This window comes from Pseudochaenichthys georgianus, chromosome 24 (genome assembly GCF_902827115.2).
Source record: "Pseudochaenichthys georgianus chromosome 24, fPseGeo1.2, whole genome shotgun sequence".
Classification (NCBI taxonomy): Eukaryota; Metazoa; Chordata; class Actinopteri; order Perciformes; family Channichthyidae; genus Pseudochaenichthys; species Pseudochaenichthys georgianus.
Window position 1 is genome coordinate 26,332,511 of NC_047526.1, and position 71,687 is coordinate 26,404,197.

At 43.4% G+C, this 71,687-nt stretch overlaps 3 protein-coding genes and 2 pseudogenes across 3 annotated transcripts; all 5 read left to right on the forward strand.

The window, feature by feature from the left end:
- LOC117439602 (uncharacterized) overlaps positions 1-147 on the forward strand; it is a 6,413-nt pseudogene extending 6,266 nt beyond the window's left edge.
- A 6,852-nt stretch (positions 148-6,999) lies between these two features.
- Positions 7,000-12,275, forward strand: LOC117439599 (uncharacterized). The gene is made up of 21 exons (XM_034075583.2): positions 7,000-7,103; positions 7,181-7,251; positions 7,335-7,430; positions 7,521-7,645; positions 8,048-8,191; positions 8,272-8,358; positions 8,443-8,607; positions 8,684-8,780; positions 8,865-9,082; positions 9,164-9,320; positions 9,606-9,814; positions 9,895-10,012; positions 10,140-10,339; positions 10,406-10,520; positions 10,603-10,772; positions 10,845-10,942; positions 11,024-11,154; positions 11,329-11,518; positions 11,602-11,743; positions 11,828-11,948; positions 12,019-12,275. The coding sequence occupies exons 1-21, from the start codon at positions 7,084-7,086 to the stop codon at positions 12,087-12,089; spliced, it is 2,745 nt and encodes a 914-aa protein (XP_033931474.1). The 5' UTR covers positions 7,000-7,083; the 3' UTR covers positions 12,090-12,275.
- Positions 12,276-14,701: 2,426 nt separating this feature from the next.
- On the forward strand, positions 14,702-36,840 carry LOC117439653 (uncharacterized). Its single transcript, XM_034075636.2, has 18 exons — positions 14,702-14,783; positions 31,228-31,349; positions 31,443-31,583; positions 31,716-31,793; positions 31,881-32,048; positions 32,327-32,429; positions 32,858-33,078; positions 33,490-33,646; positions 33,730-33,941; positions 34,020-34,454; positions 34,559-34,673; positions 34,750-34,919; positions 35,004-35,098; positions 35,707-35,714; positions 35,925-36,114; positions 36,277-36,418; positions 36,532-36,616; positions 36,755-36,840. The coding sequence occupies exons 1-18, from the start codon at positions 14,702-14,704 to the stop codon at positions 36,829-36,831; spliced, it is 2,601 nt and encodes an 866-aa protein (XP_033931527.1). The 3' UTR covers positions 36,832-36,840.
- Positions 36,841-44,923: 8,083 nt separating this feature from the next.
- On the forward strand, positions 44,924-50,168 carry LOC117439600 (uncharacterized). Its single transcript, XM_034075584.2, has 21 exons — positions 44,924-45,032; positions 45,110-45,180; positions 45,264-45,359; positions 45,444-45,568; positions 45,979-46,122; positions 46,200-46,286; positions 46,374-46,538; positions 46,615-46,711; positions 46,796-47,013; positions 47,093-47,249; positions 47,525-47,733; positions 47,814-47,931; positions 48,057-48,256; positions 48,325-48,439; positions 48,522-48,691; positions 48,764-48,861; positions 48,940-49,070; positions 49,245-49,434; positions 49,518-49,659; positions 49,744-49,864; positions 49,935-50,168. Exons 1-21 carry the CDS (start codon positions 45,013-45,015, stop codon positions 50,003-50,005), a joined length of 2,745 nt encoding a protein of 914 aa, XP_033931475.1. The 5' UTR covers positions 44,924-45,012; the 3' UTR covers positions 50,006-50,168.
- Positions 50,169-59,006: 8,838 nt separating this feature from the next.
- Positions 59,007-61,651, forward strand: LOC117439654 (zona pellucida sperm-binding protein 2-like; annotated as a pseudogene).
- The last annotated feature ends 10,036 nt before the right edge of the window (positions 61,652-71,687 follow it).

The window sequence follows — 71,687 nt, forward strand, 5'->3', positions numbered from 1 at the left end:
CTAAGATATATATATTTTCTTTTTTCTCCCACAGGTCAAAAACTTGCAGTTTCAGATGACCCTGGTTTCAAAAGCGTGACTTCGGGACCAATCATTATAATGCGCTCCTAAACAAAGTCCTAATAAAATATTTAAAAATAATTCACACTTATAGTATTTACTTGGGAATATTGGAGATTTTTTTCATCTATAGTTGTGTTTTCTATGGTTATGGGGAGGTCCAAACTGATTCTCCATTCCAAATCACATATATTTAAATGTAGTATGTACTGCTGTTTTGGACTTCCAGTGAAGAAGAAGTCGTCTTGCCAATAACGAAGTAAAGGCCAGAATATCAAATTGCCCCGAGTTGTATCTGTTGTAATCTTCTGGGCACCCAAATATGGCAATATGGGGACAGATGTTCACAGTGAGTATTTTTGAGATATCCTCAAAACTTCTGCCAAAAGGAAAACACTAATGGGCAGGAGAAGAACATATGGGATAGGTTGCAGGGAGAGGCTTGACATTTGTCACAGATGTCAATAACAGTGGGATATATTTGTGACAATCGTGCCTTTGAGAAATGAACCCTGTACAGCACCTTGAACTGTATGAGTGAGACGAGCACAGGATGAACTCGTATGAATCCTGTTAAGAGCCGTGTCCCACCAGTAATCACCCAAGCTCACACCTAGCTCAGCCTCCCAGGCAGCCTTGATGTTAGTGGTATGTGTGTGAGCTGTCATCGGTCAGGAGTTTGTTATATATTTTTGAAATAAGTGACTTTTGAAGGGGATCGGAACAAAGAAACTCATCCCATATTTGATTAGGGGGTAGAGAGGGAAAGGATGGAAACAGGGATTTGGTACAGTGTCTAATTTGGAAATAAAGAAAAAGGTGAGATGTTGGGATTTCAAATTCCCTTGATATATCAGTAAAACTACGAAAGGTATTATCCTTATAAAGCTCTCTAAAAGTCCTCAGGCCCTTCTCATGCCATACAGAGAAAGTGGGGTCAGCTAAGGCAGGTCGGAATAAATGGTTTCCCAATAAGGGAGCTAAAGTGGATGCAGAAGTAAACTTAAAATGCCTCCTAAATTGGTAGTAGTAGTAGATTTACTTATGGGTGCCTTTCCATTCCATAAAAAGCCAGAAATAACCTGATCAAGAGTCTTACAAAAATGTTTACGTAGCAATAGGGGGAGACATTGGAAAATAAATAGGTACTTAGGAAGAATGTTCATTTTAACCGTGTTAATTTTACCTATAAGCGACAGAGGTAAACTCTTCCATCTTTGAAGGTCTGACTTGATTTTAGACATTAAAGGGGAGATATTCGCAGCGAAAAGGGAACTTAGTGTTCTTGTTACATTGATACCTAGATACATAAAGCCAGAGGGGCTCAATCTGAAGGGGACATCGGACTGGTTCAATTGTGATGCCAGAGCGTTAACAGGATAACATTCGCTTTTGGAAATATTCACTTTGTAACCTGAGAATGAACCAAATTTCGTAAAAAGATACAATTGCTGGTATAGAGTTACTGGAGCTTGAGACATACAACAATAAATCATCCGCGTACAGGGACAATTTAAATTCCATCCCCAGCCGTGATATCCCAGTGAAAGTGTTTGAGGTCCTCAGATATATTGACAAAGGCTCTATGGCTAACGCAAAAAGCAAAGGAGATAGTGGACATCCCTGACGGGTTCCTCTGGATAAAGTAATATAAGGAGATTGAATGCCATTAGTGGAAATACTAGCTTGTGGGGATGTATAAAGAAGGCGTATCCATGAAATAAATATATGACCCAGCCCAAATGTACTCAGTACAGTAAGTAAATAGTAAATAGGGCCAGGAGATTTTTTATTTTGCATGTTATTTATAGCGAGGGAGATCTCATCTGAGGTTAATGGAGAATCAAGTTATTTTGAAACACCAGGACCTATAGTAGGGAAATTGAGATTGTCAAAGAAAGCGCCCATCTCAGAAGTGTCGGATGGCGATTCAGACTTGTATAGAGAAGAATAGAATGAGCCAAAGACTGAGTTAATGGTACTAGGATCGGTTTGCACCGTGCCTGATGAATCTTTTATCTGGAGGATTAAACGCGAGGCTGCCTGACGATGCAATTGGTGGGCCAAAAGGCGGCTCGCCTTATCACCATGCTCATAATACGTTGAACGTGAGCGTAAAAGAAGGCGCTCTGCATCAGTAGTTATGAGATCAAATTCCGTCTGTAATTCAACTCGATCTTTGTGTAAATTGGGAGAGAGACAAATGGCTAATTGCTGATCTATTTTTGTTTATCTTGCACGATATATCATTAATTTTGGCAGAACGAGTTTTATTTAACTGCGCAGAATAAGAGATGATTTGGCCCCGTAGGTAGGCTTTTAATGATTCCCACAGCAGAGAACAAGAGATGGGTTCATTGTCGTTTTGATTGTTTGTAATAAAATTATCAATTGAAATTGCAATACATGTATTACATTTGTCATCTGACAACAGCAAAGTATTAAACCTCCACGGCGTTGAGTATCGTGGTTGTGGTGAAATCCAAATATTCCAAATATCCAGAGAAAGAGGAGCGTGGTCGGAAATTACAATAGGGTGATATTTAACTGACGACACTTTGGTAATAAATTTGGCATCGATGAAGAAATAATCAATTCGAGAAAAGGATTTGTGCATATGAGAAAAGAAGGAATATTCCTTAATGCGGGGGTATAGAATCTCCAGGGGTCAACGCAGCCGTTCTTGGACATGAAATCAGAAAGAGTTTTTGACATGAGTGATGCGGTCAGCGTTTTAGGAGAAGAACGATCTAGACTGGGATCGACAACGAGGTTCATATCCCCTCCAAATATAAGCAGGTTATTATGCAGTGACGGAAGACATTCAAAAAGCTTGTTCATGAAGTGTGGGTTATCAAAATTTGGGGCATAAATATTGACTAACGATACAGGAACATGAAACAGTGTGCCTGAGATAATTAAATATCTACCATTGTCATCGCTATACACTTGGAAGATGTGAAATTAACAGACTTACCAATTAAAATGGCAACCCCTCTGGACTTAGAGTTGAAGTTTGAATGGAACACCTCAGAAACCCATGGACACTTAAGCCTGACCTGGTCTGTGGAGCGCATATGGGTTTCTTGTAGAAACATTATGTCTACATTAAGTCGTTTCAGATGAGCAAATACCCTGGATCTCTACCTTTAATGTTCCAGCTTACAAACTTCACTGGTGAGCCAGTATGAGCGATTCCTAAATTGCTAGTATTGGTGGACATTTACTGAGGACTTTCTATAAAGAGAGAACTGACTATGAAGCACCACCCCGAAAGAGACATAGAGGGAAACAAAGCAATAGAACAAATTAATTAAATTAAAACTGCGGTCGCAGTGATGAGCGGGCCCTCGTGTCCTTGCGCCTGTCGGGGAGGGCAGCCGGTTGTCCCGGCGTCAAGCAGACACGCGCGAGTCCTCGGAAATGAGCCGTTTGTCATTTCTCAAATGTTCGCGTCCCAGACTCCCAGGTCCTCCGGCAGCGACCCGGAAACGGATGTCCTAGCACTTGGCACATTTAATAAAACAACATCACGAGATCTCAGGCAATACGTACTTTCAATTCGTCGAGAGATCAGAGAGCAGAAATAAAAAGGTATTTCACCCAACATGGCTTTATAAATGAACTTGTACCAATGACTGAGCCTCCGTACAGTTAGTGAAGGCAGACCTGTATGTATATGTATAATATGAAATACAAATCTACTTTTGCTGAACAATAAATACTTTTTTTACACTACTGAAAAATGTGTGTTTTTCCTTTCCATACATATGTTTTTACAATATGTTCTTAATAAACTAGGCATACATCAGATCAGCTCACCCTGTGTGTGTGTGTGTGTGTGTGTGTGTGTGTGTGTGTGTGTGTGTGTGTGTGTGTGTGTGTGTGTGTGTGTGTGTGTGTGTGTGTGTGTGTGTGTGTGTGTGTGTGTGTGTGTGTGTGTGTGTGTGTGCAACCCAGTCTCACGGCATTTCGTGAGACTGGGTTGCCCTTTTTTTCGTGTTGCACAGCACAATTTTAAAAGCAATGTATTTCTACTGGTAATGTGTTTCGTGCCTGCAGGCTGCAGCACGTCTTTTTCTCCGGTCGGGTCGAGGAAGACCGGAAGCTGTGTGGTTCATAAAAACATGTTCTTGCTCAATATCAAGCCACAGTTATTGCTTTTATTTTAAATCGTATAATTTCGGACTGTTGTTGCCGTCTGTGAGGAAAATAAATGGGGCTCAGAGCCTCAGGATACTGAAATCTGTATTTTTTAAATCTTTTTTTCCTTCTAATTTGTTATTCTTTTCAAAATAACACACTGTTATTTACTCACCAATAACACACAATTATCCTTGCTCTTATTTATTGGTTTAATTCCATAATCTCGTTTTTTTTTGGCGTCCGTCAGGAACTGAATTTCAAAATAAATATAACCGAAAACAGACGTAGGCATTTCGAGCGATTACCCAAGATCCTCAGCTATGGTTTTAAGCTCGCTGATTGGATGTGTTAGCTGGGATTTGGTGTTTATATTATATGAAATCCGGAAAACATTTTAAAAGAATAAAATAATACTTAATTCCGAGTGCTCTTGCTTTTCTCTTTGAAAGTCATCACATAACGGCATTGTAATACACGGTTCGGCTGCATTACATATTACAGATCTACCGTAGTTCTTTATTTAGAGAGCCCTGATGAGAAGACCTTTGGAAAAACTGGAAGAAATGCCGCCGAAACTGAATACTTGACGTGGATCATAAATATATCAACAATTAAACAACATCTTCAATTTCTCTTCACACAATACGTCTCCTTGCAGTATCAACACTAATTCGGCTGACTTTTACATTTGATCTAATTCATAGATAGGTTATATTTACACCATAACGGTGCACAGCTGATAGAAAAGCACTGTAGTTTTTAAAGATATTACTGATTTTCTTTGAATGTAAGAATGTAAATACTAAGTCTGAAATAGTATATCAATATGCTGTAAAATGATGTGAAAGCATGCATAAAACTATACATCTTCAGATGTTGTACATACACACTAATAATACAACGTTATTATGGCTGTGTGTACCTTGTGTGCACCTCCTAGTGGTTAAAGCACGTTATTGAATTATTGTTTTTATGTGTTATATTTGATTAAAACAATATTAAGAGTACATACTTTCATAGGGGGAAAGTATAAATATAGAAATATAGAATATACAAATCAAGAAGATACTATAAGTGATCTCTACAATAAAACAGTTTAGTGCAGGATGTACAAAGATATTAATAGGAGGAGGTGCAAAACAGAAAAACGGATTAACCTTTATTTAAACATTAAATAACAGATTAAGGTCTTTGGGGGTATCTATCTACAGATAAATATTAAGCCTGACAAAGTACTTAACGTCTAATATATAGCTTTCCTGCAATGTTAATTATGTTGAAGCACTTATTTTAACTGATATTATACACATTAATTATACTCTTATATATGTAGATAGAATAAGAAATGTGAAGAATATGACAGTTTAATGGTGGAGGTACACACATATTGATAGATGTCTTGTAATGCACTGTTGAGGAACCTGTGACCCAAGTGTTTCATTCATTGCATAACTACACCGTAGTTGTGTATGATATGTCAATAAACCTTTGAAAATCTTAAAAGGGATGTGCAAAATAGCCATAATATACAGTCTTTAATGAACTATTAGTAGAGAATAACGAGTAATGAATATACTTTATTACTTGTTTCCATTCATGTCAATTACAGATACTGAATTTTACTCAGGTGTAACTAAAATCTGATTTAAAGGTTGTTTATATTTCACATCATTAATCAGAATCTGCAAAGTAACTCAAATAAATGCAGTGGAGTAAAAATACCAGGTTAACCTCTGAATTGTAGTGGAGTAGAATTACAAAGTAACAATGAGCTGTCATGTGGGTATATATTAATGCTGTGCATTATGGACACAAGCGATTTTCACCCATTTATTAATTATATGTTTTACATTTGATAACACCAATGTGTTTAATACTGGCAACTTTTAATTGTGGGAGAAACGAAAACGTTCAGTAGAGACGTCCTATAGAACATTTTGCAAAACACAATAGACAGCATGTGTAGTTCTGGGGGGGTGTTCGATTCCAGTTTTGGATAGTCTGGCGTGATTTCGTTCCATTTCACACAGCTGTTTGACGCTCTGCGTAACCTTACGGGGACTGTAGTCCTAAACGATAGCTGGGGATTATGGGTAATGTAGTGTCTTCGGCCATCCTAAACTCAGAAATGTTGACAATCGCAATGATGCTCGAAATGTCCCTTATAGGCCTACGTCTGTTTCCGGTTATTTTTATTTTGAAATTCAGTTCCTGACGGACACCAAAAAAGCCCGAGATTATGGAATTAAACCAATAAATAAAAGCAAGGATAATTGTGTGTTATTGGTGAGTAAATAACAGTGTGTTATTTTGAAAATAATAACAAATTAGAAGGAAAACATATTTAAAAATACAGATTTCAGTATCCTGAGGCTCTGAGCCCCATTTATTTTCCTCACAGACGGCAACAAAAGTCCGAAATTATACGATTTAAAATAAAAGCAATAATTGTGGCTTGCTATTGAGTAAGAACATGTTTTTATGAACCACACAGCTTCCGGTCTCCCATGACCCGACCGGAGAAAAAGACGTGCTGCAGGCAGTAGAAATACATTGCTTTTAAAATCGTGCTGTGCAACACGAAAAAAAAGGGGCAAATCGTGTTGGTGAACACGAATCAATAGATTAAAAATCGTGTTGGTGAACACGAAATGCCGTGAGACTGGGTTGGTGTGTGTGTGTGTGTGTGTGTGTGTGTGTGGAGAATCCTTAACAAGCCTCACCTGTGCTTTGTCATTAAGTGGAATATAAAGCAGCTGCTGATGTCTCAGTTAATCATCTAGTCCCCTTCCTTTTAGACTTGTGTTTTTGTTGGAAGGTGTGCTGGACATTGCCAAGCGCTGATACTGACTGTATTATTTTTGGTTTTACTGCAACATGCTGAGGCTTGGGAACATGTAAGTTACATTTCTTGTAGATTTCTTTCTATGTGTGTACTTAATTGTCTCTAAATGATGTGTTTTATGTGTTCAAGTTTGTTATGGATGGCTGCAGCTACCATCTTGTGTCAAGCCAGGTCTAATTTGAAGCTATATTTGCAGTCAAGTAAGCTTAAATTCTCATCAAGTCATTTTACACAGCATATTAAGTCGGTTTACATTCTCCTCACAAGCCTTTTCTTTTAACAGGCAGTGGGTTAAGGTCTGACTGTGCCGCAAATGTAATGAGACTGTCGTTGGACAAGGCTTTAGCAGTGGGAAACCAGCTTGAGGTGGAGGCTATCAGTAAGTATTACATGTAACTGCTAATAATGCAGCTGATTGGTTCATCACTGAGGAAAGGGGTCCCTGACAAAGCTTATTGTCTCCCCTCAGATGGCACCAAGCACATTTTGTTAACACCTAGCATGGCTGCTCAGTGTGGATACAGCATGGAGTCTGACCCGTGGGGTAACACCAGAATCTACACCTCCCTGATGGGCTGCTTTGTGGACAACAAGGTTTGTTAAAGTGGTTTAACAGCATTCAATGTAATTTTCTACCAAGTTTAGCTGTGCTAATTCTGTCTCAAGTGACTGAATTAATGGCTCAACAAACACATGGTTGCTCCCATTTTTGTGTTGCCCTGAATTTATGTGCAACCCCTTACTGTTAAAAGACCCAAAGTACATTTCCCTTTTTGTTTGGTACATCCCTAAAATATTATCACTGCTCCACTCAAAACTGTATTCCTCTATTAATCTACTAGACTTTCTTGACTTGTTTGTTACATACACAAATATCCATTTAGACTTCAAATGTGTCCCTGAAGGCAAGGATATTACATTTTAAATGACAAAGAAGCTGGAACCAAAGAATATTGGGGAGTTTCACTTAATTTAGTTTTTTTTATATATTTATAGGATGATGCTACATTTAACGTTGGCTTGAGACTTCAGATGTACGGCGAGAATCCATCAGACGTGGTCAGTCATGATGTGTCTCAGACTTGCAGCTACACTCGCTGGGCCTCCAGGGAGATCCTCTGCGACAGGAACTACATGGAAGTAGGTCGGTCTTTATATTGATGAGTCCACCATCTTGTGTGTATGGAAACGAATGCTAAAACCACCATTTTCTGTTTTAGGTTTCCCACCACATGGCTAACCTTGATGCTGAAGCTAAGGGTCAGACTCGGGATGGTAAAGACGAGAAGCTCAACGCCAAGCTTGAAGTATGTTGAATTAAACTGTTCAGATACTACAGTTTAATTCCTCCCTACACCAATGAGGATTTAATTATTTGTTCTTTCCTGTAGGCCTCTGGTGCATCACAAGGTATCTGGAAGATGACGTTTTACACCCCAGAACCAGTGGCCATGGTGTTGCAAGAGGCTGAACAAGCCGGCTACGCTGCCAAAACTACCTCTAGTCGTCTGGTTATGCGAAGCCCGTACAATACAGCAGAGACTTATTCAGAGGATGTAAGCAACACACTCCTATACAGTGTTTATTTCCTTTCCCTCCTTGTCAATTATATTAAACCTCTCCTCTCTTTAGGTGGCTGGAGTCCCCATGGAAGTTTTCAGGGTGAGCGCCTACTACATGGCACCACAGGGTCTGAATGTAGTGAACTTGGCAGCTGCTTGTCCCAAAGGTGAGTCCTGAGCAACATATTGCATTCACAGTAAGCTTAGTTGTTGCACAGTTAACCTCAACAGCTCCATTTTGTCATTAACAGGTGGCGTCCTCTTCACCGAGGATATGATCTCTTGGCACGTACCTCGCCGTGTGACTCCTCTGTTGGACGGCAGAATTACAGTCTCAGAAATGCACATGGGAATCAACGGGCAGAGGCTTGATAGATCTCAGATGGCCGTACGGGGGTACACACTGAGCACCACAGACTTCCACATCGTCGTCGAGATCCCAGTGGGCTCGCCTGATGGTTACTACAAGGTTGGGGAAATCTCTAGATTAGAAATGCAAGAGTCACTAGTGCATTTGTATATTTTATTGAAATGTCATGAATTATTGCAGAGCCATGCCCCAGATTACCAGTACCACATCACCTACTTTGTGGAGCCCATGCTTGAGGTACTGTGGAGAGAAGATGACACCCAAGATGATACCAGATACAAGGTTTTGTTCCCCATCATGACCCCTCTGATGCCTCAATCTCCCCAAATCCAGGATGGTAAGTCACATTTTCTAGTAGGTATGAAAAAAAAATGACATTTGAACTCGGACTTGCTCGGATATATGCTAAAGACTGCTAAACCATGAAATAAAGTCTTCAGTTTTTGCAAAATGGTGTGTTTGGATGGGATTTGAAGCCAAGTACAAAATCTACTTTTGCTTACAAAGGGCACTTTTTTGATTTTTTTTTTTTTAAATAGCACTCAATCCAACTACTAAATGTTTCTCTATCAATGTTGAGGCTGGTTTAGAAGTTGTAAACCTGCCACTTTCTGTTCCTCAGACACTGTCCCAGAGACTCGGGTGTTCAGCGTTCTCTTGGGAACCTTCCTCCATGACGTTGAGCTGAGGAACATCACCTTCTCCACCGGGGTCCTCACTGTTGAGGAGAGCAATGCCAAAGGCTTCACAGTCCAGGAACACAGCTTGGCTAATGGCTCCAAGAGCTTCTCTCTTCAAGTGCCCTTTGATGCCGATGTTGTCTTAAAACATGTATGACATTATAGATTCAAAATATCACTTTGTACCAACATATTTTCAGTGTTGCTGAGCTTTTATTTCATTTGTTGCAGAATCCTGAGCGCTTGGTTACATCCTACTTCCTCCCTCTGATCTTTGGGTTGATCGTCCTGCCTGAAGAAACTCCTTTTGCTCTCCCGGTCGACCTGCGGGCCTCTCTGCAGGATGTTGGTGAGATCATATTGAATTTGCTTTTGACAATATCTTCATGCAAATTGTGTTTTCTAAAATTAAATAAAACATATATAAGAGTAAAAGCTACACAATCAAATGGATAATGCATGTTTTGCTGCTCTAGTGCTACCCATCATGGCTGGCACCTGTGACCAGAACCAGTTTTACATCAGCGTGAAGTTCGGGAGTCACGGCTCTAATTTCAAGGCTATCGTTGGACCTCGAGAGCTGACGGCTGAGATGGCTGAAGACTACAATTTCTATGAGAACGGCACAGACCTCAGCCTCATTCTGCCATACACTGCCAAGGACGCTGTTTTCGAGGTATGTCAAAACTACAAAATCCCACCATAGATCTTCTGCATTGGCTAACTTTACTTCTTTCCACAGCTGCTCACTGCAGAATCAGTCAAATCCAGAATTGACCTGCTTCTGTTGGATCGTGCAAACGACTGGGTGCTTGCTGATCTCTATCTGGCTTGCTACTTCCCCTTGAAAGCAACAGGTAAGATGGAACATGTAAGTATATTTGCTGCTTTAATTGATGGATTTGTGTTGCTTTACACATTGCCTGCTTCTTCCTCCAGAGTGCCACCCCAATGGCACAATGACCGCTGTGGCTGTGAAGGTTGAATCGACTCGTAATCTGAAGCCAAGTCAGCTGACGCTAAAGGACCAGTCCTGCACACCACAGTTCAGCGACGATCGCGTTGCATATTTCTCCTTCAGTGTGGATACCTGTGGAACCACCAGAACGGTGAGTGTGAATCGCATTTAAATATCAAAAGGGTTTTTTGTCAAATGTTAATGCGTTTTTGTTATTAAATAGTTCTTTGACAACTACATGATGTATGAAAATGAGATCCGCCTGTCTTACAACAACGCCAAAGGAGCAGCCAACACATCACCAGTTGATCCTGATTACAGGTAAAATATTTGATTCTGTATAATTGGAGATGAACACCTTCAATGTATGCATATATATATATATTTTTTTTCCCCTAATAGGCAAACCATTTCCTGCTTCTATGTGGTCAATGAGACTCAGACTGTTGCCTTCAGCGCTAAACCAAGAACCTATGAGCCCGCTGCAGAGATCGGCACCGGGCAGCTGATGGTGCAGATGAGGCTTTCCCAAGGCATGGTGGAATTTTACAACATCTTGTTCATGCATACAAAACACTGTTTGCAGGTCTCCGTTGAAAAAGAGATCTATGATCTCAAGGGACCAATCTGATTAAATAAAGGTTTGAAATGACATGAAGCTGTAAATGTCCAGGCCTCCTGTCTCTAACGGGACTCTTCTCCTGCAGATCCATCCTACGAGCTCTTCTACCAAGCAGAGGATTATCCAGTGGTGAAATATCTGCAGCAGCCTCTGTATTTTGAGGTGGAGCTGATGCATTCTACCGATCCGCACTTGGAACTCATTGCTGAGAACTGTTGGGCAACCCTTTATGAAGATAGGACATCTCTGCCAAGCTGGGACATCATTGTGGACAGGTAATGTTGTGCAAAACTAACTACTAACTACTCATTTCATTTGTTTAACTGCTGCTTTATTAACTTTCGAATTCCTTTACTAGCTGTGAGAATCGCAATGACAGCTATGCAACAATTTTCCATCCCGTTGTGAGTGACTCCAGAGTTTTAGTCCCGTCCCACATCAAGCACTTCTCTGTAAAGATGTTCACTTTCACTAAAGATGACGAGGTTCTGAAAGACCAGGTAAGACTTGTAAATCCAAATCTGGAGTATTTTGGCCACTGCTGCATGTAGCCATGTGCAATAAATCATCCTGTCTGTCCACAGATCTATGTCCACTGTGATGCAGTGATTTGTGACACAAGCAGCCAGGCAGATGCTCCCTGCAGGGGCCAGTGTGTGCATCCTCCAGGTCAGAGCTACTCAAGACCTGCAGGTGTAAAAAAGGGTAAGTGACCGAGTCTGAACAAATGTAGTCGATCTGGATGTGCAGTTGGTAATCTTTACTTGTTTTGCAGAGCGAAGAAGCACCGACTCAACACGCCAAAGGCAGATCTCCTCTGGGGCAATTATTCTGTCGAACCTTTGAATATGTTCTACAAGTGTTTACATTTTGTCATTTGCACCTTATGTAATTGTGTTCATTGTTTTGTTTGGGACCAGGGGAACAGTTTTATCAATGAATGTACTGTACTGCCTTTTATATTGATGGATGACAGTAACGACTCGTGTATTGTGAAAAAAATAAACGCATTTTAAAAAAATGCCACATTTATTTATATAGTCGCTTTTATCAATGTATTGCATCTTCTGTGGTCAATTTTAAGGGACATATTAATGAAAGCAGGTTCTGCGTCAACCAGTACCCTCATAATTTCAAGAAAATGCAGAGAAGCATCAACATATGTAGCAATGATCCATCCATCTTCTCCCGCTTATCCGTGGTCGGGTCGCGGGGGTAGCGTTTCCAGCAGAGAGCCCCAAGCTTTCTTTCCCTGGCGATATCAACCAGCTCTGACTAGGGGATCTCAAGGCGCTCCCAGGCCAGCGAAGAGATATAATCCCAACCGATAGCTGGGGATTCTGGGTAGTGTAGTGTCTTTTGCCATCCTTTACTCAGAAAAAATATTTGTTTCTCCGGATCGAAGGGGGAAAATACAAAAGCATTGCACACACTTTAATTAACAAGGATAATCTGGTGTTTTTTTTTTGTCGATGAGTAGTGCAGATATCACTGTAAAATCAATCGACAGTAAGAGGAATACTTTCGGGTGTACAATTCTCGTGTTATCCAATGGGAATGGACGCTCACATTGCCTTTAAGGGCAGCCGACATAAACGAATGCCGTGCTTCCATGAGCGTCAAATCCCGACGCAGATGGGAATACATTGCAATCAGTTGAAAGCTATTTGCGGCCCTTTATGACGCTGAAGGAGCCTAGGAGCGTCACAATTGGACGCCACGGACACTGACCAAACGTCGCTATTGGACGCTTGGGGAGTGAGAGTGTGTTGCCCAGGTGGCATCCTAACTAGGTGCCCGAACCACCTCAACTGGCTCCTTTCGACGCGAAGGAGGAGCGGCTCAAATCCGAGTCCCTCCCTGATGACCGAACTTCTCACCTTATCCCTAAGGGAGACACCAGCCACCCGGCGGAGAAGACCCATCTCGGCCGCTTGTATCCGCGATCTCGTTCTTTCGGTCATGACCCATCCTTCATGACCATAGGTGAGGGTAGGAATGAAAATGGCCCGGTAGACAGAGCTTTGCCTTCTGGCTCAGCTCCCTTCTCGTCACAACGGTGCGGTAAAGCGACTGCAGTACCGCTCCGATTCTCCGGCCCATCTCACGCTCCATTGTTCCCTCACTCGAGAACAAGCCCCAGAGATACTTGAACTCCTTCACTTGGGGTAAGGACTCATTCCCTACTTGGAGTGGACAGTCCATCGGTTTCCTGCTGAGAACCATGGCCATGGGTGCTGATCCTCATCCCAGCCGCTTCACACTCGGTTGCGAACCGATCCAGTGAGTGCTGAAGGTCGCAGACCGATGAAGCCATTAGAACCACATCATCTGCAAAAAGCAGTGGTGCAATCCTTAGTCCACCGAACTGCAGACCCCCTCCCCCACGACTACGCCTCGAAATCCGATCCATGTATATTACAAACAGGATTGGTGACAAAGCGCAGCCCTGGTGGAGGCCAACCCTCACCGGAAATGGGTCCGACTTACTGCCGAGGACCCGGACACAGCTCTCGCTTTGGGAGTACAGAGATTGGATGGCCCTGAGTAGAGACCCCCTCACCCCATACTCCCGCAGCACCTCCTATAATAAACAACTAAAAATGATAAGTTGATTTAACAATGAAACAAATGTTGAACAAGTTGAACAAACAAATAAAAGACGTTCTGAAGTTATTATTGCCCCGCCTACTTGAGACGCACTAAAACATGATTGGGCGTTTTTTTTCTGCATGTGGTCACTTCCGCCTTTAGGGAACACAACAAACCTTAACAGAATTCACAGCCAATGGAGCAAGACAACCCTCAAATACTTGCAAATGCTCACTCTGAGTTTAAAAACTAGAACTTCAAATGTGCAGAAAAACTGTATACAAAGTTTATCTCCTACTTACAGTCCAGGTACTCTTTGTTCAATTTTTGGCGATGTCTGTACTAGCAGTACTCGAGTTGAGGCGGGATGGCATCCCCCCTGAAATAAAAACGGTCAAAATCATCCCCCTTCTAAAACTGCCATTCCCCCTTTCCATCCCTTATGTAATTTTATCAATGAACGTGGCACTGGTATTACTGCTATTTCAACATTAATTTTGCGCATTTTGAGTAAAATACTGTGGGCGAGGAAGCACGCACACACGCAATGACATTTTTACCAAGTCACTGACGCTACACTATGAGAGTGCCCTAGAGGGCGCCGTGATGAGCCCGTTTGATCGATGCCAGAAGCGCAGGTAACGGTCATCACAATGGCCAAGCGACCAGGAGGACAACGAGATCTGAAGGACTTCATATTTAAAAATAACATTTCAGGTAATTCAAGTCAGTAATCTTAGTCATCATTACTTTAGTCACCAAAGGTGGAATCTATGGACATAAGCAGCAATAACAACTTAGTTTGGAGTTTAGCTACGTTTTTCTCTCGTGTTAGCTAGCTGGTAAGACTCAAAACTGTTGATGAAATGATACGACCAGCACCAGAAGAGCTGAAACCCCTCCTTCAAGCAGTGAACACTCTGGTCATCTCCACAGCTGAGTGTGAACGTGGGTTTAGTCAGATGAACATTTTAACCACAACTAGAATCTCCCTAGAGGTAAAAAGCATGTCAGCCATGGTTTTCATCTAGTGTGTTGGCCCTCCACTGAACAAGTTCAGACCAGAGGTATATGTCAAGACTTGGCTTCAAAGCCATTGCTAAGCAAACAATCCGAAAGCAAGAGCCAGAAAAATTGAGACCAAAAAGCATGATTATGAACATCTTTGGAAACTTCTATGATATGGGGGAGAGTGGAGTAGGCCAACACATCCTCACTCCCAGGTCGGCCTATGTTGACGTTATGTCAAGTCCCCTGTGTCGGCTTTTTCCAACGCAAGGGGGGGGGCTTTGAGTCCATTTCCAACGCAAGGGGGGTGCCCTTAGCGTCCATTTTCAGCTTTCCGGGATGTCCATATGCTTCTATGGACGCTCATGGAAGCACGGCATTCGTTTGTGTCGACTGCCCTTAAAGGCAATGTGAGCATCCACTCTCATTGGATAACGGAGAATTGTACACCCGGAAGTAAGTATTCCCCTTACTGTCGATTGATTTTACAGTGATATCTGCACTACTCATCGACTAAAAAACACCAGATTATCCTTGTTAATTACACAACATTGGTTGGTTTAAATTGTGTGCAATGCTTTTGTATTTTTCCCCTTCGATTCGGAGAAACAAATATTTTTTCAGAGTAAAGGATGGCAGAAGACACTACACTACCCAGAATCCCCAGCTATCGTTTGGACTACACCATGTGCTCTGTTTGACGTCACGTGATCTTCGAATATCTCCCTGCAGAAAAAAAAACATGTCCGAACCGTTTTATTCTCGGTGTAAAATGCCTATTTTAAAGTTAGTTTGGCCATTAAAATGATGTCATTTGATGCGAGAAATATGAGTTCAGATTATGTGTGCAGTGGATATACATGATCTTTAGTTTGCTAGTTATTACGAAGATTACTTCAGGAAATTGCATCCATAACGTTTTAATTGTTACCAAGGTGGTTGCTAGGGACGCTGCTATCGATATTATTGCTGTTATGTTGTGTAACTGTTTAATGGTGTTATCTTTATTGCTACCCCCTTCCCCGTCAATGTATAGTGTTGGTCCACAGCGCAAACATATTAGTTTAACAAAATCCGCATCTAAAGATAGCCTACGTTATTTCCCCTGTTCAATTCCAGTCTCACATCTCAGAGCACATCGTCATTAACAAATACCGGAAACAGACCGAAAACATTTAAAAAAAATAAAATAATACTTTATTCCGAGTGTGCTTGCTTTTCTCTTTGAAAGTCATCACATAACGGCATTGTAAAACACGGTTCGGCTGCATTAAATATTACATATCTGCCGTAGTTCTGTATTTATAGAGCCCTGATGAGAAGACTTCTAGACAAACATGAGGAACTGAAAACGTGACGTGGATCATAAATATATCAGCCATTAAACAACATCTTACATTTCTTTTCACACAATACGTCTCCTTGCAGTATCAACACTAATTCGGCTCACTTTTATATTTGATCCAATTCGTAGATAGGCTGTATTTACACCATAAAGGTGCACAGCTGATTTAACCTAGTGGTTAAAGCAAGTTATTGAATTTCATTATTTTTATTATTAGATATTAATAGGATCCCTATACAGTATATTAATTACTCGTTATTCTCTACTAATAGTTAATTAAAGACTGTATATAATGACTATTTTGCACATCCCTTTCAAGATTTCAAGATTTTCTAAGGTTTATTGACATATCATATAGGCCTACACAACTATAGTGTAGTTATGCATTGAATGAAAAACTTGGGTCGCAAGTTTTGAATCAACCCCTCCCAACTTTAGTTTTATGAGTCAGGAAAGAATGCATAAGAAAGGGGGTGGAGTTGCTATTCTGTTCAATGATTCCATTCAATGCAGGAAGACATCGTATGGAAACTTTGATTCTTTTGAATATGTGGCCCTTCAGCTGAAATGCTCCTCTCGAGCTCTGTTCCTAAATATCTATAGGCCACCCAAATACTGTGCAAGCTTTTTTGATGACCTTACTGAACTGCTGTCTATAGTGTGTATTGACTTTGACCGTCTAGTCATTGTTGGTGATTTTAACATCCATGTTGACAACCCCCAGGACAGAGGGGCTAAAGAACTGTTTTGTGTTCTTGATAGCTATGGACTGACTCAGCATGTGACGGAGCCCACGCACAATAAGGGGCACACTCTGGACTTAATTATCTCAAAGGGTCTGAATATCTCTAAGGTTGTGGTGACTGATGTTGCACTGTCTGACCATTCCTGTGTTTTCTTTGAGAGCTCTATTTCTGTTCACACAAGTGTTCAAAAAGAGGTAACCACAAAGCGATGTTTAACTGAAAATACTAGGGAAATGTTTATTCAGAATTTTTCTTCCACACTTGCCCCTGCTAACACCTCAGTAAATGAGCTAGTAGATCATTTTAATTCAAAAATGTAAAATGTTATAGATGCCATTGCTCCAATTAAGGTAAAGGAAGTGACTGGGAAGAAAATATCTCCATGGAGAAAGGCCATGACCGTTAAAACAGAAAAAAGAGAATGTCGAAAAGCTGAACGCAGGTGGCGAAAAACAAATCTCCAGGTTCACTTTGAAATTTATAAAGAGAGACTTGGCCTTTATAATTTGGAATTGAAAAACGCACGACAATCATTCTTCTCTGACATCATTACCAAAAACAAAAACAACGCACGTGCCTTGTTTGCTACCGTCGACAGACTAACTAACCCCCCAGTGTCAGTAGCCTCTGAATTTCTATCCACCAGGGCGTGCAATGATTTTGCCTCCTTTTTCACTGACAAAATTCAGAAAATCAGACAAGCAGTCAGTGCCTCTGCATCAGGAACAGCAAATGTGTTGTCTCTGTGTCCACTTAACATCAATTCAGACATCATGACACAATTCCATCAGATTAATGATAAAAACCTGGAGGACATTATACAACTTCTGAAATCCTCCTCCTGCTGCCTTGATATTATTCCAACAGGATTTTTCAAAGATGTTTTGCCTTGCATGTCCTCAGAACTACTTCATATAGTAAACAAATCTCTTCACTCAGGTATTTTTCCACAGGCCCTGAAAACTGCAGTCATTAAACCGCTCTTAAAAAAGAATAATCTAGATGCTTCAGTAATGAACAATTACAGGCCCATATCAAACCTGCCATTTCTAGGTAAGATCATTGAAAAAGTTGTTTTTCAACAGTTGAGTAATTTCTTGCATTTAAATGGTTGTTTCGATGTGTTCCAGTCAGGCTTTCGTCCAAACCACAGCACTGAGACTGCTTTTGTAAAGGTCTTTAACGACATCCACTTAAACACAGACAGTGGCAGAACTTCAGTGTTAGTATTATTAGATCTCAGTGCTGCGTTTGACACTGTTGACCACAGCATATTACTGGACCGACTGGAAAACTGGGTGGGACTTTCGGAAACAGTTCTAAATTGGTTTAAATCCTACTTAAAGGACAGAAACAACTTTGTTTCTATCGGTAAATACACATCTGAGTTGACAAATATGACATGTGGGGTTCCTCAAGGCTCCATCTTGGGGCCTCTTCTCTTTAACATCTACATGCTACCACTGGCTCAGATAATGAAGAACAACAAAATAAGTTACCATAGCTATGCAGATGACACACACATTTACGTAACAATTTCACCAGGAGACTATGCTCCAATTCAAACACTGAGTAAGTGCATTGAACAAATCAATGACTGGATGTGTCAGAACTTTCTCCAATTAAACAAAGATAAAACTGAGGTAATGGTTTTTGGAGCCAAGGCAGAACGTTTAAAAGTTAGCGCTGAGCTTCAGTGTGCAATGTTCAAACCAACAGACAAAGCCAGAAATCTAGGTGTAGTCATGGACTCTGACCTGAGTTTCAACAGTCACATTAAAACAGTTACTAAATCAGCCTACTATCACCTAAAGAACATATCTAGGATTAAAAGACTAATGTCACAGCAGGATTTGGAAAAACTTGTCCATGCCTTTATCTTCAGTAGACTCGACTACTGCAATGGTGTAAAAAATCTATTAGAAAGCTGCAGCTGATTCAGAACGCCGCTGCTCGAGTCCTCACTAACACTAAGAAAGTGGATCACATCACTCCTGTTCTGAAGTCTTTACACTGGCTTCCTGTGTGTCAAAGAATATATTTCAAAATACTGCTGCTGGTTTATAAAGCACTGAATGGTTTAGGACCAAAATACATTACTGACCTCCTGCTAAACTATGAACCATCCAGATCTCTCAGGTCTTCAGGGACTGGTCAGCTTTCTGTCCCCAGAGTCAGAACTAAACATGGTAAAGCAGCGTTCAGTTATTATGCTCCAAATATCTGGAACAAACTCCCAGAAACCTGCAGGTCCGCTGCAACTCTGACTACTTTTAAATCCAGGCTGAAGACTTTTCTTTTTGTCGCTGCTTTTATTTGAACTATTCATATCTTAAACTGCACTGTAACTTTTATCCATGTACTTTTTCTTGTAATGTTTAATTGAACTATTTATATTTTAGACTGAACTGTAACTTTTATCCATGTATTTTTTTCTTAATGTATATTTGATTAGCTTTTCTTTTTTAATGCTTAATGTCTTTCATTTTTTTTTTTTTTGTAAAGCACTTTGAATTGCCTTGCGTTGAAAAGTGCTCTATAAATAAACTTGCCTTGCCTTGCAGGTTCCTCAATAGTGCATTACAAGACATCTATCAATATTTGTGCATACCTCCAGTAATGTTAACTATATTGAAGCACTTATTTTAACTGATATTATACATAATGTATTATACTCTTATAAGACGTATGTAGATATTTCATCTACGGCCTTGTCAGGTATTGAACAATCAATAAATAAAGAACACAGAATTGTTAAATATAAAACACAGAATTTGTGTGATTATACTAATTTATTCACAAATAAACACCACTGCGTATTTAACTGTTACACATGCTGATGTAATGCAAATATTCCAACTTGGGATCAATAAAGTATATCTTATCTTAAGATGGTCGATGGCTACTGCCATATTTGCAAAATGTGCCTCTGAACCTTGACAAGTGCATGTTTCAGGCGTATCAATTAATGTAATGTAATGTTATCACAGGGGTCACACACATAAGACCAGCTGTTAAATAAAGCTCTTATGACCTTAGCTGGCATGTGTGTATATATATTAATGCTGCCCATTATGGGCACAAGCAATTTTCACCCATTTATTAATTATATGTTTTAAATGTGAGTGTTTCCTATCCCCTAAACCTCCAGGGATGTATACAGTTTAATACTGGCAACTTCTTATTATGGGAAATACGAAAACGTCTTTTAAAACTACAATTCCCAGTAGAGACGTGCCATAGATAGAGAACATGTTGCGAAACAGAATAGCCAGCATGTGTAGTTCGGTGGACGGGGTGGGGGAGGGGGGGACGCGGTGGACCCGTTCAAATCCAGTTTTGGACAGTCTGCCGTGGTTCCATCCCATTTCAAGTGCTGTTCGAGGCTCAGTAACCCTCGGAGCACACTCTCCAATCACAGAGCTTGAGGACTATCACAGGGTTTGTCAAACAGAGCACATGGTGTAGTCCAAACGATAGCCGGGGATTCTGGGTAGTGTAGTGTCTTCTGCCATCCTTTACTCCGAAAAAATATTTGTTTCTCCGAATCGAAGGGGGAAAATACAAAAGCATTGCACACAATTTAAACCAATCAATGTTGTGTAATTAACAAGGATAATCTGGTGTTTTTTAGTCGATGAGTAGTGCAGATATCACTGTAAAATCAATCGACAGTAAGGGGAATACTTACTTCCTGGTGTACAATTCTCCGTTATCCAATGAGAATGGACGCTCACATTGCCTTTAAGGGCAGTCGACACAAACGAATGCCGTGCTTCCATGAGCGTCCATAGAAGCATATGGACATCCCGGAAAGCTGAAAATGGACGCTGAGGGCACCCCCCTTGCGTTGGAAAAAGCCGACACAGGGGACTTGACATAACGTCAACATAGGCCGACCTGGGAGTGAGGATGTGTTGAGTAGGCAGCCATTGACAACATTGGTCCTATTTTGTATTATCTGTATAATCTTTTAATATATTTTCATATTTTGTAAACAATTTCAATTTGCACTTAATGCCCTGTTAAAAAAAGTAACATTGGGAATGTTAACATAAAATATTTGTATTTGAACTGCAATAAAAAAAAAATCCTCAAATTTTTCATGAAGTGTTTAATTTACATAATGATTTAATTAATTACGATAAAAATGTAACCCTTTAGATACCAGTTTTGATCGTATACCAGTAACTGCTTTTTTGAAAAAATACACTATAATTCAATATTCTAAAAACAAATTTGACTTTATTATTAGTATAATCAGTTGATCCATCTGAATAATAAATGAGGGACTGTTAACCTACAAGATTTGTACCATAGACTTCCATTATAACCACATTTTTGTATCCCCTCCCCCCTTTAAATTAAAGTGAAAAAAAGATTTTGCACTAATTGTCCTCTGCATTTGACGGGGACCGACTCTAATTCTGAGGTGCCTTGGTCAAGAGCAATGAAAGGAGTATCTGAACATCCATAACATGCATGTTGTTTTAGGAGTATAATAATTATCCTTATGCTGGTTGGTCTCCCACTCTCGGCGGGTTATCAGCACAAATTATGTCCCCATATGATCAAATCCACCATCCCCCCTGATTTTTTTTTACAACTTGAGTACTGTGTACTAGTGTTGCAGCGTATTCTTCTACCCGTCAAATTCTGTGTCCCCGGTTGAAGCTAACGTCCATCGTGTTCTGTCACTTTGTCATTTCATTACATGTATTGTTTTAGAGACTTTCAACGCTGTCATATTTCCACAGGGATTGTAAAGCCAGTCATTTGGCCACTGCTTACAACAACCGCGGACAGATAAAGTACCTCTGGGTAGATTTAGGTGAAGCGGTGGAGGACTTCTCTTTAGCAATACAGCGTGACAGCAGCTTTGAGACACCTTTCTACAACAGAGGAATCATCCACTATAGACTAGGTAAGGGTACAGAGACCCCTTTTAGTCCAAAGTTCACATGAGATAGAGTTATCTGTTATTTTCAAGCCTGACAGAGTAAAAAACAAATTAACTTCCGCTTTGCTTCAAAATAAATGTCAAAATAATTGTATATTTAGGTTGGATATTGGATTGATATTCACTTGTGTTTTGTAACTGTCGGAACCTCTTTTCTTGTGGATTTTAGTCAATTTCTTTTTTTAGATTAATATAAATCTTTTTTTTGTTGCAATAGCTTCCATATGTGACCTATTGACCCCAAATCAATGCAGCATTGTACAACATAACTAGACGAGAAGGATACACACCTCTTTGTACATTTAAATTGCCTTTTCTATTTGATATGAATATTGTCATGACAACTATGCAGTTTCTTTATTGGCTGCAATGTTAATTGGCTTCAATATCATATTTGTCCAGTGTAGGATTAATATCAGAGGCCTGTACTACGAAGCAGGATTTTCGCTTAGCCGGCTAACTTCAGGGAAAACTCAGGGTTTCCGGTCATACGATGCTGGTTCTCTTTTTAGCAGGCTAGATCTCCATGGTAACTTATGCAGAGCGGCTAACCTGGGGGGTATACTACGAAGCAGGATTTTCGCTTAGCCGGCTAACTTCAGGGAAAACTCAGGGTTTCCGGTCATACGATGCTGGTTCTCTTTTTAGCAGGCTATCTCCATGGTAACTTATGCTGTGCGGCTAACCTGGTCGGGACCTGGGGTTATACTACGAAGCAGGATTTTCGTTTAGCAAGATAACTTCTGGGCTTTCCGGTACTACGGAGCTGGTTCACTTTTTAGCGGGCTAGATCTCCATGGTGACTTATCCTGGAATCTAGTCTGTGCTCCGAAGCAGGATAGGTTCCAGGATAAGAGATCAACTCAGCGATAGCACCACGCCTGCTGACCAATCAGAGCTCAGTGTGCAGAGGAAATACAGTTTAAACTGCCGTTGCAGGAAAGACGGCCGGCCAAAATCACCGACTGTGTGAAAATGAATTGAACATCACCTCCCATCTTCATAGCAATCTGACTATTATAACTATTATACTATTATGTTAAGAAAGCTTAATTAAATATCTGCCACAACATAAGTAACCGGATCAAAGTAACATTACGTAGCCTACAGTCCGCAGCACTGTGAGTGCAGACATCGATATGTCCCATTATCATTCATATCACATCATAATGTATCATATATTTCCTTATCTGAGTCAGCTGAGCCGTATCTGGCTGTGCAACACTCACAGTGTCACATAGGCTACTGTATGCAGAAGTATTATTTTAAGCAACACATTAAGTTGACGAAACACTCGAGTCAAATGTAATTAAAGTCAGATCCACTCGTGTCTTGGACGGGGCAGTGATATCATAAACCTGTTAATGTACGCATTCAAACACTTTTTCTTTTACCAGCTGTATTCACCTTGCAGGTGCAACTATGTGGCTTTGATCCTGGATAAAGTGTTTAAGTAATGGATGTTTAAAGTTTAACTTCTTCATATTTGACTAATATTATAGTTGACTTTTCATTCAGGAAGTATGACGCTGTGCTGTCAGTACGCTTCTCCATGTTTGTGATTGGTCGAATGTTCCAGATACCACCCCTTTCATGTGAACGCGCACCTAACTAGATAGGACACGGCTGGCTTGAGCCAGCGCCATATAGATAGAAGAGTTACGAAGTCCAAACACGGTTATCATCACGTGGTTCATGTAGACGAGGATCGTTCCCCGGAAGTTCATGGCGGGCAATGTGAATGCATTGATAACAGGAGATAGAACTACGATTTTTGGTAATTATTAGTGAATAAAGGTTTTGATTTGCAATATTTATACAACAAATCGATATGTGTATGTATTTACATCAATATGTTTTAAAAAATAAAATCGAAATTGCTAATATTAAGTGATAATATTAGGATTAGTGTGAACAACTAGTTTACATGTTAGGCTAACAGTGCCTTGGTTAAAGAGCCTGTTGCTGTTTATTTATAGCTTTGAATTCTTTCAAACCAATATTATCTTCTTAAACTTGTATGGTAGTCAGGAGCATCACTTTCTAATGTATATTGATATATTTAGAGGGAGGGGATCTAACGTAATGCTTTAAAATGCAGATTAGATTAATTTCTACCACTTTCTTAAATTCATGGTAGTTTCAGTAATCCCATGGTAACTGAAGACACAAGTTATCTAAATGACTAATGTCATCTTTATGGCTTTCAGAAAGGACAGGAGACCGACAGGTGACTATCAAAGGACTAGCAGCAGCAGCATGATGATGATGATGTTAAATGTGTTGTTTTAGGAACATCCATTGCAAATACATGGAATTCAATAAACATTGAATAGCATATCATGCAGTTTGTCGGTGCCTTTTTCTCCGTGTTGTCCTGGTTTGCTGTGCTGCCTCCTAGTCGCCACCATGGTTTGCTGTGCTGCCTGGGGATGCTCAAATCGCTCAGAGAAAGGAGTACGAATGTACGGCTTCCCCACTGACACAGAGCGGAGGAAAAAATGGCTGGCTCAAGTCAGCAGGAGCAATTTCACGACCAACAGCAACAAAATATGTGATGTAATTATATACAAACACTGCATTTGCACTTTTTCACAAAACGAAAACCACACCATTGGGAAAGCTTAATGTTTTGTTTAATACAAAAAAACAGGGAAAGGCTTGAAAAACACTAAGAGTTGAGACTCAGGGTGCAGGGTGACGGCCCGTCCACACAGCGGCGTGCGTTGACGCTTCCCCATTCACTTTGAATGGGGTGACGTCACTTTTAGCCGAAATGCATCGTGGGAAGCGACGTGGAGCGTAGCTGGCGTGGCTCGCTGCAAAAGTTGAGCAATGTTCAACTTTTGACGCCTCGGCGAGGCGTCAGCCAATCGAATCATATGCCAGTACAAGCTCTGGCCAATCAAACCGCTGCTTGTGTGTCAGGGGCGGGAGATTCATGTGATTGGTTGTTGGTCGAGTTTCAGACACGCCCGCCGGCAAGCGTCAGCGCACGCCGCTGTGTGGACGGGCCGTGAGGGTCTCAGTGCAGGTATTCAGGCTCCATTGAATCCCCCTCTGGTTCTTGTGCTGAAAGAGGGAGTAACAGACAGGAGAAAGGGTTATACACACACATCACACCTATTGGATGGGAAATGCCTTGGGGAGATAAGGTGTTTACTTATATAAAACAGTAGTATTAAACTTACCTTGTGTTTTCACTCTCACTTAAAGAGCCTGTGACACCATCCCAACAACTGTTGTGCAATGAAATATTGGGCTACTAGTAATCTCGAACCGTCAGTTTAAAAAAGAAAAAGCGATACCGTTTCGTTAAATATCAATAATTTCGAACATCGCGGGGAAATTCCTTCGACTCATTTTGAAGTTTTGGGGGAAGCCGGAAGTGACGTCAATGCGGGAACGCTTCGAGAGCCAAACACGGACAAAGTGTGTTTTCATGCGTAGAAATGGTGAATTACTGAGATTAGGCACGTTAATAACGTTTTAATGAAGTTGACTACAGTATATTCATATTTGTCAGTGCTTTCATGTCAATTCGGCGACATAAACATAAATGATCGTGGTGAAGATGATGATTACATTAGGATTAAAAATCGGGAGTGAGAGCTGCTGAATTTCCTCCCGTCGGATGTGATATAAAAACAAATCGATTATTTTTGTGGTTATAAACTCAAGTGGATGAAACTACATTTATTAGTGCTTTCATGTCAATTCGGCGAACATATGATACATTAAATGATGAGTGAGGATGATGATTAAAAATCGTTTGTTTGAGCCGGTCTGCATTTCCTGATGAGAAAACAAACCGATGCTTTTTGTAGTTGTAGTACACCAACGTGGATTAAACGTGTGGGTTTTTACCACAATGTTGGGGAAATTAATGGATAAAATGCACGGATTATTATTATTATTATTCCCACTCCGATCGGGACACTAGGTCCACCGTTTCCCGCAGCGAGGCTCCCCCCGTTGACAGTTTACGTGGGCTGGGTGCAGTGGCGGACTGGCCATCGGGACGAATCCCGATGGGCCGGTACCGAAGTGGGCCGGTCGGATAAGTAACTAGCACATCCCCCATAGGCGGCGCGTGAGGCTCAGATTTGAGAAGGCTAAATAACTTCTTTTACCTGACGCTGCCCGCCTCCGGCGTCTATAGAAAAGAGATCCACTCAGTGTGCGGAGTTTAAATCTCTCAAGTCATATTACAGGATAAAGAAAATACAGTTTAAACTGCCGTATGCAGAGAAGACGCCGACGTGTCGCACTTATCATTCATATTACATCATCAATCAGATCATCGATCATATCATATCATAATATATCATATATTTCCTTATCTGAGTCAGCTTCTCCAGCCTCATCTGGCCGTGCAACACTCACAGTGTCACAGACTGTATGCAGAAGTATTATTTAACACATTATGTTGACGAAACACTCGAGACAAATGTAATTAAAGTCAGATCCACTCGTGTCTTAGACGTGAACGCGCTCTCAGCTGGAGAGAGAAACCCTGGCTTGATTTACCGAGTTGATAACCAGCGTCGTAGGACCGCTTAGCGAGATCTCGTTTGTTAGTTTGTTGTTGTTAGTTTGTTTGTTACTCAAACATATCCAGGGTCTGTTAAACTGGCTTCGTAGTACAGGGCACAGGTGGCTAGCAGCGCTAATGTCAAAGACACAGACATTATACATTATATTTGTATTTTACATCCCCCGCTCCCCCCGTTGACAATTTACTAGCGTTACCGAAGTGGGCCGGTCGAGAGTCCCGGGATGATTTTTAGTCCCATTCCACCACTGGCTACATGACCATATGATCGCCCATATTGACGCACCTCATTCCTAAACTTCTAACAAATACAACATAAACCGATCCTTCAGCCTCATATGAGCTCTCAGACACGTTCAACATTAACCTGTCATCGCTGTCTGAGCTTGCTGCTGTGTGCGCCGTCGTGCATTTACATCTGACTGTATATATATAAAGGTTTACATGCAGATGCTGGGATCCTGGACGGTGCAGCTGGAGCGCTGTGCCCGCAATGACGTCACCCATCATTTGGCGGGACTTGAAGAATCCGCGAGAAGATCCAGAAAATGGTCAACATTGAAGGCAGATTAATGGTTATCAAAGTACAAATATCCAAAATCAGTTCAGTAACGGTTTTCAAGGGGACAATATGTACTCAAATTGATGGGTTTGGATGATGGGGGAAAACCGTGTCACAGGCTCTTTAAGTCCCTCTCCCTTTGCCATCAATCCAGAATCAGCTGAGCTGCAACATTATACAGACAGGTAATAATCAACAGAATCACAAGGACACAATATGGCTCTGCTAAAAACACTCACTCTTACACGCACCAAAGTTATATTTATCTAATATTTAACTCCCTCCACCCCCGCATACAATCCCGTTTAGAAGACCCTCTTCTCTAATTCAACATGTTGGACGAAATGACATTAAGAGAACGGAATTTACAATTAAAAGGCTGTTCAACGTGTGTTGCTAACTTGCTTCGGTATGCTAGCTTAATCTGTTATCTGTAAACGTTCCCTAAATCTACTAATTTAGGGATAATCCACTGACATCCTTTAATACACATGTTCATTTGAATCAGATGTACTGATAATATCCGCAATATAAATCTTTAAACTTCTTCTTACCTTTAAAAGTCTGTCACGAACGGTGTATTATGCTGCAACTCCACAGCTCTGCCAGCCTTGGCGCTAACTTCCGGGGAACGATTGAGAGGCTCCACGATCCGCCATTGCTGTAAAAAAGTGGTCCATTGGAGTGAACGGAGATGTCGTAACTCTTCTATTAAATGGCTCTGGCTTGAGCGAACGAGTTGATAGCCAGCGTTGTAGGACAGTTTAGCGAGAGCGGCTTCGTTTTGGATTAAGTCAACCGGATAACTCAAAACATATCCAGGATAGGTTGAACTAGATTCGTAGTATACCCCCCAGGTTAGGTTGCAGGCTAAGAGCTCAACTCAGTGAAAGCACTACCTGCTGACCAATCAGAGCTCAGTGTGCGGAGTTTAAAGCGATCAAGTCATAATTACAGGAGAAAGGAAATACAGAAAAGCTGCCGTTGCAGGAAAGACGGCCGGCAAAATTCACCGACTGTGTGAACGTGAACATTAATGGAATATCACCTCCCATCTTCAGAGCAATATGACTATTATAACATTAGCGTTAAGAAAGCTTACTTAAATATCTGCCACAACATAAGTAACCGGATCAGAGTAACATTAAGTACAGTCCGCGGCATATCACATCATAATGTAACATATTTTTCCTTATCTGAGTCAGCTGAGCCGTATCTGGCCGTGCAACACTCACAGTGTCACATACTGTATGCAGAAGTATTATTTTAAGTAACACATTAAGTTGACGAAACACTCAAGTAAAATGTAATTAAAGTCAGATCCACTCGTGTCTTAGACGGGGCAGTGATATCATAAACCTGTTAATGTACGCATTCAAACACCTTTTCTGATAGCAGCTGTATTCACCTTGCAGGTGCAGCTATGTGGCTTTTATCCTGGATAAAGTGTTTAAGTCATGGATGTTTAAAGTTGAACTTCTTCATATGTCTAATATCATAGTTGACTTTTCATTCAGGAGCGTGTATGTTTTGGATTAGGGCCTAACCTATCAGGCTCTTCTCTCCTCTTTCTCTGCTTCGATCTCTCAGGCAAAAAGCACTTTCTTTCAAGATAAGATCCAATCTTCCTATTCCAATCCCAAAAAACTATTTTCAATCTTTTCCACCCTCTTGGACCCCCCCAAAGCCCCTTCCCCCTCCTCCCTTCTGTCAAGCGACTTTGTTAACCACTTTGAAAAAAATGTTGATGATATTCGCTCTTCTTTTTCTGACTCACCTTTACTCACCGCTGGGTCACCAGACCCTCCTTTCACCCACACACTAACCTCCTTTCCCCTCTCTCTCCAAGTGAGGTTCTTACCCTAATTACCTCTGCCCACCCTACCACCTGTCCTCTGGACCCTATCCCCTCAAACCTCCTTCAGACTATCGCTCCTGATATTCTACCGTTTCTCACCCATTTCATCAACACTTCTCTAACTTCTGGTCACTTTCCAAATAGTCTCAGGAGGCAAGAGTAAACCCTCTCCTAAAGAAACCCACTCTCAACCCGTCTGATGTTATAAACTACAGGCCTGTCTCTCTACTCCCGTTCCTGTCTAAAACACTTGAACGCGCTGTCTTTAAACAACTCTCCTGTTATCTCCATCAGAACAACCTTCTGGATCCGCACCAGTCTGGTTTCAAGGCAGGTCACTCCACAGAAACTGCTCTCATTGCTGTCTCTGAGGAACTGCACACTGCCAAAGCATCATCCCTCTCCTCTGTCATCATCCTGTTGGACCTGTCTGCTGCATTCGACACGGTGAACCATCAGATCCTCCTTCGCACTCTCCAAAAACTTGGAGTTTCAGGCTCTGCACTTTCCCTCCTCACCTCATACCTCAAAGACCGCACCTACAGGGTAACTTGGAGAGGGTCAGAGTCCGACCCTTGTCAATTAACTACAAGGGTCCCTCAGGGCTCTGTTCTTGGTCCCCTCCTCTTCTCCCTGTACACAAACTCGCTCGAATCAGTCATTAGCCCGCATGGTTTTTCATTACATTACATTACATTACATTGCATTTAGCTGACACTTTTATCCAAAGCGACTTACAATAAGTACATTCGACCAGGAAGACACAACCTTGAAGAAAACAGAATCATATAAGAACATCAGGTTTCAAAGAGCCAATCGTTTCAAGTGCTACTCAACTGGCTTTAGATAAGCCAGTCCTTTATTAGTATATAAGTGCTCTGTTAGCAGTTCTTTGTTAGTCATTCTATCGCTCGAAGTGGAGTCGAAAGAGATGAGTTTTCAGTCTGCGCCGGAAGGTTTGTAAGCTTTCTGCGGTCCTGATTTCAATGGGGAGCTCATTCCACCATTTTGGAGCCAGGATAGCAAACCCACGTGTTTTTGTTGATGGGAACTTGGGTCCCCCTCGCAGCGAGGGTGCAGCGAGCCGTTTGGCTGATGCAGAGCGTAGAGCACGTGCTGGGGTATACAGTTTAACCATGTCCTGGATGTAGGAAGGGCCAGATCCATTCGCAGCATGGTACGCAAGTACCAGTGTCTTGAAGTGGATTCTAGCAGTTACCGGAAGCCAGTGGAGGGAGTGGAGGAGCGGCGTGGTGTGGGAAAATTTTGGAAGGTTGAAGACCAGACGAGCTGCTGCATTCTGGATGAGCTGCAGAGGTCGGATGGCACATGCAGGTAGACCAGCCAGGAGGGAGTTGCAGTAGTCTAGGCGTGAGGTGACGAGAGCCTGGACCAGAACCTGCGTCGATTTCTGGGTCAGCTGTGGGCGTATCTTCCTGATGTTGAAAAGCGTGTATCTGCAGCAGCGGGTTGTAGCAGCGATGTTTGCAGTAAACGACAGGTTGTTATCTAGGATAACACCCAGATTCCTTGCAGTCTGAGTCGGGGAAACAACAGAGGGGCCGATGTTGATAGGAAGGAAAAGCACTTCAGTTTTGTCAAGGTTGAGCTTGAGATGATGAGCGGACATCCACTGAGAGATGTCAGCTAAACAAGCAGAGATGCGTGCGACGACCTGGGTCTCTGAGCGGGGAAAGGACAGAATTAATTGGGTGTTGTCAGCGTAGCAGTGGTATGAAAAACCATGCGGGCTAATGACAGATCCGAGCGAGTTTGTGTACAGGGAGAAGAGGAGAGGACCAAGAACAGAGCCCTGAGGGACCCCTGTAGTTAATTGACAAGGGTCGGACTCAGACCCTCTCCAAGTAACCCTGTAGGTGCGGTCTTTGAGGAATGAGGTGAGGAGGGAAAGTGCAGAGCCTGAAACTCCAAGTTCTTGGAGAGTGTGAAGGAGGATCTGATGGTTTACCGTGTCAAATGCAGCAGACAGGTCCAACAGGATGAGGACAGAGGAGAGGGAGGCTGCTTTAGCAGTGTGCAGTTCCTCAGTGACAGCAATGAGAGCAGTTTCTGTGGAGTGACCTGCCTGGGCTAAACCTCACAAGGGTAAGCCTATTACTAAGCAACGACTATCCCACTGGATCGTGGAGGCGATTGCTTTGGCCTATACGAGTCAGAAGCTGCAAGCACCTTTGGGTCTGCGGGCTCACTCGACTCGGGGCCTGGCTACATCCTGGGCTTTGTTCAAGGGTGTTTCCATCCAGGATATCTGTGCGGCGGTAAGCTGGTCTATAGTATATAGCTTTCTCTTAACTTAATCTAACTTTTAATTCAAACTTTTCTTGTTTGTTTCCTCAGATAACTCTTCAATCATCCTCACGCCAAGTTTATCTTCTAAGTGTGGCTTCGCCATCAAGAAAGACCACCTGGGAAACGCTGTGATTTATGCCTCCGTCCAAAACTGTTTTGCTCAAAATGTGGTAAAAACGACTGAATGCTAGTTTGTGACGCAGCACCAAATGTTTCTTTTGACGTGGCAATTCATTTTGAGACTTGTTTCCATGTGTTTTTAGGATGATAAAGCATTCACAACAAAACTAGGTCTGCGGCTACAATCTGACAATGTGGTAGACGAGTTTTACCTGGTGGAAGAAACTTGCTACTACTCTTCCTGGGCCTCCCGGGAAATTATCTGTAGACCCAACTACATGGAGGCAAGTGAACGCAGCATGGCATGTTCCCGTCTAGATGATTAGTGGCCTGATGCCTCGTACGAGTGTCAAGGCCGGTACATTTCATGTCACTGCAGAGATTGATTATCACTTATGGAGTGGCCTCATTTCTAGGTGTCTGTGAAAAAAGCAGCTCCAAATGATTATAACCTGCCTGCATACCCCTACTCGGATCCCCGAAAAGCTGCTGAGGTAAGATTGGCTAATTTTGCCTTTTTTTTTCTTCTTTTCTTATTCTAGAAACATCTTGTATGTAATGTCTTGATATTTGCTTCACAGCAGCCCATGGACGCAGGCTTCAGAATCGCCACAGTGGTGTTCCTCACTCCTGAGGAGAGGGTCATGCAGGTGGACGAAGCCCAGAGAAATGGTTATGGGATCTCAAGCACTCTTACCAGGCTGGTTCTGCGAAGCCCAAATCCTTCACGTGAAACATACACCAAGGATGTAAGTGGACTGCAGTTCACTGAGATTCAAACAACTCTCACTTGATATCTTTCCCCTCAGGCAGACTTGTTGAATCACTTGCAGCCCATTAGGTACTTGCTTACACTTACAGCCATAGATACAATAATGTAATCCGATGGATTACTTTGTCTGGAATCTAGTTGGCACTCTTAAATCAGTGAGTTCTTATTTATAACCCCCCATATTTTTAGGAGGGAAATTATTATGTTGCCACGGTACGCATTTACATCCACATGTTGTGTAATCTCCCCCCACAGGTAGCAGGTGTGCCGATGACTGTGCTCAGCACCTCGATTATATTTGAGAAGACGAAGCTGACGACTCAACTTTATGCAGGAGCAGCTTGTCCTCAAGCTCAGGGTAATGTAAAGAGACACACTGATGTCATGTCTTCTAGTGTTTTTCACTGGGAATTTGGGACACTTTTTACTGTCAGGAATTAAAAAAAACATCTGCCACTATTATTTCTGATTCCAGCATTTTTTTAAATATCAAACTTTTCTAAAAATGGAGCCAAAAATATCTTCACCAGAATTTGTATCTACGAAGAAGTGCTTTATTTATTTAAATGACACTTTAAGGATGTGTTACTGTATGTCGTTGTAAAGCTGCTAAATTCATAATTTGAATTCTCCTTTTTCAGATTGTTTAAATAAAATACGAAGGATTAACCATTTGTTCAGTCAAAATGTTTTGAGGATTTCATTATTTCTGAAACGTTAGCCCTTTTCCTTAAAACGTTCCATGTTAGACCCTAAGTGCTGTATATATATTTTGTTGGTGTACAGGTGGGGTTTTCTTTACTGAAACCTCAATCCGCTGGTTCCTGCCGAGGCGCATTGCCCCTCTGATTTGCCCGAAACACTTCAGACTGTTGGAGGTGAACATGGGCGTCAATGGGAGGAAGCTCGAAGCTTCAGAGATATCGGCCAGAAGCTATTCCCTGACTCTCGATAACCTTTACGTCATTGTTGAAATTCCTATTGGGGCTGCTGGTTGCCAGATCAAGGTTAGATAAAACAATTTAGTCCATAAATTGACGAGGTCGTTTTAGTCATGTAGCTATGAAAAAAAAAAAAACCTGAAATACTACAAAAGGGCAAAATGTAGATGTTTATATTTCTTGGATCTAAAGAATTTCTCACAACAGTGGAGAAATCGGCGTAGTTAAATGGTACATTAAAGTCATTTTAGACTTTAGAGACAGTTTAACAAGCATTCACACTTTGTTGTTTCATGGAAGATAACACTACTGAAATCCTGTTGGTATGTACAAAACAAATGTAAACGGATCGTTTGAGTATGTTTGTCTGTTGCAACATCTAGTGCTTCATTGCCAGACAAATTTCCCTTTTTCTTTTAATCTGTAGATGATGATGTTATTCAGGAAAGGCCTTACTCAGGATGTTTGTTTATGCAGAGTCATGTCCAGGATGGTCAGTACTTCACTTCTTATATGAATGAGCTGATGCTCGAGTTGCTCTGGACTGAAGACGACACTAATGAGGACACGAGATACAAAGTCTTCCTCCCCGTCGAGACCCCCCTGCAGCTTCAACCTCCACAAGTCATTGACGGTGAGTCATATTATCTTGGTACTCATGCTACTTTTTTTACATAAATTGCAACCTGCCTAAATTTCTTCGTTTTTGACCTACAGCCACTGTTCCCAAGGAGATGATGTTTAAGGCGTCGATTGGGCCGGTGGGCTATGATGTAATGCTAAAGAACATCAGGTCCCCCTATGAGGTTTTGTCCTTGGCCGACTGCTTTGCCAGAGGCTTTAAAGTCTTTGACAACATGTCCCCTAACGGCTGCTCTAAGGTCTATACTGTTGAAGTGCCCTTCACGGACCGTGTCGTAGGACAAATGGTGAGCCTTACACTCAACGTGGGAAATGCATTTATTTTTTTCTTCTGTCAGCTAATAACTATCTGTTTCTCCCAACAGAAAGAAATGGGGGTTACAATGTACACCCTTTATCTGACCTTTGGCTTCCTGGTCCTGCCAAAGCATGCTCCATTTACTGCCACTGCTTATCTGAGAGCTAAACTGGAAGACATAGGTCTGTACCCATGGATAAGAGGAATTCATAACAAAACGAGCACAGTTGTTTCAAAGTATTTTCCTCCCTCTGCAGATCCTCCGTCTGTAGCTCCTCCCTCTGTAGCTCCTCCCTCTATAGCTCCTGCCTCTATCTCAGGTAGCTGTGATGATAAGAATTTCTATGTCCTCGTGAAATACGGGACCAAAGGATTCAACTTTCAGACCATAATGGGAAAACGAATGCTGAACGAGAGCCTGGCTCAGCAGTACGGCATCATGGAGAACGACACACATTTCAGTTTGATTGTACCATCTTCTGCAGCTGATGCTACGGTCGAGGTATGACTCTTAACCAAAGTTTTAAATGTGCAGGGATTTAGCAACATTTGTCAAGATGATAGTCCTCTATAAATCATAATGTATTGTTTCTGAAAACTTCTCAGGCTGTTGCGTCGTCATCCATCAAGAGCAGACTGGATGTGACTCTGAGATATCCGAAGACCAACAAAACTATCCAAGACTTCTCCTTGGCTTGCAACTTCGTCACAAAGCTGATTGGTTTGTTAAAGAGAATACGTTTTCTTATGTAGGCTTGAATCTCCAATGCATACACATGTCTGATCGTCTTTTTCAGAGTGTTTCCCTAATGGGACCATCACGGCTATGGCTATAACCCTGGAGTCTGTTCCCAGTCTGAACCCCCGACGGCTCACCCTCAGAGACCCCGCCTGTGGTCCCACATACAGCAACGACCAGTACGCTTATTTTGTCTTCACTGCAAACTCCTGTGGGACGACCAGAAAGGTAAAGCATGCTGCTGAACAGCTTGCTGATTGCGGTAGGATTAAAACTGAGAAACGACTTCTTTCAATTTTTGTCTTTTCTTAGTTTTTGCCCAATATGATGCTGTATGAGAATGAAATCTCCATCACAGATGAACTTGAATTGGGAAAGCTGTCACAGTCGAAGGAGCCGGAGTTTGAGTGAGTATCTCGAGACTTAGAATCACCAAGCTGAAGGTTGGATGATTAATCTATTATCAAAGCTGTTTGAAAACTGACATGGAAGATTAATTAACAAAGTGCTTCCGGTTTTGTAAATGTCAGCTTTTTAATGCTTTCTGTTTTGTCTTAACAAGATAAACTTCAGGTCATTGGGTTTTAGACTTTTGGTCAGAAAAGAAAAATTCTCATCTTGGACATTATTCACAGTTGCATGTTTTTGGAGCAAAACGGTTAAAGGCGGCCTATTTTCAGTTACAAAAACCATATTTGTAACTCGATGGGAAAACTTCAAAAAAATACATTTAAAAAATCAGTTATTTGTAGCCGTAAACATTCATATTCACCATTATGTAAACTGACAGTCTGACGCCAACTTTAAAACAAATGCAGAGACTTTGTAGGCTAACCACGTGACACAACTTAGAACTTTAAAGACTCTTAATGCTTGCCAAGGATTAGATTTATTTTTGAAGTCTTTGAAGTCCTCCCAAAGCTAGAAACTGGGGGGAAATAAGAGTTCTATCATGTCAACACATTGAAAAAGCTTAATGCAAAGAGACAGGATAACACTTTCTATCAAAATGCAGGATTTTGGGTAACTTGGAGACAGTTCATATGAATGTAGTTACTTTAAGTAATTGGAATGTTTTTTTTTCATAAAGTTATTCTTTAAACCAATGAACTGAGTTGGCACCTGGGATGTTGACTACATCCAAGTTAAACTCTTCTGCATTATGTACCTTAATGTTTCTATTCCTCTCTGAATCCTTAATAATTCGGGCCAACATGTTCTGCTTCACTTCAGACGACTCCTACAGTGCGTTTCACCGCGTAGAGGACGATCCCATCACAAAGTACCTACAACAGCCGCTGTATTTCGAGGTGGAACTGATGGGATCTTACAACCCTAAAGTATCTCTTGAGCTGGCGCACTGCTGGGCGACGCTGGAGGAGGACAAGATGTCCCTCCCTCAATGGGACCTCATTGTTAACAGGTAACTTGTATATATATATATATATATATATATTTTTTTTTTTCTCTCAATTAACTGTTTGTCAAACTGTACAAAAGGGATGGTTTAAAAATCATAGGGTGCTAATGTTGCAGACTTTAGGACATCTTTACCCAAATAAAATATTTTTATTTTCTCCATCAGTTGTGCAAACTCAAGGGACCCGCACCCAGTGATCTTCCACTCTGGTTTGCCTAAGGGCAGAGTTCATTATCCTTCCAACTTCAAGCGGTTTGAGGTCCCTATGTTTGCCTTTGCTGAAGACAAGGATAACTTGAACCGCCAGGTACTATCAGTCATAAGAATAAATGGTCTTGTTTTTTATTTTTTGATGTTCAGACTTTGGAAAACAAAAGTACGCTGTCTAGAACAACCCTTAAATCTGTTCATATCTTGTAGGTCTTTGTCCACTGTGAGGTGGTCATCTGTGATGTTAGAAATCCAGTGGATGTGCAGTGTTCAGACCAGGACAACACGATGAAGGGTATGCGCTCATACATGCTGATTTCATTATCCAGTAATGTACAATAAGGTTTACACGTGTTGGCTCAAATTATCAAATGTGACGATGGCTTTTGAATAAAGTGGCTAAGATATATATATTTTCTTTTTTCTCCCACAGGTCAAAAACTTGCCGTTTCAGATGACCCTGGTTTCAAAAGCGTGACTTCGGGACCAATCATTATAATGTGCTCCTAAACAAAGTCCTAATAAAATATTTAAAAATAATTCACGCTTATAGTATTTACTTGGGAATATTGGAGATTTTTTTCATCTATAGTTGTGTTTTCTATGGTTATGGGGAGGTCCAAACTGATTCTCCATTCCAAATCACATATATTTAAATGTAGTATGTACTGCTTTTTTGGATTTCCAGTGAATAAGTCGTCTTGCCAATAACGAAGTAAATGCCAGAATATCAAATTGCCCCGAGTTGTATCCGTTATCTTCTGGGCACCCAAATATGGCAATATGGGGACAGACTTTCACAGTGAGTATTTTTGAGATATCCTCAAAACTTCTGCCAAAAGGAAAACCCTAATGGGCAGGAGAAGAACATATGGGATAGATTGCAGGGAGAGGCTTGACATTTGTCACAGATGTCAATAACAGTGGGATATATTTGTGACAATCGTGCCTTTGAGAAATGAACCCTGTACAGCACCTTGAACTGTATGAGAGTGAGACGAGCACAGGATGAACTCGTATGAATCCTGTTAAGAGCAGTGTCCCACCAGTGATCACCCAAGCTCACACCTAGCTCAGCCTCCCAGGCAGCCTTGATGTTAGTGGTATGTGTGTGAGCTGTCATCGGTCAGGAGTTTGTTATATATTTTTGAAATAAGTGACTTTTGAAGGGGATCGGAACAAAGAAACTCATCCCATATTTGATTAGGGGGTGGAGAGGGAAAGGATGGAAACAGGGATTTGGTACGGTGTCTAATTTGGAAATAACGAAAAAGGTGAGATGTTGGGATTTCAAATTCCCTTGATATATCAGTAAAACTACGAAAGGTATTATCCTTATAAAGCTCTCTAAAAGTCCTCAGGCCCTTCTCATGCCATACAGAGAAAGTGGGGTCAGCTAAGGCAGGTCGGAATAAATAGTTTCCCAATAAGGGAGCTAAAGTGGATGCAGAAGTAAACTTAAAATGCCTCCTAAATTGGTGGTAGTAGTAGATTTACTTATGGGTGCCTTTCCATTCCATAAAAAGCCAGAAATAATCTGATCAAGAGTCTTAAAAAAATGTTTACGTAGCAATAGGGGGAGACATTGGAAAATAAATAGGTACTTAGGAAGAATGTTCATTTTAACCGTGTTAATTTTACCTATAAGCGACAGAGGTAAACTCTTCCATCCTTGAAGGTCTGACTTGATTTTAGACATTAAAGGGGAGATATTGGCAGCGAAAAGGTAACTTAGTGTTCTTGTTACATTGATACCTAGATACATAAAGCCAGAAGGGCTCAATCTGAAGGGGACATCGGACTTGTTCAATTGTGATGCCAGAGCGTTAACAGGATAACATTCCTTTTGGAAATATTCACTTTGTAACCTGAGAATGAACCAAATTTCGTAAAAAGATACAATTGCTGGTATAGAGTTACTGGAGCTTGAGACATACAACAATAAATCATCCGCGTACAGGGACAATTTAAATTCCATCCCCAGCCGCGATATCCCAGTGAAAGTGTTTGAGGTCCTCAGATATATTGATAAAGGCTCTATGGCTAACGCAAAAAGCAAAGGAGATGGTGGACATCCCTGACGGGTTCCTCTGGATAAAGTAATATAAGGAGATTGAATGCCATTAGTGGAAATACTAGCTTGTGGGGATGTATAAAGAAGGCGTATCCATGAAATAAATATATGACCCAGCCCAAATGTACTCAGTACAGTAAGTAAATAGTAAATAGGGCCAGGAGCTTTTTTATTTTGCATGTTATTTATAGCGAGGGAGATCTCATCTGAGGTTAATGGAGAATCAAGTTCTTTTGAAACACCAGGACCTATAGTAGGGAAATTGAGATTGTCAAAGAAAGCGCCCATCTCAGAAGTGTCGGATGGCGATTCAGACTTGTATAGAAAAGAATAGAATGAGCCAAAGACTGAGTTAATGGTACTAGGATCGGTATGCACCGTGCCTGATGAATCTTTTATCTGGAGGAGTAAACGTGAGGCTGCCTGACGATGCAATTGGTGGGCCAAAAGGCGCCTCGCCTTATCACCATGCTCATAATACGTTGAACGTGAGCGTAAAAGAAGGCGCTCTGCATCAGTAGTTATGAGATCAAATTCCATCTGTAATTCAACTCGATCTTTGTGTAAATTGGGAGAGAGACAAATGGCTAATTGCTGATCTATTTTTTTTTATCTTGCACGATATATCATTAATTTTGGCAGAACGAGTTTTATTTAACTGCGCAGAATAAGAGATGATTTGGCCCCGTAGGTAGGCTTTTAATGATTCCCACAGCAGAGAACAAGAGATGGGTTCATTGTCGTTTTGATTGTTTGTAATAAAATTATCAATTGAAATTGCAATAAATGTATTACATTTGTCATCTGACAACAGCAAAGTATTAAACCTCCACGGCGTTGAGTATCGTGGTTGTGGTGAAATCCAAATATCCGGTGAAATCCAAATATCCAGAGAAAGAGGAGCGTGGTCGGAAATTACAATAGGGTGATATTTAACTGACGACACTTTGGTAATAAGTTTGACATCGATGAAGAAATAATCAATTCGAGAAAAGGGTTTGTGCATATGAGAAAAGAAGGAATATTCCTTAATGCGGGGGTTAGGTCTCCCAAGGTCTCCCTTGAAAAAGAGATCTATGATCTCAATGGGACCAATCTGGTTAAATAAAGGTTTGAAATGAAATGAATAGAATCTCCAGGGGTCAACCCAGCCGTTCTTGGACATGAAATCAGAAAGAGTTTTTGACATGAGTGATGCGGTCAGCATTTTAGGAGAAGAACGATCTAGACTGGGATCGACAACGAGGTTCATATCCCCTCCAAATATAAGCAGGTTATTATGCAGTGACGGAAGACATTCAAAAAGCTTGTTCATGAAGTGTGGGTTATCAAAATTTGGGGCATAAATATTGACTAACGATACAGGAACATGAAACAGTGTGCCTGAGATAATTAAATATCTACCATTGTCATCGCTATACACTTGGACGATGTGAAATTAACAGACTTACCAATTAAAATGGCAACCCCTCTGGATTTAGAGTTGAAGTTTGAATGGAACACCTCAGAAACCCATGGACACTTAAGCCTGACCTGGTCTGTGGAGCGCATATGGGTTTCTTGTAGAAACATTATGTCTGCATTAAGTCGTTTCAGATGAGCAAATACCCTGGATCTCTACCTTTAATGTTCCAGCTTACAAACTTCACTGGTGAGCCAGTATGAGCGATTCCTAAATTGCTAGTATTGGTGGACATTTACTGAGGACTTTCTATAAAGAGAGAACTGACTATGAAGCACCACCCCGAAAGAGACATAGAGGGAAACAAAGCAATAGAAAAAATAAATTAAATTAAAACTGCGGTCGCAGTGATGAGCGGGCCATCGCGTCCTTGCGCCTGTCGGGGAGGGCAGCCGGTTGTCATTTCTCAAATGTTCGCGTCCCAGACTCCCAGGTCCTCCGGCAGCGACCCGGAAACGGATGTCCTAGCACTTGGCACATTTAATAAAACAACATCACGAGATCTCAGGCAATACGTACTTTCAATTCGTCGAGAGATCAGAGAGCAGATATAAAAAGGTATTTCACCCAACATGGCTTTATAAATGAACTTGTACCAATGACTGAGCCTCCGTACAGTTAGTGAAGGCAGACCTGCCTTGGCATACAGGGTACAGTGATGAGTAAGTGCTTTACAGTTAGTAACAAATCTCAGAGCACTGTGATACGCAGCATCTAACTTTTCCAGGCAATGGGCAGGTGCATTCATATCAAATCACCATAGTCCAGCACAGTTAAAAAGGTCACAGTGACTAGCCTTTTCCTGGCTTCAAATGAGAAACAGGACTTGTTCCTGTAGAAGAAACCTCGCCAAACCCTCAGCTTTTTAAGCAGATTAGTGACCTGAAGTTTAAAAGTAAGACAATCATCAAGCCAGATACCAAGGTATTTGTAACAGGCAACAACTTCAAGTTTTGTTCCTTGCGTAGTTACAATATCAAAAACAGGCTCTGGTGTCTTTTTTGCTTTTGAAAAGAGCATTACCTTGGTTTTATCCACATTTAAAAGAAGCTTTAATTCAGAGAACTGAGTCTGAATAGTGTTAAAAACAGCCTGTAATTTAACAACAGCGTCTTTAATGGAGGGACCTGCACAATACATTACAGTATCATCCGCATAAAAATGTAAAGTAGCTTCATCCACATTATCACCTAAACTGTTGATATATATGGAGAATAAAAGTGGTCCTAAAACAGAACCTTGTGGTACACCATTAGAAATGTGTAACCACTCAGAAGACAGTCCATCAAAATGAACACATTGGGACCTTTCAGAGAGGTAGTTCACAAACCACTCCACTGCAAGGCTGGATATGCCAATACTGAGTAGCCTCTGCTTTAAAATGCGATGATCAACGATGTCAAACGCTTTGGAAAGGTCAATATATATACAGAATATATACAAACAATAATCAAGTGTTAGATTACAGTCATTATAAGGAGGCTCAAAGGAAAAATCAAAAGCACATGTGATTTTAAGGAAAAGTTTAATTTATTATTAACTGTGGATTATTTTGTTGCTTCTTCAAATATAAAAAAGTAATATATGTATAATATACAAATCTACTTTTGCTGAACAATAAATACTTTTTTTACACTACTGAAAAATGTGTGTTTTTCCTTTCCATACATATGGTTTTACAATATGTTCTTAATAAACTAGGCATACATCAGCTCACCCTGTGTGTGTGTGTGTGGTGTGTGTGTGTGTGTGTGTGTGTGTGTGTGTGTGTGTGTGTGTGTGTGTGTGTGTGTGTGTGTGTGTGTGTGTGTGTGTGTGTGTGTGTGTGTGTGTGTGTGTGTGTGTGTGTGTGTGTGTGTGTGTGTGTGTGCAACCCAGTCTCACGGCATTTCGTGTTCACCAACACGATTTTTAATCTATTGATTCGTGTTCACCAACACGATTTGCCCCTTTTTTTTTTTCGTGTTGCACAGCACGATTTTAAAAGCGATGTATTTCTACTGGTAATGTGTTTCGTGCCTGCAGGCTGCAGCACGTCTTTTTCTCCGGTCGGGTCGAGGAAGACCGGAAGCTGTGTGGTTCATAAAAACATGTTCTTACTCAATATCAAGCCACAGTTATTGCTTTTATTTTAAATCGTATAATTTCGGACTGTTGTTGCCGTCTGTGAGGAAAATAAATGGGGCTCAGAGCCTCAGGATACTGAAATCTGTATTTTTTAAATCTTTTTTTCCTTCTAATTTGTTATTCTTTTCAAAATAACACACTGTTATTTACTCAGCAATAACACACAATTATCCTTGCTTTTATTTATTGGTTTAATTCCATAATCTCGGGCTTTTTTGGCAGTGCCGTCAGGAACTGAATTTCAAAATAAATATAACCGAAAACAGATGTACTGTAGGCATTTCGAGCGATTACCCAAGATCCTCAGCTATGGTTTTAAGCTCGCTGATTGGATGTGTTAGCCGCAATGCATGCTGGGATTTGGTGTTTATATTATATGAAATCCGGAAAACATTTTAAAAGAATAAAATAATACTTAATTCCGAGTGCTCTTGCTTTTCTCTTTGAAAGTCATCACATAACGGCATTGTAATACACGGTTCGGCTGCATTACATATTACAGATCTACCGTAGTTCTTTATTTAGAGAGCCCTGATGAGAAGACCTTTGGAAAAACTGGAAGAAATGCCACCGAAACTGAATACTTGACGTGGATCATAAATATATCAACAATTAAACAACATCTTCAATTTCTCTTCACACAATACGTCTCCTTGCAGTATCAACACTAATTCGGCTGACTTTTACATTTGATCTAATTCATAGATAGGTTATATTTACACCATAACGGTGCACAGCTGATAGAAAAGGACTGTAGTTTTTAAAGATATTACTGATTTTCTTTGAATGTAAGAATGTAAATACTGAGTCTGAAATAGTATAGCAATATGCTGTAAAATGATGTGAAAGCATGCATAAAACTATACATCTTCAGATGTTGTACATACACACTAATAATACAAAGTTATTATGGCTGTGTGTACCTTGTGTGCACCTCCTAGTGGTTAAAGCACGTTATTGAATTATTGTTTTTATGTGTTATATTTGATTAAAAAAATATTAAGAGTACATACTTTCATAGGGGGAAAGTATAAATATAGAAATATAGAATATAAAAATCAAGAAGATACTATAAGTGATCTCTACAATAAAACAGTTTAGTGCAGGATGTACAAAGATATTAATAGGAGGAGGTGCAAAACAGAAAAACGGATTAACCTTTATTTAAACATTAAATAACAGATTAAGGTCTTTGGGGGTATCTATCTACAGATAAATATTAAGCCTGACAAAGTACTTAACGTCTAATATATTGCTTTCCTGCAATGTTAACTATGTTGAAGCACTTATTTTAACTGATTTTCATTTCATTTCAAACCTTTATTTAACCAGATTGGTCCCATTGAGATCATAGATCTCTTTTTCAAGGGAGACCTGCAATGATATTATACACATTAATTATACTCTTATGTATGTAGATAGAATAAGAAATCTGAAGAATATGACACTTTAATGGTGGAGGTACACACATATTGATAGATGTCTTGTAATGCACTGTTGAGGAACCTGTGACCCAAGTTTTTCATTCATTGCATAACTACACCGTAGTTGTGTATGATATGTCAATAAACCTTTGAAAATCTTAAAAGGGATGTGCAAAAGAGCCATAATATACAGTCTTTAATCAACTATTAGTAGAGAATAACGAGTAATGAATATACTTTATTACTTGTTTCCATTCATGTCAATTGCAGATACTGAATTTTACTCAGGTGTAACTAAAGTCTGATTTAAGGGTTGTTTATATTTCACATAATTAATCAGAATCTGCAAAGTAACTCAAATAAATGCAGTGGAGTAAAAATACCAGGTTAACCTCTGAATTGTAGTGGAGTAGAATTACAAAGTAGCAATGAGCTGTCATGTGGGTATATATTAATGCTGTGCATTATGGACACAAGCGATTTTCACCCATTTATTAATTATATGTTTTACATTTGATAACACCAATGTGTTTAATACTGGCAACTTTTAATTGTGGGAAAAACGAAAACGTTCAGTAGAGACGTCCTATAGAACATTTTGAGAAACACAATAGACAGCATGTGTAGTTCTGGGGGGGTGTTCGATTCCAGTTTTGGATAGTCTGGCGTGATTTCGTTCCATTTCACACAGCTGTTTGACGCTCTGCGTAACCTTACGGGGACTGTAGTCCTAAATGATAGCTGGGGATTATGGGTAGTGTAGTGTCTTCGGCCATCCTAAACTCAGAAATGTTGACAATCGCAATGATGCTCGAAATGTCCCTTATAGGCCTACGTCTGTTTCCGGTTATTTTTATTTTGAAATTCAGTTCCTGACGGACACCAAAAAAGCCCGAGATTATGGAATTAAACCAATGAATAAAAGCAAGGATAATTGTGTGTTATTGGTGAGTAAATAACAGTGTGTTATTTTGAAAAGAATAACAAATTAGAAGGAAAAAATATTTAAAAATACAGATTTCAGTATCCTGAGGCTCTGAGCCCCATTTATTTTCCTCACAGACGGCAAAAAAAGTCCGAAATTATACGATTTAAAATAAAAGCAATAATTGTGGCTTGATATTGAGTAAGAACATGTTTTTATGAACCACACAGCTTCCGGTCTCCCACGACCCGACCGGAAGAAAAAGACGTGCTGCAGGCAGTAGAAATACATTGCTTTTAAAATCGTGCTGTGCAACACGAAAAAAAGGGGCAAATCGTGTTGGTGAACACGAATCAATAGATTAAAAATCGTGTTGGTGAACACGAAATGCCGTGAGACTGGGTTGGTGTGTGTGGTGTGTGTGTGTGTGTGTGTGTGTGTGTGTGTGTGTGTGTGTGTGTGTGTGTGTGTGTGTGTGTGTGTGTGTGTGTGTGTGTGGAGAATCCTTAACAAGCCTCACCTGTGCTTTGTCATTAAGTGGAATATAAAGCAGCTGCTGATGTCTCAGTTAATCATCCAGTCCCCTTCCTTTTAGACTTGTGTTTTTGTTGGAAGGTGTGCTGGACAAGCTCTGATACTGACTGTATTCTTTTTGGTTTTACTGCTTACAAACTGCAACATGCTGAGGCTTGGGAACATGTAAGTTACATTTCTTGTACATTTCTTTCTATGTGTGTACTTAATTGTCTCTAAATTATGTGTTTTATGTGTTCAAGTTTGTTATGGATGGCTGCAGCTATCATCTTGGGTCAAGCCAGGTCTAATTTGAAGCTATATTTGCAGTCAAGTAAGCTTCAATTCTCATCAAGTCATTTTACACAGCATATTAAGTCGGTTTACATTCTCCTCACAAGCCTTTTCTTTTAACAGGCAGTGGGTTAAGGTCTGACTGTGCCGCAAATGTAATGAGACTGTCGTTGGACAAGGCTTTAGCAGTGGGAAACCAGCTTGAGGTGGAGGCTATCAGTAAGTATTAACTGCTAATAATGCAGCTGATTGGTTCATCACTGAGGAAAGGGGTCCCTGACAAAGCTTATTGTCTCCCCTCAGATGGCACCAAGCACATTTTGTTAACACCTAGCATGGCTGCTCAGTGTGGATACAGCATGGAGTCTGACCCGTGGGGTAACACCAGAATCTACACCTCCCTGATGGGCTGCTTTGTGGACAACAAGGTTTGTTTTGAGCTAAAGTGGTTTAACAGCATTCAATGTAATTTTCTACCAAGTTTAGCTGTGCTAATTCTGTCTCAAGTGACTGAATTAATGGCTCAACAAACGCATGGTTGCTCCCATTTTTGTGTTTCCCTGAATTTATTTGTAACCCCTTACCGTTAAAAGACCCAAAGTACATTTCCCTCTTTGTTTGGTACATCCCTAAAATAGTAGCACTGCTCCACTCAAAACTGTATTCCTCTATTAATCTACTAGACTTTCTTGACTTGTTTGTTACATACACAAATATCCATTTAGACTTCAAATGTGTCCCTGAAGGCAAGGATATTACATTTTAAATGACAAAGAAGCTGGAACCAAAGAATATTGGGGAGTTTCACTTAATTTAGTTTTTTTTTATATATTTATAGGATGATGCTACATTTAACGTTGGCTTGAGACTTAAGATGTACGGCGAGAATCCATCAGACGTGGTCAGTCATGATGTGTCTCAGACTTGCAGCTACACTCGCTGGGCCTCCAGGGAAATCCTCTGCGACAGGAACTACATGGAAGTAGGTCATCTTTATATTGATGAGTCCACCATCTTGTGTATGGAAACGAATGCTAAAACCACCATTTTCTGTTTTAGGTTTCGCACCACATGGCTAACCTTGATGCTGAAGCTAAGGGTCAGACTCGGGATGGTAAAGACGAGAAGCTCAACGCCAAGCTTGAAGTATGTTGAATTAAACTGTTCAGATACTACAGTTTAATTCCTCCCTACACCAATGAGGATTTAATTATCATTTGTTCTTTCCTGTAGGCCTCTGGTGCATCACAAGGTATCTGGAAGATGACGTTTTACACCCCAGAACCAGTGGCCATGGTGTTGCAAGAGGCTGAACAAGCCGGCTACGCTGCCAAAACTACCTCTAGTCGTCTGGTTATGCGAAGCCCGTACAATACAGCAGAGACTTATTCAGAGGATGTAAGCAACACACTCCGATACAGTGTTTATTTCCTTTCCCTCCTTGTCAATTATATTAAACCTCTCCTCTCTTTAGGTGGCTGGAGTCCCCATGGAAGTTTTCAGGGTGAGCGCCTACTACATGGCACCAGAGGGTATGAATGTAGTACACTTGGCAGCTGCTTGTCCCAAAGGTGAGTCCTGAGCAACATATTGCATTCACAGTAAGCTTAATTGTTGCACAGTTAACCTCAACCGCTCCATTTTGTCATTAACAGGTGGCGTCCTCTTCACCGAGGATATGATCTCTTGGCACGTACCTCGCCGTGTGACTCCTCTGTTGGACGGCAGAATTACAGTCTCAGAAATGCACATGGGAATCAACGGGCAGAGGCTTGATAGATCTCAGATGGCCGCACGGGGGTACACACTGAGCACCACAGACTTCCACATCGTCGTCGAGATCCCAGTGGGCTCGCCTGATGGTTACTACAAGGTTGGAAATCTCTAGATTAGAAATGCAAGAGTCACTAGTGCATTTGCATGTTTTATTGAAATGTCATGAATTATTGCAGAGCCATGCCCCAGATTACCAGTACCACATCACCTACTTTGTGGAGCCCATGCTTGAGGTACTGTGGAGAGAAGATGACACCCAAGATGATACCAGATACAAGGTTTTGTTCCCCATCATGACCCCTCTGATGCCTCAATCTCCCCAAATCCAGGATGGTAAGTCACATTTTCTAGTAGGTATGAAAAAAAGGACATTTGAACTCGGACTTGCTCGGATATATCCTGAAGACTGCTAAACCATTAAATAAAGTCTTCAGTTTTTGCAAAATGGTGTGTTCGGATGGGATTTGAAGCCAAGTACAAAATCTACTTTTGCTTACAAAGGGCACTTTTTTGTTTTTTTAAATAGCACTCAATCAACTACTAAATCTTTCTCTATCAATGTTGAGGCTGGTTTAGAAGTTGTAAACCTGCCACTTTCTGTTCCTCAGACACTGTCCCAGAGACTCGGGTGTTCAGCGTTCTCTTGGGAACCTTCCTCCATGACGTTGAGCTGAGGAACATCACCTTCTCCACCGGGGTCCTCACTGTTGAGGAGAGCAATGCCAAAGGCTTCACAGTCCAGGAACACAGCTTGGCTAATGGCTCCAAGAGCTTCTCTCTTCAAGTGCCCTTTGATGCCGATGTTGTCTTAAAACATGTATGACATTATAGATTCAAAATATCACTTTGTACCAACATATTTTCAGTGTTGCTGAGCTTTTATTTCATTTGTTGCAGAATCCTGAGCGCTTGGTTACATCCTACTTCCTCCCTCTGATCTTTGGGTTGATCGTCCTGCCTGAAGAAACTCCTTTTGCTCTCCCGGTCGACCTGCGGGCCTCTCTGCAGGATGTTGGTGAGATCATATTGAATTTGCTTTTGACAATATCTTCATGCAAATTGTGTTTTCTAAAATTAAATCAAACATTTTAGAGTAAAAGCTACACAATCAAATGGATAATGCATGTTTTGCTGCTCTAGTGCTACCCATCATGGCTGGCACCTGTGACCAGAACCAGTTTTACATCAGCGTGAAGTTCGGGAGTCACGGCTCTAATTTCAAGGCTATCGTTGGACCTCGAGAGCTGACGGCTGAGATGGCTGAAGACTACAATTTCTATGAGAACGGCACACACCTCAGCCTCATTCTGCCATACACTGCCAAGGACGCTGTTTTCGAGGTATGTCAAAACTACAAAATCCCACCATAGATCTTCTGCATTGGCTAACTTTACTTTCTTTTCCACAGCTGCTCACTGCAGAATCAGTCAAATCCAGAATTGACCTGCTTCTGTTGGATCGTGCAAACGACTGGGTGCTTGCTGATCTCTATCTGGCTTGCTACTTCCCCTTGAAAGCAACAGGTAAGATGGAACATGTAAGTATATTTGCTGCTTTAATTGATGGATTTGTGTTGCTTTACACATTGCCTGCTTCTTCCTCCAGAGTGCCACCCCAATGGCACAATGACCGCTGTTGCTGTGAAGGTTGAATCGACTCGTAATCTGAAGCCAAGTCAGCTGACGCTAAAGGACCAGTCCTGCACACCACAGTTCAGCGACGATCGCGTTGCATATTTCTCCTTCAGTGTGGATACCTGTGGAACCACCAGAACGGTGAGTGTGAATCGCATTTAAATATCAAAAGGGCTTTTTGTCAAATGTTAATGCGTTTTTGTTATTCAATAGTTCTTTGACAACTACATGATGTATGAAAATGAGATCCGCCTGTCTTACAACAATGCCAAAGGAGCAGCCAACACATCACCAGTTGATCCTGATTACAGGTAAAATATTTGATTCTGTATAATTGGAGATGAATACTTTCAATGTCTGCATTTATATATAATTTTTTCCCATAATAGGCAAACCATTTCCTGCTTCTATGTGGTCAATGATACTCAGACTGTTGCCTTCAGCGCTAAACCAAGATCCTATGAGCCCGATGCAGAGATTGGCACCGGGCAGCTGATGGTGCAGATGAGGCTTTCCCAAGGCATGGTGGAATTTTACAACATCTTGTTCATGCATACAAAACACTGTTTGCAGGTCTCCGTTGAAAAAGAGATCTATGATCTCAAGGGACCAATCTGATTAAATAAAGGTTTGAAATGACATGAAACTGTAAATGTCCAGGCCTCCTGTCTCTAACGGGACTCTTCTCCTGCAGATCCATCCTACGAGCTCTTCTACCAAGCAGAGGATTATCCAGTGGTGAAATATCTGCAGCAGCCTCTGTATTTTGAGGTGGAGCTGATGCATTCTAACGACCCGCACTTGGAACTCATTGCTGAGAACTGTTGGGCAACCCTTTATGAAGATAGGACATCTCTGCCAAGCTGGGACATCATTGTGGACAGGTAATGTTGTGCAAAACGAACTACTAACTACTCATTTCATTTGTTTAACTGCTGCTTTATTAACTTTCGAATTCCTTCACTAGCTGTGAGAATCGCAATGACAGCTATGCAACAATTTTCCATCCCGTTGTGAGTGACTCCAGAGTTTTAGTCCCGTCCCACATCAAGCGCTTCTCTCTAAAGATGTTCACTTTCACTAAAGATGACGAGGTTCTGAAAGACCAGGTAAGTCTTGTAAATCCAAATCTGGAGTCTTTTGGCCACTGCTGCATGTAGCCATGTGTAATAAATCATGCTGTCTGTCCACAGATCTATGTCCACTGTGATGCAGTGATTTGTGACACAAGCAGCCAGGCAGATGCTCCCTGCAGGGGCCAGTGTGTGCATCCTCCAGGTCAGAGCTACTCAAGACCTGCAGGTGTAAAAAAGGGTAAGTGACCGAGTCTGAACAAATGTAGTCGATCTGGATGTGCAGTTGGTAATCTTTACTTGTTTTGCAGAGCGAAGAAGCACCGACTCAACACGCCAAAGGCAGATCTCCTCTGGGGCAATTATTCTGTCTAACCTTTGAATATGTTCTACAAGTGTTTACATTTTGTCATTTGCACCTTATGCAATTGTGTTCATTGTTTTGTTTGGGACCAGGGGAACAGTTTTATCAATGAATGTACTGTACTGCCTTTTATATTGATGGATGACAGTAACGACTCGTGTATTGTGAAAAAAATAAACTCATTTTTAAAAAAAAAAAGCCACATTTATTTATATAGTCGCTTTTATCAATGTATTGCATCTTCTGTGGTCAATTTTATAGAGCCTGTGACAGCATCCCAACAACTGTTGTGCAATGAAATATTGGGCTACTAGTAATCTCGAACCGTCAATTTAAAAAAGAAAAAGCGATACCGTTCCGTTAAATATCAATAATTCCTTCGACTCATTTTGAAGTTTTGGGGGAAGCCGGAAGTGACGTCAATGCGGGAACGCTTCGAGAGCCAAACACGGACAAAGTGTGGTGTTATGCGTAGAAATGGTGAATTACTGAGATTAATAACGTTTTAATGAAGTTGACTACAGTATATTCATATTTGTCAGTGCTTTCATGTCAATTCGGCGAACATGATACATTAAATGATCGTGAGGATGATTAAAAATCGTTTGTTTGAGCCGGTCTGCATTTCCTGATGAGAAAACAAACCGATGCTTTTTGTAGTTGTAGTACACCAACAACATGGATTAAACGTGTTTTTTTTTTTTTAACCACAATGTTGGGGAAATTAATGGATAAAATGCACGGATTTTTATTATTATTCCCACTCCGATCGGGACACTAGGTCCACCGTTTCCCCGCAGCGAGGCTCCCCCCGTTGACAGTTTACGTGGGCTGGGTGCAGTGGCGGACTGGCCATCGCAGCGAGATCTCGTTTGTTTTGTTACTCAAACATATCCAGGGTCTGTTGAACTGGCTTCGTAGTACAGGGCACAGGTGGCTAGCAGCGCTAAGGTCAAAGACACAGACATTATACATTATATTTGTATTTTACCAGGATGCAGTGACACAATTAATGGATAAAATGCACGGATTTTTATTATTCCCACTCCGATCGGGACACTAGGTCCACCGTTTCCCCGCAGCGAGGCTCCCCCCGTTGACAGTTTACGTGGGCTGGGTGCAGTGGCGGACTGGCCATCGGGACGAATCCCGATGGGCCGGTACCGTAGTGGGCCGGTCGGATAAGTAACTAGCACATCCCCCATAGGCGGCGCGTGAGGCTCAGGTTTGGGAAGGCTAAATAACTTATTTTACCTGACGCTGCCCGCCTCCGGCGTCTATAGAAAAGAGATCAACTCAGTGTGTGGAGTTTAAATCTCTCAAGTCATATTACAGGATAAAGGAAATACAGTTTAAACTGCCGTATGCAGAGAAGACGCCGACGTGTCGCATTTATCATTCATATTACATCATCGATCATATAATATCATAATATATCATATATGATATATCTCCTGATCTGAGTCAGCTTCTCCAGCCTCATCTGGCCGTGCAACACTCACAGTGTCACAGACTGTATGCAGAAGTATTATTTTAAGCAACACATTATGTTGACGAAACACTCGAGACAAATGTAATTAAAGTCAGATCCACTCGTGTCTTAGACGTGAACGCGCTCTCAGCTGGAGAGAGAAACCCTGGCTTGATTTACCGAGTTGATAACCAGCGTCGTAGGACCGCTTAGCGAGATCTCGTTTGTTAGATTGTTGTTAGTTTGTTTGTTACTCAAACATATCCAGGGTCTGTTGAACTGGCTTCGTAGTACAGGGCACAGGTGGCTAGCAGCGCTAAGGTCAAAGACACAGACATTATACATTATATTTGTATTTTACCAGGATGCAGTGACACAAATATTTACATATTTACATTTACTATCTACAGCACCCGCCGCCCCTGACATCCCCACTCCCCCCGTTGACAATTTACTAGCGGTACCGAAGTGGGCCGGTCGAGAGTCCCGGGATGATTTATAGTCCCATTCCACCACTGGCTACATGACCATATGATCGCCCATATTGACGCACCTCATTCCTAAACTTCTAACAGATGCAACAGAAACCGATCCTTCAGCCTCATATGAGCTCTCAGCCACGTTCAAAATGAAACTGTCATCGCTGTCTGAGCTTGCTGCTGTGTGCGCCGTCGTGCGTTTACATCTGACTGTATATATATAAAGGTTTACATGCAGATGCTGGGATCCTGAACGGTGCAGCTGGAGCGCTGTGCCCGCAATGACGTCACCCATCATTTGGCGGGACTTGAAGAATCCGCGAGAAGATCCAGAAAATTGTCAACATTGAAGGGCAGATTAATGGTTATCAAAGTACAAATATCCAAAATCAGTTCAGTAACGGTTTTCAAGGGGACAATATTTACTCAAATTGATGGGTTTGGATGATGGGGGAAAACCGTGTCACAGGCTCTTTAAGGGACATATTAATAAAAGCAGGTTCTGTGTCAACCAGTACCCTCATAATTTCAAGAAAATGCAGAGAAGCATCAACATATGTAGCAATGATATCCTATATAATAAACTAAAATGATAAGTTGATTTAGGCGCTAAATGAAAGATGTTCTGAAGTTATTATTGCCCCGCCTACGCACTAAAACATGATTGGGCGTTTTTGTTGTTGTTGCATGTAGTCACTTTAGGGAACACAACAAACCTTAACAGAATTCACAGCCAATGGAGCAAGACAACCCTCAAATACTTGCAAATGTTCACTCAATCTCCTTACAGTCCAGGTACTCTTTGTTCAATTTTTGGCGATGTCTGTACTAGCAGTACTCGAGTTGAGGCGGGATGGCATCCCCCCTGAAATAAAAACGGTCAAAATCATCCCCCTTCTAAAACTGCCATTCCCCCTTTCCATCCCTTATGTAATGTTATCAATGAACGTGGCACTGGTATTACTGCTATTTCAACATTAATTTTGCGCATTTTGAGTAAAATACTGTGGGCGAGGGAGCACGCACACACGCAATGACATTTTTACCAAGTCACTAACGCTACACTATGAGAGTGCCCTAGAGGGGGCCGTGATGCGCCCGTTTGATCGATGCCAGAAGCGCAGGTAACGGTCATCACAATGGCCAAGCGACCAGGAGGACAACGCGATCTGAAGGACTTTATATTTAAAAATACTAAAAATAACATTTCAGGTAAGTCAAGTCAGTCATTACTCATTACTTTAGTCACCAAAGGTGGAATCTATGGACCTAAGCAGCAATAACAACTTAGTTTGGAGTTTAGCTACGTTTCTTTCTCGTGTTAGCTAGCTGGTAAGACTCAAAACTGTTGATGAAGTGATACCACCAGCACCAGAAGAGCTGAAACCCCTCCTTCAAGCAGTGAACACTCTGGTCATCTCCACAGCTGAGTGTTGCTAAAGAGAAGTCCTCCACCGCTTCACCAAAATCCACCCGGAGGTACTTTTTCTGTCCGCGGTTGTTGTAAGCAGTGGCCAAATGACTGGCTTTACAATCCCTGTGGAAATATGACAGCGTTGAAAGTCTCTAAAACAATACATGTAATGAAATGACAAAGTGACAGAACACGATGGATGTTAGCTTCAACCGGGGACACAGAATTTGACGGGTAGCAGAATACGCTGCAACACTAGTACACAGTACTCAAGTTGTAAAAAAAAATCCGGGGGGATGGTGGATTTTATCATATGGGGACATAATTTGTGCTGATAACCCGCCGAGGGTGGGAGACCAACCAGCATAAAGATAATTATTATACTCCTAAAACTATAGGTTACTTACGTAACCCCAGGACTCAGAGTAACATGAAGTGAGATGTCTCACTATGGATGCGCCTCATCGCGGAGCAAACAGAAGCATCAATCTCATTACGCCAATCCTGATTGGCCGGTGATTCTTGACGTCAACGTCAGGGGAAATCACCCCCTATAAGTAGCCTGCGCCATGACGCATGCGTCATTCAAACACCTCTTCTCGCTTCAGAGCACATCTCGAACGGTAGCCGGGCTAGCTTAACAGTCCACAGACTGAACCCAAAGCTAATTTTCGGTCGACGGGCGTTAGCCGGCTACCCGATTCTCTCACAGAAGAGTATTATAGTCAACCTCGCCGTTCTTCCTCTGGAGTAAGGTAAGGTTTTGACTTCAAGTTAGCAACACACCAGTTGCTAACTTGTGTTTTTTCCCTCACTACCGACACCACGGTAGCGAGGACACTTTTTTCTTCTCTCTTCCACGGAGGAGAAAAGGATTACAGGAATATTACCATACCAGGTAATATCCTTGAGAGAAAAAAGACCCACGCTGTCCTTTTTTCCCCCGGATTAAAGACAGATCGGTAAAAAAAAAATTCTCGAACGTACCTGTCATGAGCGGACCCTCTCCACGCCTCACGGCGAACGAGATGGATGCCTCTCCCCCTCACACCAGAGGAGTCAGGAACTCGGAGGCTCGGCGCTGCGGTTGCGGGTTGAAAGTGTCAGGCACAGACTCACACCAGATCTGTTCGTCCTGCCTCGGGCTGGAACACGCCCAGGAGGCCATCGACAACCCCGGCTCGTGCGGACATTGTGCCGCCTCACCGTGAAGAGCCTCCACCGAAGGTTAGCGCAACAAGTTGGGGACGGGACCCCCTCATGTCCACTGATCCGCCGACCGGCAATCAGGACACGGGGACGTCTGCCGCAGAGATGGAGCCCCTCACTGCGGTCTGGGGCTCACCGACTGCGGCACCCGCAGAACCGGAATCCCGCGCATATCAGGCCGAGATCCGGTGGAGGCAAGAAACGCGGGTACGGGGCCCCACGCTATACCAAGCTGGGCTCCCGACTGGACCCTCACCACGGTTTCACCGCGGAAGATGTCCTGGAGTTAGACTGCATGGAGGACGAAGAGTACACCTCTGAGTTCCTCCTGTCTGACTCGGATGAGCAAGGAAGACGACATCTTCATGTCATCGACTCAGGCTGCAAAGCTGGGAGCGATGGCTGCTCCCCCGGGCGACAGCACACCAGCTTCTCCCTGTCTCAGTATGGACCTACAAGCCGTGTGTCAGCGCGCTGCGGCCAAACTAGACATCCATGGCCCGAAGTGGCCAAGGAGACTCCAGGTCCCGTTACGAGGGAAAACTTTTTTCCCAAACAACGAGGGCAAGAGGCAACTCTCCCGGTCTTCCCGGAGATGTTGGATGAGGTGTCGGTCTCGTGGAGAGACGGTCCTTTAGCAACAAGGCCCCAATCCAGGGTGCCCACTCCCTTGACTGTGACGGTATGGAGAGGCTTGGCCTGCTCCACATACCACCTATGGAACCGCTGGTGGCAGCCCACCTCCTACCGAGCAGGAACCCCACGCTGCCAGCAAAAACGGACCGATTCCAGTCTACCATGACGGAACGGGCCTACAGAGCCGCAGCATTGTCCGCCAGGGCTCTGAACGTTTCCTCGATGCTAACCGCATACCAAGCGGAGCTCTGTGAGGATATGTCGAGCAATCCTGGACCGGCCACTCTGGACGAGATAGCCGCGGTCACAGACATTTGTCTCCGTGTCCAACGCTGCGCCGTCCAGGGCCACGGGCAAGGTAATGGGGATCATGGTGGTGCAGGAAAGAGCTAGATGGCTCAACCTCACCAACCTCCCAGACCGGGAAAAGGAAGATGTGCTTGACATGCCCATCAGTCCCGAGGGGATTTTCGGCTCCGCTCTCGCTTCCATGCAGAGGAGGTGCGAGTTGAAAAAGAAGGAAGACGAGGCTCTCCACCTTTGTCTCCCTCGAAGGGTCCAGCCGCGGCCTTTGCAACGGCGGCCCTTCGCAACGGCGGCCCTTCGCCCACACTGCACCGCGCTCTGCTGGGTTCAAAGTACCAGGACAGCAGAGGGCGCAGCCCGCCCCGAGTCCCCAGCCCAGGCAGGAGACGAGGGCGAGTTGGCCTAGAAAATCTCCGGTTCCGGCTGTAGCCCAGGCACAGCCGACCCAGAATTTCGGCCAGCAGGCGAGGAAGAAGAAGCGAGCGGCCTGACAGCCCCTCCTTCTCCCCTCCGTGACGGAGCTGGAAGTTCCTTCCCCGGCTCTAAATGTGTCCCCGCCGCCTCGAGAGATGCCTCAACGCATCCTCAAGTCCGCACAAGACACATGTCACATCGTTATTGTCTGAATAAACCATTTTCCGCTGACGCATCCAGGCTCCGGCCAAGGGCGCAGCCCAAAAAAATGAAAAGAAAGACAATAAACAGTCCGTTAACCATAAATCCCCTTCTGAGAGCAGCTACGGCCTCTCTCAAAAGGCGGATAATAAACGGGTCTGTGAAGGCACCACCGCCACGCGCATGCGCAGTGCCGGTTGGGGCTTTAAGGGCACTACCGCCACGTGCGTACGCAGTGCCGGCTAGAGCTGTAAAGAACGGCCCGTCAATCCTTCCCCCTTTTAAGAGCAGCTACGGCATCTCTCAAAGGACGGATTATTGACGGGTCCGTGAAGCCACCGCCACACACATGCGCAGTGCCGGCCAGGGCTTTAAGGGCACCACCGGCACGCGCAGGCGCAGTGCCGACTGGAGCCGTGAGGGCACCACCGGCACACACATGCGCAAGTACCGGCTGGAGCTGAAAAGGCACCTCCGTCACGCACATGCGCTGTGCCGGTCGGAGCCATAAGAGTGACATCCCAGCTGGCTCTAAGGAGCATACAGCAGGAGATACTCACGATGTCTGCCTGGGCTTCTCAAAACAGTTATAATTTATCTGTTTTCACAAACCCAGTGAGAGTCAACCCACATTCTGGAGAGAAGAGTTCTCTCTCTCCCAGAAAGAAGGGTTTTATCTATAAAGCCCACCGAGCGGAGTCAGATTACGGAGGAGAATGTCCTCGTAAAGCACCCGCTCAACATGGGCCTCATAATAAAACTAAACCCCGAACGCCACGGCTTACGGAGAGTTTTGGTGATTATGAAATGCGTAGTGGCACTACACCCGACTTTTCCAGTGCGGGACGCGCCTACGGGCGCAGGTCCCTTTCACGGAAGGTTGGTCCCCACGGACGCCAGGTCCAGAGACGGGGCTGGACAGGGGACTTACGAAGGTCGCCCGGTGAGAGGTCTCTAGAACAGAGACTTCCAGCGGGCACCGCGTAAATTACCTCGGAGCTTTTAGCGGTGATTCCCCACCCAAAAAAATGCTTCCTGCCTTCTCCTCAGAGGACTTCATGTCCCCGTGAGGATAGACAACACTATGATCGTGGATGAACCGCCAGGGGAGTTTGCGTTGTCTCCAGTCACACTGGCACACAAACTGATCCCTTGGAGCGGCAGACGTCTCCTCTCTCTGAGAACGACACAAGTAACCGGGTGTTATGCACCTAGGGGACAGAATTACTGTCCAAAAGGTGCACCACTCTATGCAGACCTGGACTCCTCATCCAAGGATCGAGAGTCCGCTGTGGGTGCGTTACGGCGGAGCCGCGTTAAATCTGTTCGCAAGGGGAGAAAATGCTCAATGACAGCTGTTCTCTTTAATGCACGATTTAAACGCACCGTTAGGCGGGGACGCACTCGTACACGATTGACCTCCGGGTCCTCTGTACACGTTCCCACCCCTGGTTCTGTTCCCCTTAACTCCGGCCAGAGTGAAAGAGCAACGCCACACACGTACTCTGATGTTTCCACCCTAGCCCGCAATATACGGGCTGGCGGGGATATATCAGCTGTTGTGCGGGCAGCCGTGGCAGCCCCCACCACGCAGGGACAGATTGTCTCAGGTGGGGAGGGCGATCCTTCACCCACGCCCAGAGCGCGGGGCACTATGGGCCTGACCCGTGAGTGGTACAATCTGAATACAGTGGGACTCCCTCAGAAGGTGATAAACACTATTCAGAGTGCGAGAGCTTCCTCCACCAGGTCTCTTTACGACTGTAAGTGGAGGGTGTTTGAGGAGTGGTGCCTTCAAGAAGGGCACATCTCTTTTCAATGTCCTGTCGGGGTGATTTTATCATTCCTACAGGACTTGATCGATAAACACAGAGCTTTTTCCACGATCAAGGTGTACCTGGCTGCTATTGCTGCATGCCATGTGGGCTTTGAGGGTAAGACGGCTAGCCAACATCCTTTGGTTTGCCGTTTTATGAAGGGAGCGCGCAGGCTCCTCCCTGTCTCCAGGTCGCTGGTGCCCTTATGGGACCTGACAGTGGTTTTAAATGGGCTCAAAATGACCCCATTTGAACCCCTGGAGGGAGCTGACATGAAACATCTGTCACTCAAGACAGTGCTGTTACTGGCCCTGGCATCCGCTAAACGGGTCAGTGATATCCATGCACTGTCTGTACATCCCTCATGCACGCAGTTCGCCTCAGGGCAAACGAGAGTGTTGTTGAAACCCAACCCTGCCTTTACACCAAAGGTGGTTGGTTCGTGTACCCCGATTGACATTGAGGCATTTCCTCCGCAGCTGGTTTCCTCCGGGGAGCAGCAGCAGGATCTATTGTGTCCAGTCCGGGCTTTGCACACATATGTGGACAGATCAAAAGAGCTTCGTCTTAATGACCAACTCTTCGTGTCCTGGGCTAAACCTCACAAGGGTAAGCCTGTTACTAAGCAACGACTATCCCACTGGATCGTGGAGGCGATTGCTTTGGCCTATACGAGTCAGAAGCTGCAAGCACCTTTGGGTCTGCGGGCTACCCAAGATGATACCAGATACAAGGTTTTGTTCCCCATCATTGACCCCTCTGATGCCTCAATCTCCCCAATCCAGGATGGTAAGTCACATTTTCTAGTAGGTATGAAAAAAAGGACATTTGAACTCGGACTTGCTCGGATATATCCTGAAGACTGCTAAACCATTAAATAAAGTCTTCAGTTTTTGCAAAATGGTGTTGTTCGGATGGGATTTGAAGCCAAGTACAAAATCTACTTTTGCTTACAAAGGGCCACTTTTTTGTTTTTTTAAATAGCACTCAATCAACTACTAAATCTTTCTCTATCAATGTTGAGGCTGGGTTTAGAAGTTGTAAACCTGCCACTTTCTGTTCCTCAGACACTGTCCCAGAGACTCGGGTGTTCAGCGTTCTCTTGGGAACCTTCCTCCATGACGTTGAGCTGAGGAACATCACCTTCTCCACCGGGGTCCTCACTGTTGAGGAGAGCAATGCCAAAGGCTTCACAGTCCAGGAAACACAGCTTGGCTAATGGCTCCAAGAGCTTCTCTCTTCAAGTGCCCTTTGATGCCGATGTTGTCTTAAAACATGTATGACATTATAGATTCAAAATATCACTTTGTACCAACATATTTTCAGTGTTGCTGAGCTTTTATTTCATTTGTTGCAGAATCCTGAGCGCTTGGTTACATCCTACTTCCTCCCTCTGATCTTTGGGTTGATCGTCCTGCCTGAAGAAACTCCTTTTGCTCTCCCGGTCGACCTGCGGGCCTCTCTGCAGGATGTTGGTGAGATCATATTGAATTTGCTTTTGACAATATCTTCATGCAAATTGTGTTTTCTAAAATTAAATCAAACATTTTAGAGTAAAAGCTACACAATCAAATGGATAATGCATGTTTTGCTGCTCTAGTGCTACCCATCATGGCTGGCACCTGTGACCAGAACCAGTTTTACATCAGCGTGAAGTTCGGGAGTCACGGCTCTAATTTCAAGGCTATCGTTGGACCTCGAGAGCTGACGGCTGAGATGGCTGAAGACTACAATTTCTATGAGAACGGCACACACCTCAGCCTCATTCTGCCATACACTGCCAAGGACGCTGTTTTCGAGGTATGTCAAAACTACAAAATCCCACCATAGATCTTCTGCATTGGCTAACTTTACTTTCTTTTCCACAGCTGCTCACTGCAGAATCAGTCAAATCCAGAATTGACCTGCTTCTGTTGGATCGTGCAAACGACTGGGTGCTTGCTGATCTCTATCTGGCTTGCTACTTCCCCTTGAAAGCAACAGGTAAGATGGAACATGTAAGTATATTTGCTGCTTTAATTGATGGATTTGTGTTGCTTTACACATTGCCTGCTTCTTCCTCCAGAGTGCCACCCCAATGGCACAATGACCGCTGTTGCTGTGAAGGTTGAATCGACTCGTAATCTGAAGCCAAGTCAGCTGACGCTAAAGGACCAGTCCTGCACACCACAGTTCAGCGACGATCGCGTTGCATATTTCTCCTTCAGTGTGGATACCTGTGGAACCACCAGAACGGTGAGTGTGAATCGCATTTAAATATCAAAAGGGCTTTTTGTCAAATGTTAATGCGTTTTTGTTATTCAATAGTTCTTTGACAACTACATGATGTATGAAATGAGATCCGCCTGTCTTACAACAATGCCAAAGGAGCAGCCAACACATCACCAGTTGATCCTGATTACAGGTAAAATATTTGATTCTGTATAATTGGAGATGAATACTTTCAATGTCTGCATTTATATATTATTTTTTCCCATAATAGGCAAACCATTTCCTGCTTCTATGTGGTCAATGATACTCAGACTGTTGCCTTCAGCGCTAAACCAAGATCCTATGAGCCCGATGCAGAGATTGGCACCGGGCAGCTGATGGTGCAGATGAGGCTTTCCCAAGGCATGGTGGAATTTTACAACATCTTGTTCATGCATACAAAACACTGTTTGCAGGTCTCCGTTGAAAAAGAGATCTATGATCTCAAGGGACCAATCTGATTAAATAAAGGTTTGAAATGACATGAAACTGTAAATGTCCAGGCCTCCTGTCTCTAACGGGACTCTTCTCCTGCAGATCCATCCTACGAGCTCTTCTACCAAGCAGAGGATTATCCAGTAGGTGAAATATCTGCAGCAGCCTCTGTATTTTGAGGTGGAGCTGATGCATTCTAACGACCCGCACTTGGAACTCATTGCTGAGAACTGTTGGGCAACCCTTTATGAAGATAGGACATCTCTGCCAAGCTGGGACATCATTGTGGACAGGTAATGTTGTGCAAAACGAACTACTAACTACTCATTTCATTTGTTTAACTGCTGCTTTATTAACTTTCGAATTCCTTCACTAGCTGTGAGAATCGCAATGACAGCTATGCAACAATTTTCCATCCCGTTGTGAGTGACTCCAGAGTTTTAGTCCCGTCCCACATCAAGCGCTTCTCTCTAAAGATGTTCACTTTCACTAAAGATGACGAGGTTCTGAAAGACCAGGTAAGTCTTGTAAATCCAAATCTGGAGTCTTTTGGCCACTGCTGCATGTAGCCATGTGTAATAAATCATGCTGTCTGTCCACAGATCTATGTCCACTGTGATGCAGTGATTTGTGACACAAGCAGCCAGGCAGATGCTCCCTGCAGGGGCCAGTGTGTGCATCCTCCAGGTCAGAGCTACTCAAGACCTGCAGGTGTAAAAAAGGGTAAGTGACCGAGTCTGAACAAATGTAGTCGATCTGGATGTGCAGTTGGTAATCTTTACTTGTTTTGCAGAGCGAAGAAGCACCGACTCAACACGCCAAAGGCAGATCTCCTCTGGGGCAATTATTCTGTCTAACCTTTGAATATGTTCTACAAGTGTTTACATTTTGTCATTTGCACCTTATGCAATTGTGTTCATTGTTTTGTTTGGGACCAGGGGAACAGTTTTATCAATGAATGTACTGTACTGCCTTTTATATTGATGGATGACAGTAACGACTCGTGTATTGTGAAAAAAATAAACTCATTTTTAAAAAAAAAAGCCACATTTATTTATATAGTCGCTTTTATCAATGTATTGCATCTTCTGTGGTCAATTTTATAGAGCCTGTGACAGCATCCCAACAACTGTTGTGCAATGAAATATTGGGCTACTAGTAATCTCGAACCGTCAATTTAAAAAAGAAAAAGCGATACCGTTCCGTTAAATATCAATAATTCCTTCGACTCGTTTTGGGGGAAGCCGGAAGTGACGTCAATGCGGGAACGCTTCGAGAGCCAAACACGGACAAAGTGTGGTGTTATGCGTAGAAATGGTGAATTACTGAGATTAATAACGTTTTAATGAAGTTGACTACAGTATATTCATATTTGTCAGTGCTTTCATGTCAATTCGGCGAACATGATACATTAAATGATCGTGAGGATGATTAAAAATCGTTTGTTTGAGCCGGTCTGCATTTCCTGATGAGAAAACAAACCGATGCTTTTTGTAGTTGTAGTACACCAACAACATGGATTAAACGTGTTTTTTTTTTTTTAACCACAATGTTGGGGAAATTAATGGATAAAATGCACGGATTTTTATTATTATTCCCACTCCGATCGGGACACTAGGTCCACCGTTTCCCCGCAGCGAGGCTCCCCCCGTTGACAGTTTACGTGGGCTGGGTGCAGTGGCGGACTGGCCATCGCAGCGAGATCTCGTTTGTTTGTTTGTTACTCAAACATATCCAGGGTCTGTTGAACTGGCTTCGTAGTACAGGGCACAGGTGGCTAGCAGCGCTAAGGTCAAAGACACAGACATTATACATTATATTTGTATTTTACCAGGATGCAGTGACACAATTAATGGATAAAATGCACGGATTTTTATTATTCCCACTCCGATCGGGACACTAGGTCCACCGTTTCCCCGCAGCGAGGCTCCCCCCGTTGACAGTTTACGTGGGCTGGGTGCAGTGGCGGACTGGCCATCGGGACGAATCCCGATGGGCCGGTACCGTAGTGGGCCGGTCGGATAAGTAACTAGCACATCCCCCATAGGCGGCGCGTGAGGCTCAGGTTTGGGAAGGCTAAATAACTTATTTTACCTGACGCTGCCCGCCTCCGGCGTCTATAGAAAAGAGATCAACTCAGTGTGTGGAGTTTAAATCTCTCAAGTCATATTACAGGATAAAGGAAATACAGTTTAAACTGCCGTATGCAGAGAAGACGCCGACGTGTCGCATTTATCATTCATATTACATCATCAATCAGATCATCGATCATATAATATCATAATATATCATATATGATATATCTCCTGATCTGAGTCAGCTTCTCCAGCCTCATCTGGCCGTGCAACACTCACAGTGTCACAGACTGTATGCAGAAGTATTATTTTAAGCAACACATTATGTTGACGAAACACTCGAGACAAATGTAATTAAAGTCAGATCCACTCGTGTCTTAGACGTGAACGCGCTCTCAGCTGGAGAGAGAAACCCTGGCTTGATTTACCGAGTTGATAACCAGCGTCGTAGGACCGCTTAGCGAGATCTCGTTTGTTAGATTGTTGTTAGTTTGTTTGTTACTCAAACATATCCAGGGTCTGTTGAACTGGCTTCGTAGTACAGGGCACAGGTGGCTAGCAGCGCTAAGGTCAAAGACACAGACATTATACATTATATTTGTATTTTACCAGGATGCAGTGACACAAATATTTACATATTTACATTTACTATCTACAGCACCCGCCGCCCCTGACATCCCCACTCCCCCCGTTGACAATTTACTAGCGGTACCGAAGTGGGCCGGTCGAGAGTCCCGGGATGATTTATAGTCCCATTCCACCACTGGCTACATGACCATATGATCGCCCATATTGACGCACCTCATTCCTAAACTTCTAACAGATGCAACAGAAACCGATCCTTCAGCCTCATATGAGCTCTCAGCCACGTTCAAAATGAAACTGTCATCGCTGTCTGAGCTTGCTGCTGTGTGCGCCGTCGTGCGTTTACATCTGACTGTATATATATAAAGGTTTACATGCAGATGCTGGGATCCTGAACGGTGCAGCTGGAGCGCTGTGCCCGCAATGACGTCACCCATCATTTGGCGGGACTTGAAGAATCCGCGAGAAGATCCAGAAAATTGTCAACATTGAAGGGCAGATTAATGGTTATCAAAGTACAAATATCCAAAATCAGTTCAGTAACGGTTTTCAAGGGGACAATATTTACTCAAATTGATGGGTTTGGATGATGGGGGAAAACCGTGTCACAGGCTCTTTAAGGGACATATTAATAAAAGCAGGTTCTGTGTCAACCAGTACCCTCATAATTTCAAGAAAATGCAGAGAAGCATCAACATATGTAGCAATGATATCCTATATAATAAACTAAAAATGATAAGTTGATTTAGGCGCTAAATGAAAGATGTTCTGAAGTTATTATTGCCCCGCCTACGCACTAAAACATGATTGGGCGTTTTTGTTGTTGTTGCATGTAGTCACTTTAGGGAACACAACAAACCTTAACAGAATTCACAGCCAATGGAGCAAGACAACCCTCAAATACTTGCAAATGTTCACTCAATCTCCTTACAGTCCAGGTACTCTTTGTTCAATTTTTGGCGATGTCTGTACTAGCAGTACTCGAGTTGAGGCGGGATGGCATCCCCCCTGAAATAAAAACGGTCAAAATCATCCCCCTTCTAAAACTGCCATTCCCCCTTTCCATCCCTTATGTAATGTTATCAATGAACGTGGCACTGGTATTACTGCTATTTCAACATTAATTTTGCGCATTTTGAGTAAAATACTGTGGGCGAGGGAGCACGCACACACGCAATGACATTTTTACCAAGTCACTAACGCTACACTATGAGAGTGCCCTAGAGGGGGCCGTGATGCGCCCGTTTGATCGATGCCAGAAGCGCAGGTAACGGTCATCACAATGGCCAAGCGACCAGGAGGACAACGCGATCTGAAGGACTTTATATTTAAAAATACTAAAAATAACATTTCAGGTAAGTCAAGTCAGTCATTACTCATTACTTTAGTCACCAAAGGTGGAATCTATGGACCTAAGCAGCAATAACAACTTAGTTTGGAGTTTAGCTACGTTTCTTTCTCGTGTTAGCTAGCTGGTAAGACTCAAAACTGTTGATGAAGTGATACCACCAGCACCAGAAGAGCTGAAACCCCTCCTTCAAGCAGTGAACACTCTGGTCATCTCCACAGCTGAGTGTTGCTAAAGAGAAGTCCTCCACCGCTTCACCAAAATCCACCCGGAGGTACTTTTTCTGTCCGCGGTTGTTGTAAGCAGTGGCCAAATGACTGGCTTTACAATCCCTGTGGAAATATGACAGCGTTGAAAGTCTCTAAAACAATACATGTAATGAAATGACAAAGTGACAGAACACGATGGATGTTAGCTTCAACCGGGGACACAGATTTTGACGGGTAGCAGAATACGCTGCAACACTAGTACACAGTACTCAAGTTGTAAAAAAAAATCCGGGGGGATGGTGGATTTTATCATATGGGGACATAATTTGTGCTGATAACCCGCCGAGGGTGGGAGACCAACCAGCATAAAGATAATTATTATACTCCTAAAACTATAGGTTACTTACGTAACCCCAGGACTCAGAGTAACATGAAGTGAGATGTCTCACTATGGGATGCGCCTCATCGCGGAGCAAACAGAAGCATCAATCTCATTACGCCAATCCTGATTGGCCGGTGATTCTTGACGTCAACGTCAGGGGAAATCACCCCCTATAAGTAGCCTGCGCCACGACGCATGCGTCATTCAAACACCTCTTCTCGCTTCAGAGCACATCTCGAACGGTAGCCGGGCTAGCTTAACAGTCCACAGACTGAACCCAAAGCTAATTTTCGGTCGACGGGCGTTAGCCGGCTACCCGATTCTCTCACAGAAGAGTATTATAGTCAACCTCGCCGTTCTTCCTCTGGAGTAAGGTAAGGTTTTGACTTCAAGTTAGCAACACACCAGTTGCTAACTTGTGTTTTTTCCCTCACTACCGACACCACGGTAGCGAGGACACTTTTTTCTTCTCTCTTCCACGGAGGAGAAAAGGATTACAGGAATATTACCATACCAGGTAATATCCTTGAGAGAAAAAAGACCCACGCTGTCCTTTTTTCCCCCGGATTAAAGACAGATCGGTAAAAAAAAAATTCTCGAACGTACCTGTCATGAGCGGACCCTCTCCACGCCTCACGGCGAACGAGATGGATGCCTCTCCCCCTCACACCAGAGGAGTCAGGAACTCGGAGGCTCGGCGCTGCGGTTGCGGGTTGAAAGTGTCAGGCACAGACTCACACCAGATCTGTTCGTCCTGCCTCGGGCTGGAACACGCCCAGGAGGCCATCGACAACCCCGGCTCGTGCGGACATTGTGCCGCCTCACCGTGAAGAGCCTCCACCGAAGGTTAGCGCAACAAGTTGGGGACGGGACCCCCTCATGTCCACTGATCCGCCGACCGGCAATCAAGACACGGGGACGTCTGCCGCAGAGATGGAGCCCCTCACTGCGGTCTGGGGCTCACCGACTGCGGCACCCGCAGAACCGGAATCCCGCGCCATATCAGGCCGAGATCCGGTGGAGGCAAGAAACGCGGGTACGGGGCCCCACGCTATACCAAGCTGGGGCTCCCGACTGGACCTCACCACGGTTTCACCCGCGGAAGATGTCCTGGAGTTAGACTGCATGGAGGACGAAGAGTACACCTCTGAGTTCCTCCTGTCTGACTCGGATGAGCAGGAAGACGACATCTTCATGTCATCGACTCAGGCTGCAAAGCCGGGAGCGATGGCTGCTCCCCCGGGCGACAGCACACCAGCTTCTCCCTGTCTCAGTATGGACCTACAAGCCGTGTGTCAGCGCGCTGCGGCCAAACTAGACATCCCATGGCCCGAAGTGGCCAAGGAGACCTCCAGGTCCCGTTACGAGGGAAAACTTTTTTCCCAAACAACGAGGGCAAAGAGGCAACTCCTCCCGGTCTTCCCGGAGATGTTGGATGAGGTGTCGGTCTCGTGGAGAGACCGGTCCTTTAGCAACAAGGCCCCAATCCAGGGTGCCCACTCCCTTGACTGTGACGGTATGGAGAGGCTTGGCCTGCTCCACATACCACCTATGGAACCGCTGGTGGCAGCCCACCTCCTACCGAGCAGGAACCCCACGCTGCCAGCAAAAACGGACCGATTCCAGTCTACCATGACGGAACGGGCCTACAGAGCCGCAGCATTGTCCGCCAGGGCTCTGAACGTTTCCTCGATGCTAACCGCATACCAAGCGGAGCTCTGTGAGGATATGTCGAGCAATCCTGGACCGGCCACTCTGGACGAGATAGCCGCGGTCACAGACATTTGTCTCCGTGTCCAACGCTGCGCCGTCCAGGCCACGGGCAAGGTAATGGGGATCATGGTGGTGCAGGAAAGAGCTAGATGGCTCAACCTCACCAACCTCCCAGACCGGGAAAAGGAAGATGTGCTTGACATGCCCATCAGTCCCGAGGGGATTTTCGGCTCCGCTCTCGCTTCCATGCAGAGGAGGTGCGAGTCGAAAAAGAAGGAAGACGAGGCTCTCCACCTTTGTCTCCCTCGAAGGGTCCAGCCGCGGCCTTTGCAACGGCGGCCCTTCGCAACGGCGGCCCTTCGCCCACACTGCACCGCGCTCTGCTGGGTTCAAAGTACCAGGACAGCAGAGGGCGCAGCCCGCCCCGAGTCCCCAGCCCAGGCAGGAGACGAGGGCGAGTTGGCCTAGAAAATCTCCGGTTCCGGCTGTAGCCCAGGCACAGCCGACCCAGAATTTCGGCCAGCAGGCGAGGAAGAAGAAGCGAGCGGCCTGACAGCCCCTCCTTCTCCCCTCCGTGACGGAGCTGGAAGTTCCTTCCCCGGCTCTAAATGTGTCCCCGCCGCCTCGAGAGATGCCTCAACGCCATCCTCAAGTCCGCACAAGACACATGTCACATCGTTATTGTCTGAATAAACCATTTTCCGCTGACGCATCCAGGCTCCGGCCAAGGGCGCAGCCCAAAAAAATGAAAAGAAAGACAATAAACAGTCCGTTAACCATAAATCCCCTTCTGAGAGCAGCTACGGCCTCTCTCAAAAGGCGGATAATAAACGGGTCTGTGAAGGCACCACCGCCACGCGCATGCGCAGTGCCGGTTGGGGCTTTAAGGGCACTACCGCCACGTGCGTACGCAGTGCCGGCTAGAGCTGTAAAGAACGGCCCGTCAATCCTTCCCCTTTTAAGAGCAGCTACGGCATCTCTCAAAGGACGGATTATTGACGGGTCCGTGAAGCCACCGCCACACACATGCGCAGTGCCGGCCAGGGCTTTAAGGGCACCACCGGCACGCGCAGGCGCAGTGCCGACTGGAGCCGTGAGGGCACCACCGGCACACACATGCGCAGTACCGGCTGGAGCTGAAAAGGCACCTCCGTCACGCACATGCGCTGTGCCGGTCGGAGCCATAAGAGTGACATCCCAGCTGGCTCTAAGGAGCATACAGCAGGAGATACTCACGATGTCTGCCTGGGCTTCTCAAAACAGTTATAATTTATCTGTTTTCACAAACCCAGTGAGAGTCAACCCACATTCTGGAGAGAAGAGTTCTCTCTCTCCCAGAAAGAAGGGTTTTATCTATAAAGCCCACCGAGCGGAATCAGATTACGGAGGAGAATGTCCTCGTAAAGCACCCGCTCAACATGGGCCTCATAATAAAACTAAACCCCGAACGCCACGGCTTACGGAGAGTTTTGGTGATTATGAAATGCGTAGTGGCACTACACCCGACTTTTCCAGTGCGGGACGCGCCTACGGGCGCAGTCCTTTCACGGAAGGTGGTCACCACGGACGCAGGTCAGACGGGCTGACAGGGGACTTACGAAGGTCGCCCGGTGAGAGGTCTCTAGAACAGAGACTTCCAGCGGGCACGCGTAAATTACCCGGAGCTTTTAGCGGTGTTCCCCACCCAAAAATGCTTCCTGCCTTCTCTCAGAGGACTTCATGTCCCCGTGAGGATAGACAACACGATATCGTGGATGAACCGCCAGGGGAGTTTGCGTTGTCTCCAGTCACACTGGCACACAAACTGATCCCTTGGAGCGGCAGACGTCTCCTCTCTCTGAGAACGACACAAGTACCGGGTGTTATGCACCTAGGGACAGAATTACTGTCAAAAGGTGCACCACTCTATGCAGACTGGACTCCTCATCCAAGGATCGAGAGTCCGCTGTGGGTGCGTTACGGCGGAGCCGCGTTAAATCTGTTCGCAAGGGGAGAAAATGCTCAATGACAGCTGTTCTCTTTAATGCACGATTTAAACGCACCGTTAGGCGGGGACGCACTCGTACACGATTGACCTCCGGGTCCTCTGTACACGTTCCCACCCCTGGTTCTGTTCCCCTTAACTCCGGCCAGAGTGAAAGAGCAACGCCACACACGTACTCTGATGTTTCCACCCTAGCCCGCAATATACGGGCTGGCGGGGATATATCAGCTGTTGTGCGGGCAGCCGTGGCAGCCCCCACCACGCAGGGACAGATTGTCTCAGGTGGGGAGGGCGATCCTTCACCCACGCCCAGAGCGCGGGGCACTATGGGCCTGACCCGTGAGTGGTACAATCTGAATACAGTGGGACTCCCTCAGAAGGTGATAAACACTATTCAGAGTGCGAGAGCTTCCTCCACCAGATCTCTTTACGACTGTAAGTGGAGGGTGTTTGAGGAGTGGTGCCTTCAAGAAGGGCACATCTCTTTTCAATGTCCTGTCGGGGTGATTTTATCATTCCTACAGGACTTGATCGATAAACACAGAGCTTTTTCCACGATCAAGGTGTACCTGGCTGCTATTGCTGCATGCCATGTGGGCTTTGAGGGTAAGACGGCTAGCCAACATCCTTTGGTTTGCCGTTTTATGAAGGGAGCGCGCAGGCTCCTCCCTGTCTCCAGGTCGCTGGTGCCCTTATGGGACCTGACAGTGGTTTTAAATGGGCTCAAAATGACCCCATTTGAACCCCTGGAGGGAGCTGACATGAAACATCTGTCACTCAAGACAGTGCTGTTACTGGCCCTGGCATCCGCTAAACGGGTCAGTGATATCCATGCACTGTCTGTACATCCCTCATGCACGCAGTTCGCCTCAGGGCAAACGAGAGTGTTGTTGAAACCCAACCCTGCCTTTACACCAAAGGTGGTTGGTTCGTGTACCCCGATTGACATTGAGGCATTTCCTCCGCAGCTGGTTTCCTCCGGGGAGCAGCAGCAGGATCTATTGTGTCCAGTCCGGGCTTTGCACACATATGTGGACAGATCAAAAGAGCTTCGTCTTAATGACCAACTCTTCGTGTCCTGGGCTAAACCTCACAAGGGTAAGCCTGTTACTAAGCAACGACTATCCCACTGGATCGTGGAGGCGATTGCTTTGGCCTATACGAGTCAGAAGCTGCAAGCACCTTTGGGTCTGCGGGCTCACTCGACTCGGGGCCTGGCTACATCCTGGGCTTTGTTCAAGGGTGTTTCCATCCAGGATATCTGTGCGGCGGCAAGCTGGTCTTCGCCACTCACTTTTGTCCGCTTTTACAGGCTGGACGTCTCCGCTCCAAGCATGGCCCGAGCAGTGCTGGGCACCTTGCTGAGTCGGGACTCCACCTGTTAAATTCTGGTTGATCGGTGATCTTCGAGATAAGCTCGTCTGGCAATACGGGAGCTACAATATCCCATAGTGAGACATCGAACGGAGTGTTATGAATGAGAACTATAGGTTACTTACGTAACCCCAGCCTCAGAGTAACATGAAGTGAGATGTCTCACCAGACGGCCCTCCTTGCTATGGTGAAGCGAGAAGAGGTGCTTATTTTGAATGACGCATGCGTCGTGGCGCAAGCTACTTATAGGGGGTGATTTCCCCTGACGTTGACGTCAAGAATCACCGGCCAATCAGGATTGGCGTAATGAGATTGATGCTTCTGTTTGCTCCGCGATGAGGCGCATCCCATAGTGAGACATCTCACTACATGTTACTCTGAGCCCTGGGGTTACGTAAGTAACCTATAGTTTTAGGAGTATAATAATTATCTTTATGCTGGTTGGTCTCCCACCCTCGGCGGGTTATCAGCACAAATTATGTCCCCATATGATAAAATCCACCATCCCGCCGGATTTTTTTTTACAACTTGAGTACTGTGTACTAGTGTTGAGGCGTATTCTGCTACCCGTCAAATTCTGTGTCCCCGGTTGAAGCTAACGTCCATCGTGTTCTGTCACTTTGTCATTTCATTACATGTATTGTTTTAGAGACTTTCAACGCTGTCATATTTCCACAGGGATTGTAAAGCCAGTCATTTGGCCACTGCTTACAACAACCGCGGACAGAAAAAGTACCTCAGGGTGGATTTTGGTGAAGCGGTGGAGGACTTCTCTTTAGCAATACAGAGTGACAGCAGCTTTGAGACACCTTTCTACAACAGAGGACTCATCCACTATAGACTAGGTAAGGGTACAGAGACCCCTTTTAGTCCAAAGTTCACAGGAGATAGAGTTATCTGTTATTTTCAAGCCTGACAGAGTACAAAAAATTCACTTACGCTTTGCTTCAAAATAAATGTATATTTAGGTTGGATATTGGATTGATATTCACTTGTGTTTTCTAGGTCTGCTTCGATAACTGTCGGAACCTCTTTTCTTGTGGATTTTTTTAGATTAATATAAAACTAACAATTAAAACATTTTTTTTGTGTTGCAATAGCTTCCATATGTGACCTATTGACCCCAAATCAATGCACCATTGTACAACATAACTAGACGAGAAGGATACACACCTCGTTGTACATTTAAATTGCCTTTTCTATTTGATATGAATATTGTCATGACAACTAGGCAGTTTCTTTATTGGCTGCAATGTTAATTGGCTTCAATATCATATTTGTCCAGTGTAGGATTAATATCAGAGGCCTGTACTACGAAGCAGGATTTTCGCTTAGCCGGCTAACTTCAGGGAAAGCTCAGGGTTTCCGGTCCTACGATGCTGGTTCTCTTTTTAGCAG

Bases quoted from the DNA above. Each gene is read 5' to 3' on its own strand.
- LOC117439653 (XM_034075636.2), top strand. From the start codon at position 14,702: ATGATACGACCAGCACCAGAAGAGCTGAAACCCCTCCTTCAAGCAGTG. The intron at 14,784-31,227 runs GTGGGTTTAGTC...TTGTTTCCTCAG, and splicing joins CTCCACAGCTGAGTGTGAAC to ATAACTCTTCAATCATCCTC. The intron at 32,430-32,857 runs GTAATGTAAAGA...GTTGGTGTACAG, and splicing joins AGCTTGTCCTCAAGCTCAGG to GTGGGGTTTTCTTTACTGAA.
- LOC117439599 (XM_034075583.2), top strand. From the start codon at position 7,084: ATGCTGAGGCTTGGGAACAT. The intron at 8,608-8,683 runs GTAAGCAACACA...TCCTCTCTTTAG, and splicing joins CAGAGACTTATTCAGAGGAT to GTGGCTGGAGTCCCCATGGA. The intron at 11,155-11,328 runs GCATGGTGGAAT...CTTCTCCTGCAG, and splicing joins GCAGATGAGGCTTTCCCAAG to ATCCATCCTACGAGCTCTTC.
- LOC117439600 (XM_034075584.2), top strand. From the start codon at position 45,013: ATGCTGAGGCTTGGGAACAT. The intron at 46,287-46,373 runs GTATGTTGAATT...TCTTTCCTGTAG, and splicing joins AGCTCAACGCCAAGCTTGAA to GCCTCTGGTGCATCACAAGG. The intron at 49,435-49,517 runs GTAATGTTGTGC...TTCCTTCACTAG, and splicing joins TGGGACATCATTGTGGACAG to CTGTGAGAATCGCAATGACA.